Source organism: Miniopterus natalensis, chromosome 3 (assembly GCF_054644295.1).
Source record: "Miniopterus natalensis isolate mMinNat1 chromosome 3, mMinNat1.hap1, whole genome shotgun sequence".
Taxonomy (NCBI): Eukaryota; Metazoa; Chordata; class Mammalia; order Chiroptera; family Miniopteridae; genus Miniopterus; species Miniopterus natalensis.
The window spans coordinates 51,989,085-52,061,173 of NC_142083.1; the positions used below are offsets into that span (position 1 = coordinate 51,989,085).

The window sequence follows — 72,089 nt, forward strand, 5'->3', positions numbered from 1 at the left end:
ACTTAAATTTTATTTTTGCTTATTGTTCCACTATAGGTATTTTAAAATGTGAGGGTTACATCTCATCTGACAAGGCAAACTAATTTCTAATTGATAGCTATTCACAAGCATCTTTTAAAAATAATTGTGATTAAACCCTGAATAATTTTAAATTTGACTACTTTGTACTGTGACCCACAGGAAACATTAAGCTATTACGGAAAAGAACTGTTTGCCTTCTAAGTCCTCAAACAGTAGCAAGTTTTTATGAAGGAAGCACCCAAAAGTGGACTGAGTCAATTGAGTAAGGCTGAGTAGGATGAAGTCATGTGTTTCATTCCCAATCGCTTTTAACACTCTGAATATTATTACAAAATAATCATTCTGTGGTTCTACTAAGCTGTCAATATTATTTTGTTGTTAAAATGTTTTAAAGTAGACAGAATATTAAAAAAAAATACATAAATTTAAATTCAAAGCTATGTACTTTCAATATTAGTTTAATTTTCAAGGAAATTAAATTTAACATTTTTTTACATTTATATTAAGGTGAACTTATTAATGATAGGTCTGCAAATACCAGTAAAATTAATTTTTCAAAGGTGGAAGGGAATCTGTTGTTTTATCAATCTTGGAAAAGAATGTGCTGATGTTGTCTCTGCTAGATCATCATCTCAGATGCCAGTAATTTAAGGACATCCTGTCTGGTAACTGTGTGGCGATATTGCCATCTAGTGGTCCTTTTCTGCCATAGGTGATGTTCCTTTTGTCTCCTGGACAATGCAGAAGGGACTTGAGTATAATCAGGTACATATACTTAAGCACCCACCTTCACATCTCACTGGATTATAAAGTCTTTGGGGGAGGAACCCTATCTTATGTATTTTCTTTCTTGCCTACACTTAATAAGTATCTGTTAATGTTGAAGTGAAACATGTTTTGGATTCACCCAGCTAAGAATATTGAGTTTTTCACCCCTCCTCCCTTTACCGCCCCCATACCCATAACTTGTCTACTTCTACTCAGGCCTGCATAAAAACTGGCTGCTGTAAAAACTGTGGTGGGACTATTTCAAGTTTCTGTTCCCATGACCACATTACCAATTTAAATAGTAGAAAATAAAATTATGCATTATTGGCTTAACCTTAATGCTATAGAATAAAAAAAAGATGGCAGTGAATTCATTCACTGGTTAAATAAAATGTAACCAAGTTGTTAGGCAGAATTTCAGAAAGATAAACATCATTAAAGTTATCACTCTAATACCTACATTTTACTGAAAGCATATAAAGTGCTTTCTGTGCACTGCTTCATCTGGTCCTCAAAACAAACCTACAAAGTAGTTACAAATCCAATTTTGATAGTTAAAAAACCAATATGGTGAAGGAAAGAGGGAGAGAAATATGACTTGCCTAAGGCTGTTTCCACTAGTAAGTGGAAAAGCTGGGATTTGAAAGCAAGGAATCTACCTATTTTTGGTAGAGAACAAAAAACAAAAACAATATTTTTATTTTTAAAAAGACCAAATATTCCTAATTATTATGAAAAATAAATTTTAGCAAATGTACCAGTCATCAAAATTATTTGGAAAATTGGATTGCTTTAGTAGAATTACCATAATCATTCTTTAGAAAACGTGTATTGAATGAGTCAAATTTATACACCAAAGAGTTTATTTATTTCTCTGCCTTGGTCCAAAAAAGACTAAAGCTGGCTTAAAAAGGGATCACAAAATCGTTCTGAAAAATATTCAAGATCTTAAGTATATTACTCTCCCCAAAAGCTAGCTGCTTCCAAGCTTGACTTAATATTTTGCATGTTTTCTCTCCGTTGCTTGGTAAATATATTTGCTTCTCCTTTCTGCAATCGACGTCTGACAGCTGATTTTTGCTGCTTTGTCAACTGACGTTTCACCTTCTGTTTCACCAATTCCTGGAAAGATTTTGGTAATCAGTATCACCGATGATTGACCATACTGATAAGTAAACATTCAATAAAACAAAGTGACATTGCTAATATTTTTAAATTTTCTGTTAGCATGTATTCGTAAAATTCCAAATACTAACGATACTATACAAATCAGCAATATAACACTAAATTGTTATAAAATAAATCACATTCATAACAGAAAGATTATAACAAAGAATATAGTCACGATTCTTTGAATAACAAATCACCATAGTGCCACCTAGTGTACATCAGAAAAACTTAAAGAAAAAAAAAACCCTTAAAACTGAAACAAACAAGATAAAAACTGCTTGTTCCTCTGCTTTCTAGGTAAAAATAGGCATGTCTTTGTAGTACAAAATTATGTTTGAAAGCATGCACTACTGTTAAAAATATATCCAAAATAGATCCTTCGTAACTTCAGGTGTAGAAATGACCTGATGGCACCATTACCCATGGAAAAGTCTTCATACAGTTTTTAGAATATGCTGAATGCTTTCTCATAGTGAATGATTGTAAATTCAAATGACTTCTATTACTTGAGGACACAGGCTTCCAGTGACTGCCAAAATGAATAAAATTTTTGAATATTCCATTCACAATAACCTTTTTTTCCCCTGAAGCACTACAGCCTGTTATTTAATTGTATATAACCTCGCATCATCCAAGTTGCCTCCGAAAAAAAGAAGACAAAAACTTTAAGGGGTGAAGCATGGGTCTCTTCTTAATATGCCCCACCCTATGCGAGGCACAAAGATGTACTTAAGGCTGTCCCCCAAAACTAGGAAGGTGGGCAACTTAGTAGGACCTACTATCCCAGAAGTTTAAGAACTGAAAGTTTAAAATTGTAGTGACTGGCCTCCAGGACCCTTCCCTACCCCAGGAGGCCAGGCAACTATCAGTCTCCCCACCCTAGCAGGAGAGCAGAATACTGGAGACACCATCTTCTTAATCACAGCAAAGACAATAATACCTTTGGAATTCTAAAGAAAATTTATTGCCAAACTACAACTCTAATACTTAAACTCCCAATCAAGTGTGAAAACAAAATAAAAAGACATTTTTAGTAATAAAAAGTCTCCTCAAAATTCACTCTAATAACTACTGGAATCTAGAATGCCAATAAAGAAGTGAAGTAGGTAAGAAAAAGAGAGGGAACTAGGAAAGAAGGCACCCAACAGATTGGAGATGAAAAATCCCAGGAAAACAACAGACCATACACCACATTTAAAAGAGAAATTCAAAGAGGCCTCCCGAATATTTCCAAGAAAAAATAAATCAATTTCTTTTCCAAATATTCTGCTTGAATTTCCCCTTGGTTCTTCATTTCAATGAGACCTTAAGATAATCATATCAAGCAGCTGAAGCAAATTTCTGTAAAAATGTAGTTAAAATGATTGATTTGTTTCAAAGATTAGAGAGAAACCAAGCTAGACTAAAGAGACCTTTTTTCTCCTTAGAAGGCAAACTTAATATTTTATAATATAGCTTGACCCCATTTTAAACTTTAAGTTCCTGCTGTTAGTGGTAAGGGAAATGGGATACAGTCAAGACCTAAAGACAATGTCAGTGCCATCATCTTTATATACAAAAGAGAGCATAAATTAGAATCTAAGAAAGTAGCATGAATTAGCAATATAACTTTTCTTTATATAAAATTGCCAATTTTACACAATTGTAATTAGATATAATTATGTTTTGAATCTGAGAAATCAAAGAAAGAAGGGTAAATCTCAGTAAGTATAGAAAATATCAAAGCCAAGAATGGACAGGAGGCCATAAAGTGTGATTCTTAAAAAAGACAGGTGAAATCAATAGATGTTTCAATGATTATACAGCTTTACATTTTATGTCCAGAAAACCAGGTAAATTATGAAGCCATCAGAAAAGACTACATAAAAACCAATACATTTCTAGAATTTCACTCTTTTATTTTGGTCTGACAAGCTCTAAAGGTTTCTATTATCAAGCAAAGGTCCCTGAACTACTAAAAGTGTGCTATGTTATAAAATATAGCACTGTTATTTTTAGCTTGTTTTTGATAATTCAAATTTAATTTTGTAAATATCTCATATTACCCACCACAGGACAGACATTTTAACTTACTGACAATATAGCTGGACTTGGATATGGGAAGTTCAGGAAAAACTTTTCTTTTGAATTCATTTTTCACATAATAATTTTATTTCCTTCTTTCTAACTTCTAAACTGATGTTCTCCTTTTTGCTCATTTGAACTCATGACTAAAAACTGGTTTCAATGGTATTCAGCATAATCCAGTGGTGCTTCGGTTTTCGAACGTCTTTGTTGACAAACATTTCAGGTTACTAACGCCGTAAAACCAGGAGTAAATGCTTCGGTTTACAAATGCACCTCAGAAGTGGAACATGCCACAGGGCTTCTGCTGAGGGCAAGATCCTGAGGCCCAGCTGTCGGCTGTGGATCCTTTGATTTTTGAACATTTCAGAACTTGAACGGTCTTCCGGAATGGATTACATTCGAAAACCCAGGTACTACTGTACCTTTAAGCAGAAGGAAAAAAATCTAACCCACCAATTATGTACTTTTCTCTCTCTCCTTAAAACCTAAAAAGGGAATGGAGTCTTCCTGCTGGAATACCCCAGAGAGAAGGCAGGCAGGCAGAGAAGAGCCTCAGTAGGAGCAGGACTATCTGTGCTCATTATCCTGTCCAGAAAATGTCCCTTACAAAATTCTTTTGGACATTGCTGCTAAATGTCCAACAAATACTTGAGATACCAAAAATTAAAAAAATATCTATTTTTCTCTTTTTAAATTTAAGAACAAACTAGTAAAGTTGGTGCATCTTTACACTTCAGCCACAGTACTGTTACTAGCTGGGTAACACTCAGCAAAGTCATGTAACCTACCTGGGCCTCAATTTCCTCACTGCTAAAATGTAGGGACTAGACCACATGAGAATCTACAAAGACCTACTTGGATTTAAATTTCTGTGATCTTCTCCTTCAAATTCAAGCTTACATGCTGCCCTTTCCCTGAAAGCTTTGATCATCCCAGCTAAAAGTGATCCTCTCTCTCTCCTATATTACTAAATTTGTACTTGTTATAACTTTAAACTATTACCATGCGAGGTCCAAATGGATCAGACTGTCCTATACATCATGTAATCAATCCTCACAAGCATTCCGTCTGCAGTAGGGACCTAATAAACCCTTGTAAACATTGAATAAATGGTTACCGGAGGAATTGTTGAACAGCTTAAAACACTGCCTGCAGAAGTAACACTCAGAGTTCTTGTTCTATATCGAGTAATATCTTCCATATTTTCTTCATCTCTAAAATTAAAACAACACAATTTATCTAGTTAATTTTTATAATTATGCTTAATTAATTTACATTATTGCTTACATAATAAAGACACAAAATACATCAGAAATATTATATTTAAAATTTGTGAAGGTAAAACTAACCACAATTCAGCCAAATATATTAACAATTTTCATTTTTCAGCACTCTTATAAGTCACTATCAAAATTTCAAAATGGTAAATACTTTTGCCATCAAACTCTGTTATTACTTAGTCACAATTCATGTCTTATTCCTTCTTCTTTCCCTTAACTACACACAAATCTCACTCTTACAATCTAAATCCTTGGGACAGTTTCTTGTCATCTTTCCAAAAAAAAGCAGATGTGTGAGAGAGTATTCTACATCATCTGCTCTGCTAAGGTAGCAAAACTCCAATGATAGAAACCGTCTTATTTTACAAAGTTTTAAAGTATAAGAAACTCAGATGATATTAATTCTTAACAGTCAATATTTTTCAGAAACATCAATTATATTTCTACTTTGAGTAATAATTTTGCCCAAAATGTGTTTAGAGAGTAAAAACAAATTATTCTGTGTTTAGACTATTTACCCTACATAGATTTTCTTCCATTACTTAAAATCCTGAGCCAGTGCCACTCTTAATATTAATTTTACTTTTTTATTATTAAAGGATAGTAAGCCCGAGTCTTCAGATACATTTATATGAAAAAGGAACAAAACTCTTGTGCTTTGCTTCAAAATGAAACTAATGATAAAGGATGTAAGTCTTAAAATGTACTGAGAAATGCCTAATAAATGTACTGATTTAATTTTAATTGTCATATTACTATTTTGAAATAAATAATACTATATTTCATTAAGCTATAGTTGTTTGATTCTGGATAAACTATCCCAAATCTAAATTTTAGGTCATCTGCTAATCTAAGCTGAGACTGATTAATATTTGTAAGAAAAAAATTCTTGAAAGAAAAATAACATTACATTACATGAACAAATAAGAACAGAAGGTTCAAAGTAGCAGAGAAAATTCACTGTATTTCATGAAAAGAGCAAACATGAGATGTATAATTATGAAAATACACAATCATCCACCTAAAATATGACCAACTGAATAAGAGATCTGTATTAATTCTCTGAAAGTAATCAGTTTGTACTTTAAGGCAGATTGCTTAAAACTGAATCAATGTTATCTAGGATCAGGTTGACTGTAGAGGGTAACTGGAATTTTAACAGAAGAGTTATTTGCTTTCATTTTACACATAACGGCCAGCACAGGATACAACTCCATCACATCATCTGAAAAAATACTCATTTACCAGAATGGAAGAAAGTATAGGCCTTCAGATTAAAGTAAAAAAAAAAAAATCAAAAAAATCAATCAACAGAAATCTATACCTGAAAGGCCTGCATTCTCTGTTTAATGAGGACAAGGCAATTAGATGAGGGCATTCATCTTCATACTCTTCAGAGCCCATGGGGATTCCTCCTTGACCTGTCTTACCATCTTGCCTGGTGTCATTTTCAGTGTTGTTTTTCTCCCCAGAAAACTCAGTTACAGAATTGTTTTCAACAACTTGCCCTTTTATTTCTTCTAAAGCTTGACTGAACTCAGTGATGTCAAAGTTGTCTGCATCAGCACTTTCCTCTGACAAATCATCTTCCTTTATTTGTTCAAGGTCTCCAGATGATCCGTAACAGCAGTCAACTGATTCGTCTACAGAGTTTCGTTCATTTTGATTTTCTGACCTACAAACCTTTGGTTTTTCTGATACCTCTTCATCAGAAAATGAGAATTCAGATCCTTCCTCTGTTTCAATGTCATCTGGACCCACTGGATGAAGCAGTTCATCATCTGCCTGCATTTCCTTTGTGTAGCCGCTGGCAGAAACCTCTACATCAAGAGTGTCCTCCCTCCTAGGAAAAGAAATGTCAAGCATTCAGAGAGGTGAAAATCCACCTGACATGGATAAATATTTATAACTCTGAAAAATTATAATTCTTAGGTGAGTTTAATAGTTTATATATTTTAAAGATTTTTCTTTGCTTGAAATGTAATACTTAAATTACTTAAGTATACAAATGTAAAAGATATATGCTGGTTGTTATTCACAAATAAAATGATTGTGCAAAACAACAGATATTGAAAGGTTACAGATAGTTCAGTTGGTATTTATTGACTTAATAATCTAATTTTCAATAGGGACTAAAGATTACTTCTTTTAATTTATGTCAATCATCCCATGCCAAAAAACAATATTTTAAGTAAGTGCATAAAATAAATGAGAAAATTTGGCCTTGAGAATGTACATATAATTAGATTCCATGAATCAATTAAAGATAGCCCAGTTCTGAATAAAGGAAAAACACAAATTCTGGCTTAATTCCTTACAAATGGATTATTCACAGAGCATCCCTACAATGAATAAACGTTCTTGAATTTATAAACAACTAGGTGTGTTCCTTCCCCAAATTTAGTTACATTCTCTAATGGATCAAAACCAGGTATTTTCTAGATTTTAAGTTTCATTTATATACCACACAACTATGATACTCAACAATGATTAATTACAATGTGTCAAAGGTCAGTCGCTTTCTGAAAATTTTTTAGATGAAAATGTTAACTTTTAGAACTAAGTAAATCAGGTATTTAAAAGAGTTCTAGTTTTAAGCAATGCAGAGTACAAACCTGATATCACTAAAGGTTGGATAAAGCTCACTTTCATAGCTGAAACGTTTCATGAAGAAATCTCTAATGCATTTAACATCTCTGTCAAAATACCTGCAAAAGAATCATTTTTGATAGTCTTTGTTGTTCATTTTTTTCTGAGTCAATGACAACATCCTTAGTATTTGTTGTTATGATACTTCTTACATGAAAGAGAAAAGGATGTTACTCTAAAGAAAACACAAAAAAGAAAAAAACCTTTTGACAGTGTGTTTGAAGTACTAAAAGTAAAAGCAGAGGAACATGAAATATAAGCTGTTAAAGGCATATAGCGCCTATGGTTAGAAAACTCAAAGTTTTCCCGTAATGCAATAAGATGAATATGAATCTCAGAAAAGAAGACTATGGGCCTATAATTGCGGGGCAGCAGGTTTCCACCTTCCCTCATAGTCTCCAGTCCGTCTGGTTATATTTCTCATCAGCTACACCCAGTTGAACCCCTTGTCAACTGGGAAAGCTGAAGATAAAAACAGATTAGTAAGTCATAAAAAGAAGTTTGAGAACTACTGAATTATGTTCACATACCTTTAATATCTATTAGCTGACTTATAGTAACTTCCAAAGAGGTAAATAATGCTGTGGCTTATAAATAATAATCCAAAGACATGTATGTTAACAATCTGGACTGACAGTAAAAGGATCTCTGAATATCTGGTTGCTTTTTAGGACACCATAAAAGCAGCACGAGCAGATTAAATTCTCTAGGTTTCCAAATGAGGGAGAATTTTAACTACATTATTATTTTAGAGAAAGATGAAGTTTAGAAACAGGAAGACAATGTCACTATTCTTTGCTTTTAGGGCACTCTAAGGAAAAAAAACCTCAATAAATTATTTTAAAATCATATTTTTTATGTATGCTTATGTCTTACCTACTAGACAATGACTTCTTCAAAAGTAGAGACAGGTCTTATTTACATCTAAATCTTTAGTGGCTTAACAGAATTCCTTCACCCAATTACTTGCCCATAAAAGTTCAAGTTAAATCACAAAGTCTTCAACGATAATGCAGCCTTAACTTGGAATGTCATATCTATTATATTTCTGTCTCTAATTCTCCTGGTTCCCAGATGTTCCTGTATTGTGTTACTATGTTGCACCACTTTAATAAAAATGGTACTTAGTCATCATCCAAAGATATATTAACCACCCAAGTACGAGGCATTAATCTATCAGTATTATTTTGTTAAAAATACTCAAGTTTATTTTAAAATGACATTTCGTTCTCTAGAAAAAACAGATATTTTCTAATAAAAATCAGGAAGAAGAGCTTCACTGAACACAAACTGGTTCGAGCTCAAACTTTGCTCATATTATGTAAGTGTTAACAGTTATCTTTGGGAAAAAGGAGAAGCTTCTCATATTATAACTTATAACGGAGAAAAAATACTCACCCTTAATTTGATTTTGATTATGGTCAATTGTATCGGAGAATACAAATAAAGAAGAATAATCTGTTATATTTCACAATTTGGCTGGTTTAAGTGGTTAAGTAATGTGAGGAATAAGATTATATCATGGTATACAAAGCATTTCCCCCCTGTGTCAGGGATAAGGTTTTACTGGAATTCTTTTCTAATAATAAAATAAAAGCTAAAAATGACATGAGAGATATTAATGGTAAAGCAATTGAGTACAGTCCAAATCCGTAACTTTTACTACGGCCACCAAGATTACTGAATTATGCTTGGTGAGGCCCTCTTGGAGGCAACCATGGAGCAGAAGAGAGGAAAGGCAGAGAGAATGGGGTTCCTTCCATGTCTCTACTTCTGAGCAAGCTTTTGTTTTAAAAATTGGGCTTCCACCTAAATATTTGCTTAAATAAAGGGTTCCATGGCTAAAAATATTTGACTTTTAAAAGCCTGTCAGCCCGGCTGGGCATGGCTCAGCGGTTGAGCATTGACCTAGGATCCAGGAGATCGCGCTTCGATTCCCGGTCAGGGCACATGCTGGGTTGTAAGCTCCATCCCCAGTCAGGGGCGTGCAGGAGGCAGCCGATCAATGACGACTCTCTCATCATTGATGTTTCTCTCTTTCTCCCTTTCCCTTTCCTTTCTCTGAAATCAATAAAAATATATTAAAAAAAAAAAGCCTGTCAGGTTATACGAATAATTCAACCTGTTTTGACGGTTTATAAACGCAGCAGTTTCTTCGGATTTCCGATACACAGGATAAGCTTAAAGAACAGGTTTTAAAGACTAGATAAAAACACACTCCCCCTTTATAAACCATCTGTGGAATAAGAAAGATTCTTTAAAGGGGAAATACTTAGTAGTTTGATATCACTTAATTTAAAAAAATATCCAAAATTTTAGACCACTGACATCAGCCACTTCCAAATAGTTACTGACCCAAATTACAGTATTACAAAGTAGAAAATTATGAATAAAAATGATTGCATCACACATAAGCACACTCACATTCACAACCAATTTTAGCTCATACCATTCAGCATTGGGATGAGAAGTTGAAACCATTTGTGGAAAATCAATCATGGTGATGTGGTCATCTTTATCCAAAATCAGATTGAATTCATTGAAATCTCCATGAATCAGCCCATGATTTGCAAGTTTGACAATTAGTTCCATGGCTTCATCATATACTGATGCAGGATCTTCAACATGGTGTATCTGACATCTGCAAGTATTTTAAGTATGAAAATAAGTTATTTGTACTCATTTACGATTTTAATGGAAGTGCGTATATATATTATTTCCATTTTTTGTCTCCTGAGCAGTTTTCCCTCCATTCCCATCAGCATTCAGACATAACAGCATCCATATATTATTAAAAAAAATAAGCCACACCTTGCCTCAATTCTGTATCTTCTTTCCACTGTCACATCCTTTCTTTGATCTTTATAGCCAAACTCCTCTACATGTGCTTTCTCCAAATCTTTCCCTCCCACTCTAAGAAACCATTTTGGACAGGTTTTCTTCATCCACCTTTTCCCAATAAAATAGCCCTGTCAAGACTCCCAATGACTTCCACGTTCCTAAACCCAATGGTCAATTCCCGGTCTTCACCATACTTGGTTGGGCAGGTAACTTACGCTTTCTTCACTCGACTCCTGGTATTCCAACTCTTTAGTTTGTCCTCTTTCTACACTCATCATTCCTTCCTAGTCTTTTCTGCTAATTTTTTATTTTCCCCCTGACCTTTAAATGTTGGAGTTCCTCAAAGGTTAATCCTAGAGCATCTTAGCTTATTTAAAATCATTCCTGGTGATCTAATTCAAGCTCACAGCTCTAAACACCATATATAGGGTGTCCCAAAAAAGTATATATGAAGGTAGTGTTTCTTAAAATTCATTTCATTTTCAACATTGAGCTACCAGCTGTTAAAATGTGTATACATTTTTTGGGGACACCCTGTATGTACTGACTTCAGTCTAGACTCCTCTGAACTCTTATGTATCTCAAATTTACCATGTCCCAAACTGTAACTCTGACTCTGTCCCACCCTCTAACTTCACACTGTTCTTCAGTTTTCCCAGCTCACCTATAAATGTCAGCTTTATCCCCCCGATTAACTCTTCAGGTCCAAAACCTGTTGTTACCTTTGACTCGAACCTTCCTTCACATCAATATCCAATCCCAAACAAATCATGTTGGCTCTTCCAGAAAAACATTTCCAGAATCTGACCACTTTTCGTCACCTTGACATCTACCACTTTGATCTAAACTACCAAGTCTCTTGACTGGATCATTACAATAATCTCCTAAACTGTCTTCCTAATTCTCTCCTTAACTCCTTTCAGGCTATTCTCAACATAGCTGTCAGTGATCCTATCAAAACATTAGTCAGGTCATGTCTCTTCTCAGTTCAAAACCCTCCAATGGCTTCTTATCTCAATAAAAATTAAAAAGTCCTTGTGCAAATATCACTATAAAGGCAATCACATTACAATATACAAAAGTATCAAATCAACATATTGTATACCTTAATTTGCATAATGTGTATTAAATATATTTAAAAAAATTTTAAAGGCACTACAATGACTTACAAACCCTAAGTCATCTGGTCCCCTGCTGCCTCTCCGATCTCATCATTTATAATTTCTCCCTTACTCATTCAGCACAGCCATGATGACATCCTCGCTGTTCCCTGAACATCTGGCATACGTCCATCCACAGCTGGAATCTTCCTAGATATCTTTATGGTTTCCCTTCATTTCTTCCAGGATTCTTATCAGTGAGACTTCCCCTGACCCCTCCATGTAAAACAGCAGCCTCCTATACCCACCACAGTCCTTCTTGTCTCCCTTATCCTGCTTTGTTTTTATCCACGGTATTTACTACCATCTGATATATATAGGGTGAGGCAAAAGTAGGCTTACAGTTGTGAGTACCTGAAACAGAATTTATTCTTGTATTAATTATTTTCCACACGAACTGTAGACCTACTTTTGCCCCACCCTATGTTTCCTTATTTAGCTATTTACTGCGTGTGTCCTTCCATCAAAATGTAAGCTCTGTGAGGGCAGAGATCTGGTTTACTGCTGAGCCTGGAACAGTACTTGGCATATAGTAGATTGTTAACAAATATTTGTTGAATGAATCATAGAGATTACAAAATATACACTGTTAGAATGAAACTGCATTTTCAATTTACCTCAGTCTATTGCTGTATTTCTAACCTCACAGAAACAATATTCTACTTAATTAAATTTTTTTTCTTTCTTTAAAAAACTGAACTTTACATTTATTATGACCCATGGTTTCAATAATAAAAAATACTTACAGAGGATAGCCATTTATGAGTTCCATGACCACTGCATGGCGATTATAATCAATTGGCTTTGGAACTGGAAATTTCCTCTCATACAATGCCTAAAACATAGCAAACAGGTATAAACTAATGAAGAGATCATTAGTTTTTAAGGAACAATACAAGTAAATATATCTGCCCACAACCAGAAGAAAAACACACAAGCCTTTACAAAGTTACAGTTAACACATGATTATTTATATATAGCTATTCACAGCATAGAATGAGCTGTACATTTAAAAAAATTAAACCAATTTATTTAATTCATTTTACAAAACACTCATTTATTGAACATTTATTAAATATTATACACTGTGCAAGGGTTACAAAAGTGAGTGTGAAAAAGTCTCTGCCTTTAGGATATATCCTCTACACTTTTGTAAGTTTCTGCCATTGGAGTGTGCCTAAAAAAATGAAATAAAAAATGACTTAGGAAGTGCTCTGTGTTCTGACATATTAGGATATTAAACATTCCAATAGATTAGGCATTTTAGTCTACAGAGCACTGCCCTTTTCTTCAGACCAAATATACGATATAAATCTATTACTTGGCAAATATACACACTGTAGTAGTCTGAGTCAAATGTTACTTCATATTATCCATAGATCCATCTTTTCCCCTATGCTTAACTTTTTCTATGCTTTGCTTACAAAGTCCTGTTATTACTTCTTTCAGAATGTTAGCTTTATGACCCCTGCCATTTGAAATGCTACCATTTCTAAGCAGGCCTTTGTCATTTATACCCAAGCACTCCAATAGTGGTTCTAGCTCTTGCCACCATACCTAACCTTTAAGTTGTGTACCAACAGCAAACTAAGATGCTTATGCCAATGCTCAATTTAAAAATTTACAATGGCTACTTGACTTGGGGTGGTCAACACGCGATACAGTGTACAGATAATGTATTGTGGAATTGTACATCTAAAATCTGTACGATTTTGTTGACAATGTCACCCCAATAAATTAAAAAAACACACCTGCAATGGCTATAAATACTGACTTTAGTCTGAACAAGTTTTTCTAGTTTTCAAAACTCTCTTTAATCCACTTAACCAGTCCTACTTTTCCCAAAACTCTCTCCAATGAGCATTTTGCAGTGAAGTCAGGATAGTCACCTCAGTGGCTATTACCTCAACACCCATAGTCATGTCTTTGCCCAAAGTTGTTTCTCTGCAAAGTGCACCATTTTACTGCCTACTCTTTATAGCCAAATCATATGCATGCTTCACAACTTTACCCAAATCCCACTCACTTTATGAAACCTCCTTCATCAACTATTCTACTCTACAGAAGTTTCTCTAAACACATATAACTTGGTTTTTAAATTTTTCTTTGCTTTATGTGTGCTCATGTTATTTTCCCAACTTTAAGACACAGACCGCATTGGTTATTCTTTTGGCATCTACCCCTACACCCCACCCTACCCCTCAGACTTAATACAGTGGTAGACACATAGTTGATACTCAACAGGGTTGATTTTAAAAGACTGTCTGCTCTCTACTTCCTATCTTCTTTGGACAGCAAATGACGAATTCCACTCCCCGAAAACTCCCCAAGCAAGTGTTTACTTGGCTTAAAAAATTTTTTTTCAATCCAAGTGATTTTGCACATGCCCTGGCAGCTCAACAGCACATACTAACTCAGTGGTCCAGCCCGTGTACCAAAGCTTAACCCTTAAGCTGTAGCTCACTTTCACCTTATTCTCTGCTAGGAAAATATGAATGTATTTTAAAAAGCCTGTTAAGCACAAATGAGTTCTACTGCTATACCTTCATATAAACACCTTGAGAATATAATTAATATAGATTTGGGAAAATGTGTAATGATTTCTACCAAACTGTCTACTGATTATTGTAGGATACAAATCATTAGTATAAGACAAGAAATACATAACATGTATGGTATCAGTACCATTTATACTATGTTGAGAATTTTCCCCCATGGCCACTAAAAATTTAAGCACATGAATTAAAATAACATACTTAAAGAACACCAAAATGAAACTTCCAAGAAACACTGGTCATACACTGTATGACTTTTTATAATTTAATTTTTTTTAACTGAAGATAAGTTATAATAAATCCTACTGAAGAATAAAAATGTAATGTTACTTTCTGCTTAATTTATTATTATTTTTTAAAATATATCTTTATTGATCTCAGAGAGAGGAAAGGAGAGGGAGAGAGAGAAACATCAATGATGAGAGAGTCATTGATTGAGCCCGCAACCCGGACATGTGCCCTGACAGGGAATCGAACCCTGATCGCCTGGATCCTAGGTTGATGCTCAACCGCTGAGCCACGCCCGGCCGGGCACTTTCTGCTTAATTTAATGTTATTGAAGACATGTTATCAATTAGAGATAGACATATGTAGTTTAAATATACACTCACACATATACATTTGTGAGGCAATCACATCATTAGTGTACTTTAAGCTTTTCTATCTTAATATTGTAGATTATATGTTGCCTTTATACATTTATAAAAATTAAAAATTCCTTTACATAGAAGGAAATCATCAGGAAAACAAGAGAAGCAAATCAATAATGAGTTAAAAGTGATTGTAAGGACTGGGACTGGAAGTAGGAAGACAGATATGGGGGCAACAAACTGATGCTTGTCACTACAGCCTTTCAGCTGTAAGTATTATTTGGTTAAAAAATGAAAAATTATTTTTAAAATACCTTCATATAGGCAAATTCTTTCATGGCAGAGAGACGAGATAAATAAAGCCAAGACACATTATGCCTGTGTTTATGGTAATCACGCTTGTTTTTCAGATTTCGAAAGGAGGTTCTTCCCAGTCTGTGAAGCTTTAATGCAAATTGCTGACCTTCTCCATTTGCAACAATATAAATATCTAGAGCCAAGATTTTAAAAATATCATTATTACATTTTATGCTAATAAGCTGAAACAATTCTAATCTTTTAACACTGATTTTATTTGTATCAAATTTTATCTTTCCTAGACACCAGAAATACGTATCAGTAAGAAAATTATTTAATTACAATCCAAAATAAGATGACACGTATTAATATCTAATACAAAATAAAAAAGGGAAGCATTGTGTCAAAGGTTATTGCTTCCAAAGGTGCTCAATGCTCAATTCAATTTAGTGGGAAAACATCTAATTGTTCCTTAGTGTCCTATAGGTACAAGAAGCGATTTAATAATATCTTTCTTTTCAAAAACGAGTTCATTTCTGCAATTGCTTCAATGAATAATACTTAGTTGTCAGAATATAATTCTATAATCAGAATGGAGCAGATCTTTCCTTGAGTATTCCAACCATCAAAACAAGTTGTTTATAATACTAACATATTGAACATGTCTTAATTATCATGGGAAAGTTTATTACTTTAATTATCAAGAAACAGCCTCTTTCTTACATTGGTGGGATCATAAATTGGTGCAAACATTTTGGAGGGAAATGTGGTAATACCAAACTTTTACCAGCACATTATTTTTAAGAATGTATTTATAAACTTATTTGCACAAAGACATGTATAAGAGTGTTCACCACATTATTTACAAAAAAAGATTGAAGTAACTTGAATGTCCATAACAACTGGGACTGGTAAAGTCAATTATGGAGCATCCATAAAATGTAACACCCAGTAACTATGAGAAAGACAAACCTGTTAATGTGAAATATCAGAAAAAAGATCAAGGTGCAGAATAATAAGTACTGTTTGCTCTTACCTGAGATTAAAAAGATATGTGACTGTATACATATGTATCCTTAGTACATTATGTATTTCTATTTACACAGAATATTTCTAGAAGGATATGTAGGCTATCAATAAACTTTGGGAAATAATAACAGGAGATTGAGGTGAGAGGTGAGATTTCCTTTTCATTGTACTCTCTTTTGTACTATTTATCATTTTGTATGCAATGAAGTTCTTTAAAAAAAAAAAAAGCCATTACTGAAAAACACCAGACATAAATTAAGAGAGTATAGCTCAAAAGGTGTTTCATTTTCTCATTTTATATATTTTGCGGACACACACACACAAACACAGTGCAGTATTTAGCGCTCTGATATTACTTATTAAATATACCCTATAAACTGCATATTAATACAGAAGACATACAAACTATCTGAAGTATATAGCAACCTCTTTTGGGGTAGGCTTCCTAATAATTCCTTTTCTCCCAACTTTAATTCTCCTTCCTCAGTTTAGATAAACAATGCAACTATACAAGATAAACTACACTGGAAAGAAAAGCAGTGTATAAGAGGGCAGGGTATGAAGAAAATCATTCCCTGTTCTTCATTTCTACTCGTCTTCCACATAAAAATACATAAGCATTGGTTCAACGCTATTTAGAATGCTTTTCTGTGTTCTATACATGCCTAACTTTGCCTTGTTATCAGATTGTTATGAAGAAAAGATGTGTTTGTGGTTTTTAGATATTCACTGTCTCCTAGTACTTCCTTGTATTACATATTTTAGCTATTACAAATATCCAATTTATCAGATGTAAGAGCAAATGAAATATTTGCTAAAGATTTCAGTTATTAGAGGAAAACTAATTCTTGGTATACTCAATTTTCAGTGATAGACTTATGACAAAATAATAATCTGCTATGCTAAAGGTAATTTCATAATCTGTATTATTTCTAAACACCTTTTCCATTTACTGTTTAGTTGGAAAAAATAAACTAAAAGACGAATGCTTTCTCAAAGCGAATATAAACTAAAGCAAAGAAAATCATTCAATAGTACTGTTAGCACTTACCAGATTCTTTGCCAACACCCATCTGGTTTCCAACAGACTCAACTACTTGTCTAGAAGAAAGTGTTTTCAAAGCTAGGTAGTCATAGCCTGCATTTGTCAACCGATAACCCTGGACAGCTAGACAAAAGCAAATGAGAAAGACTGTATTTTAGTTACATTGTACCACCAAGTCACATCAGTTCAAGTCATGAGAATTTAGACACGGGAAGTCTTAGCTGGAAAAAGATTAGCCACCTAGTTTTACTAGTTTAGCATTTCTTCCTATAATTTGTGTTTCTTCTCTAGAGCAGTGTTACTTAAAGTGTGACCCACAGACTGACACCAGTCTATGTTGCTAGTCTGTAACAAGATACAGAAACTGAAATGAATGGTTAAGTTAAAAAATTTTTGTATCAATTTCACCAAGTTATTTTATGTCTTCAACTCTAATAAGGAATTTATGCCTTCATTTTTCAGTTTACTTCATTTTTCTAGTAATGACTTTTTGTTATTTTATAAAAGTATGGATCCATGATAGGCTGAAAAAAAGAAACTCAATTCTCACCACAAATAGTCTGAGAAGTAATGTTCTAAAGACTTGTGGCAGGCTGTATTTCCAAAGATGGCAGCATCAATATTTGTATACTACTTGCTCTTACGTAATTGAGATCTGCTAATACCTCTATCAGGAGGTGCAGGCTATTTTTCCGCCCTCTTTGATATGGGTGAGCCCTGTAACTGCTCTAGCCAGTAGAACACCGCAGAAGTATGCAGTGTCAGTTCTGGGGCTAGTGCTTTCCTGGTCTGGAAACTTCCACTTCCTGCCCTTTGGAAAGTTTGGTCTGGGGGAAGCCAGTTACAATGAAAAATCACAAATGGTACCTCAAATACTCACTTTTGGTACGTTCCCAAGCTATGAGTTTATGTTTCACTAATTCTCTTAAAACTTTATTACAGCCACCATGTTTAAGGCTGGCTATAGAAGCAACCAAACTGCAGGGAACGATTTCATGGTTCTTCATGCCCATTTCAACCTGAAATTAAAGGAATCATTATGTAATCATAAATAACACATAGCTACTATCAAACTTTGCTAAGAAATTAAATTCTCCTTCAAACTTCTCTGACCATGCAGCTCCCCAACCAATTCTGAGACATTATTACTACCTTCTCTGGACATATTTTTAACCACAATTTGATATATAATCACTGATATTCATATTCTATCTCTCTACTAAATGATATGCACTTCAAGGGTAAAGAATGTGAGTGTTTAACATAGTAATTGACATGTGGTAAATACTAAATTGACATCCAAATATTTGTCTTTAAAAATTAGATGTCCTAGGTATTTATTAAGAAAATATTAACGAGAAAGTATCATATGTAGGTATTGTAAAGGATAAAACAATATGTACAAATACTCTCCACCCCTGGAGAATATATTATCTACATATGGAAATAAGAATGTATACATCTAATTCTATTAGAAGGTAAGAAATGATAAGGGATCAGTTTCAAGGAAGTAGCAGCACTTGAGACTAACTTTGGGATACAGAAAAAGCAGACAAGGGAATAGCAGGGAAAGACAAGAAAAAAAGATTTGGATATGGCACATAGGCAAGAAAGTACAGAGCACAGGAACCGCTATTACAGTGGTAGCTCAGAGGGGATGGGGTGCAGAGTTCATGAAAAGAAGGCTGGAAAACGCCTTTGAGTAAGATATGGAAGGCCTTGAATACACACAAAGGAGTTTTAGATTTTATACAGAGGAAAGTAGGAAACCCTTGAGGATGTTAGGCAAGGAGATGTACGAACCATTGTTTTAATTTAAGAACATTAATCTAGCAGAAAACATGCAAAAATTGGAGGTGGTATATTGGAGAATTAAGATGACAGTCTAAGCCAGAGGAAACAGAAGCTGCAACAGGGAAGAGGTAGTGGTGATAGGCGGAAAGAACTCAAGAAGTGGGAAGGTAAAGGAAACGAATCAAAGCTGAAGTGAAGAGGAAGAGCAGGTTTTAAAATGATAATTATGATTATTTTCATGGAGACTGGGAAAGGAGGGGGTAGACTTAAAGCCAGCACTCAGGCTCCGTGCCCCACGCGTGGCTTCCATCCTGTTACCCTTTCCATCCCCACAGCCCTTACTGTCTGACGTTACCCTTGTTGTTTATTTACACGCTTAACTGACGAGCTGTCTCCCTTGTCTTGTCTGCACCCCGTTGAATTCTCTAAAATTGTGACTAACAACCCGACAAACGTGCTGACTGACTGAGTCGTAAGGATGCTCTGTGACCGAGTCTGTGGGGAACTCAACGCTATGAACTCTCAGGAGCCTTAAACTTAAACCCTCCCCGGCTGTCCGGAAGCCCTGGGGGAGAATAACTTCCGGGGCCACCGAGATGCGCGTGGCTCTGCAGCAGGAGAAGGGGAGCAGAAAGGATGGAAATAGTTAGAAGAGGGGCCTTTGCTGTCTGTATTTGGGATCCGCCTCTCTGGTCCTCTTTTCCCCATTCCCAACCTGGGCCGCTTCCAGGGCCCTCTGCTCCCAGCAAACTTCCAGGAACAGGGCGCACGGTGGGAAAGGGCGGGGGACAGGGGCAAAAGGCGAGCTCCTTACCGCGGTCAGGACCCTGAAGTCATCCCGGCTCAAGTACCGCAACTTGGCCACATTCACCTTCCCCATGGCGACCCCACACCGAGCCCGGAAGCCTCTTCCGGGACAACCACCGGAGGACGTGAGGCACGTCGGCCCTGCGGCGTCCCACGTGCGCACAGAAGGGGAGGGCGGCTCGCGCATGCGCCGCTCATTACTTCAGGTCCTTGTTAATGAATACAGGTACGATTCTTACTGACACGGGAAAGTAAAACGTCGTCGGGCGTTCTGAGGCACGTAGTATGAAAAAACGGAGAACTTTGCAAAGTGTTGTTTTTTCATGTATGTGAGTTGGCGGACTGCACGCGTTCGACGTTTTATTTTTCATATCTGCCAGGACCAACTGCTTAAAGGACTGCTGAGAGTAGAGGGTTAACGTTTATGAAGTTTTATCCCCCAAAACCAACTCTTTGTAGGCGGAGCGAGTTCCAACAGAGGACGAACAAGAACCTGAGCGGGACTGCGGACGATCAAGGGCTTTAAAGATAAACGGGTAGCAATGACACCGGCAGCCCCTCTCCTGGCTGGGCCCGCCCGGCACCGGGGGCTGGTGGAGAAGTCTCCGGAGCCGGCTCAGGGCAGTAAACCCTCCATTTTCCCGACTTTGGATTTAAGGGACAAAATTTTCGGACTATAGGTCATATGTGAAAATTAACACCCTGTTAATTTTAAAATGCTTTAAACCAAGATTTGCATATAATTAAATTAACAGGTTATTTTTTTGTTATTAATTCACTGTTATTTTTAACAAATGTTAGTGAATAGACCGTATGTTGGAACAAACACTGTCATTTTCACTGACATAAATATTACATATCTACAACTATAGTCTATGTATTTAAATCTAAGAGTCGCCTCTCCTAAACAGTGCTCTGGAATGATCAGCGCGTGATCACCCTGCGTGGCCTTGGTGTGTGAGTCTGTTGTCAGGGAGCATGTGGCTAGACTTTCTGCACAAGTGCTAACACCTGGGGCCAGTGTTCAGCATGTGCCACGCCCCAGCCGTGTGCATTTGCTTACTTCAGGTGACTGGGGAGTGTGTGCATTTACCAGGCCTATTCAGTATAAATTCAAAATTACACTAATACATATAAAACTTTTTTGTGAAAATAAACTTTTCATACATAAGTAAAAACAAGTAACTAATTTGTCAAAATTTTTAACAGGCATTCAGAAAACCTACTTTATTATAAAATGGACTTTTGGCTTTGATGGACACCCCCTCGCTGGAATTAGTTTATAATATCGAGGTTTTACTGTACTGGTTTTAAGTTGGTTCTCCAGACTCCGGAGCGCACCTGCACATGGTGGGGGTGAGCTTAGTGTGAGGTGTGGAGGGCGGAGATGTCTTTGCTTCTCCTGCACATTTCCAGAATTTTCTACTGCATTTTGATGGTTGCCAGCGGACCTAGGTGGTTTGGATATTCAGTGCATTTTAAGGGGTTTAGGAAAGAGCAACCCACACTGGCCCTGGTCCTCCTGTGGACCTCTACAGAAATGGTCACCCGAGCAGCCCTGAACAATTTGTACCAGGACAAAAAGGAAAGAAGATATGTAATCTACTTATACTGTCCCCGCAATAGCAATGAGGATCACAGAATTTATATAATAGTATTTGTGTTTATATCCTGTTTCATGAGTTATATTTTACAGCTTTAAAAGGCAATTATTTTGATACCCCTCATGTTAGGTGTAGGCGCTACATATGGTCACAAGGATTGTGCGGTCATCTTCAGCCTTGATCTCATTTCAGCCACTGGTGTTTAGCCTCTCTCAGCGTCCAGTCTCAAAACTTTCAGTGTAAATGTTGGAATTCGGTATTTAGAGTTGCTTTTTTTTTTTTTTTTTTTCTCATGTGGGGTTCTACTAACCGATGTGCTAGGTTTCCTTCTCTCCAAGGTCCTACTGAGCATTTCATAAAACATGTACTGGAGTTACAAGTCAGGCAGTTGAATCTGCTCAGCCTTTCCAGTGAGAATAGTAGTACTCTGAAATCATTGAATGCAGGAAGCAGAACAACCCCGTAACCCCATTATACTACAACCTTGGTTTCTTTTTTACCTAAATGCAGTAAATCTTAGCTATGCTCAACTAAGTGGAAACCTCCACTGGAATGGAGGGTTGTGTTATTTTTTTCCTATACTTCATATAAGAGGACATGAAAATGAAAAGTTTTAAAGAAACCACATTACTGACTTCTGGAGCAATGGAGAGTGAGAAACACAAATCATTTGAACATTTATTCCCAATGCAACATTGCTAATCTATTAGGGCGCAAACCTTTCTTTGCTTCTCAGCTCTGCTCCAGACAACCTCCACTAAATTGATTGGATTTGGCTAGAGCTGCTGTCCTGGTACTGGAGTAGTTTCTGGAGTTAATCACAGAGAGCCCAAATCTCTTATATTTTCAGCATTAATATTTTAAAAATAAAAAATCAGCTTAATCAGACAGTTACTGATCTCAAGAGGTTCATCTCTTTGGGTGTTCTAGTCAGGAAGGAGGTGTGGTTGTTGTTAGTTTCATTTACTTACACCAAGGAGCCAGGGAGAGAGTCACATTCCAAGCTCTGTTTCTGGGAAGGGAGACTTAGCCATTGCGTACATACTCCATTTGGTTAATTATATGTTGATTTCTTCTTTGCAATGAGCTTCTGGAGTTGGGGTTCCTGTAAAGCTCATCCTCTTTACACCCGCCTCTGCAAAATACTGTGCTACACTTTAATATTTAACAAGAATAGCATTTGGTAAGAACTGCCCAGACCTTGAGACCCTTACCCTGTCTAACAAGACCTCTGAAGAGTGAAAGTGACTCAAGCACTTTTCAGTATTCTGTTTGACTCTGTCATAGCACGCTTGGCAAGGACTAGAACAAACAATGCACAGTACTCTCATCGTCTCACGTATGATTTATCAGACAAATGTGCCGGGAGTTTTGCTCAGTCCTGGGGAACCTCATTTCCAACCTGTAAGCCTTGTGGTGGAAGGGATGAATAAAAGTTAAAGAACAGTACAACATAAGTAGGCGAAGGGTTTGCCACATTATTTCCTCCTCCCAGGCCCCCATTCCCATCACTTACACACACACACACTCCTTATCCTCACAAACCCAGAGGATCTTGACTATACATTAAAATTTCTTAGATTGAACTTCAAACTTCTTAGGTTAGCATTCAAGATCTTTAACAATCTGCATCATTACTTATTTTCAAGCAGCAGATGCACCTGCATAATTGAACGACTTAGTTTTTTGCTTGTACAGCGTCCTTGATTTCCTGTCTCAGGGCCTTTTTTCATCTGCTCACCTTCCCGCCTCCTTTCCTTCTTCCTTCTTTCCAATAACCATGTATGTAAATCCTACCTCTGCTCTTCAAATGCTATGTACCCCATAAAGCTTGCCTTTATTAACCCTGTATTAGTTTCCTAGGGATGCTGTAACAAATAATTACAAACTTGGTGGCTTTAAACAATAGAAATGTATTCTTTTACAGTTCTCAATCATGCTTTCTCTGGAGGCTCTAAGGGAGAACCTGTTTCTTGCTCCTGCCAGCATGTAGGGGCTGCTGCCATTTGTTGACTCGTAGTTGCACCAGTTCCATCTCTGCCCTCATAGTTACATTGCCTCCTCCATTTATCTGTTTCTCCATCTGTCTCAGTCTTATAAAAATACATGTAATTGCATTTAGGGCCCATCCAGATCCTTAATCACATCTAGAAAAAATGTTTTCCATAGAGAGAAAATTCATAGATTTTAGGGATCAGAACTTATCTCTATCTTTTGGTGGATGGGGAACATTATCCAACCTATCATAATCTCAAAAAGGAAGTAAGCTCTCTCTCTAGGTTTCTGTTGCCCTTTATCTTTAATGATTCTGACCACTTTTAAAAATCACCTACTGGCTCATCAATTATGGAAAACTGTGAACAAGGAGATTGAATAAAAACATTTAGAGTCAAGAAAAATAAAAATGATATATTCATGTTTAAGATATTATACTAGTTAAAACTCAGAAAAATTGTGATAGTTTTTACTGCACATGGCCTATTGTGCCATTTGGGTACTGGAGGTATCATTGGTGCAAAAATACACAGTATGGAATTTATAGATGTGTGGAATTTATGGCAAGTTCCAATTAGAGTCAAAATCCAGATTTGAAGAGTTCTGGAACATGGCAGACTACGCAGCAGAGAATTATATACCTTTTATTTTTTATTTATTTAATTAATTAATTATTTTTAAATTTTATTTTTGTTTAAAATATTACAGATGTCCCTTTTTTCCCCCAATGACCCGTTCCACCCTGTCCCACTCCCATCCCCAGTCCCTCTCCCCACCATTGTCCGTGTCCTTGGGTTGTGCATATATGCATATAAATTCTTTGGTTACTCTCTCCCCCTCCACCCACCTGCCCTCCTCCATCCCTCTGACATTGGTCAGTCTCATCTATGCTTCCATGTCATTGAATCTATTCTGTTCATCAGTTTATTAAGTTCTTTAGATTCCATCTATAAGCGAGATCATGTGATGTTTGTCTTTCTCTGCCTAGTTTATTTCATTTAGCATAATTTTCTCCAGGTCCATCCATACTGTCCCAAAGGGTACGAGATTCTTCTTCTTTACAGCTGCATAGTATTGCATGGTGTAAATGTCCCACAGCTTTTTTATCCACTCATCTACTGATGGGCACTTGGGCTGTTTCCAGATCTTAGCTATTGCAAACTGTGCTGCTATGAACATCGGGGTACATATATTCTTTCCGATTAATGTTTCAGGATTCTTAGGATACATTCCTAGGAGTAGAATCACTGGGTCAAAAGGCAGCTCCATTTCTAATTTTTTGAGGAACCTCCATACTGTTTTCCATAGTGGTTGCACCAGTCTGCATTCCCACCAGCAGTGTACTAGGGTTCCCCTTTCTCCACACCCTCGCCAGCACTTGTCGTTTGTTGATTTGTTGATGGAGCCATTCTGACAGGTGTGAAGTGATACCTCATTGTGATTTTAATTTGCATATCTCTGATGATCAGTGACGTTGAGTATTTTCTCATGTGTCTCTTGGCCATCCCTATGTCCTCTTTGGAGAAGCGTCTATTCAAGTCCTTTGCCCATTTCTTAATTGGGTTGTTTGTCTTCCTCTTGCTGAGTACTATGAGTTCTTTGTACACTTTGGAAATTAGCCCCTTATCAGATACATCCTTGGAAAATATGTTTTCCCAGACTGTGAGGTTCCTTTGTATTTTGAGGCTGTTTTCTTTTGCTGTGCAGAAGCCTTTTAGTTTGATGTAGTCCTGTATGCTTATTTTTTCTTTTGTTTCTCTTGCCCTAGGAGATGTATCAGTGAAAAGTCCACTACGTGGGATGTCTGTGGCCTTACTGCCTATGTTTTCTTCCAGGGTTTTTATGGTTTCGTGGCTTACATTTAAGTCTTTTATCCATTTTGAGTTTATTTTTGTGTATGGTGAAAGTTGGTGGTTTAGTTTCATTTATTCGCATGTATCTGTCCAATTTTCCCAGCACCACTTATTGAAGAGACTGTCTTTACTCCATTGGATATTCTTGCCTCCTTTGTCAAATATTAACTGACCATAATGGTGTGGGTCTATTTCTGGGGTCTCTGTTCTGTTCCATTGATCTATATGCCTGTTGTTGTACCAATACCAGGCCGTTTTGATTACAGTGGCTTTGTAATACAGTTTGAAGTCCAGTAATGTGATCCCTCCCACTCTGTTCTTTTTTCTCAAGATGGCTGCAGCTATTCAGGGTCATTTTTGGTTCCATATAAATTTTTGAAGTGTTTGTTCTAGGTCTGTGAAATATGCTGTTGTTATTTTAATAGGAATTGCATTGAATTTATAAATTGCTTTGGGTGGTATGGACATTTTAATGGTATGAATTCTTCCAATCCATGAGCATGGTATATTCTTGCACTTGTTTAAATCTTCCTCTATTTCTTTTTTCTGTGTCCAGTAGTTTTCCGAGTACAGGTCTTTTACATCCTTGGTTAAGTTTATTCCTAGGTATCTTATTTTTTTAGTTGCAATGGTAAATGGTATTGCTTTTTTAGTTTCTCTCTCTGAAAGTTCATTGTTGGTGTATAAGAATGCCATTGATTTCCAGATGTTAATTTTGTATCTAGCTACCTTGCCAAATTTGTTTATCAAATCTAGTAGTACTTTGATGGAGTCTTTAGGGTTTTCTATGTACAATATCATGTCATATGCAAATAATGACAGTTTTACTTCCTCCTTTCCAATTTGGATGCCTTTTATGTTTTCTTCCTGTCTGATGGCTATGGCGACGACTTCCAGTACTATGTTGAATAAGAGTGGTGAAAGTGGACATCCCTGTCTTGTTTCAGTTTTTAATGGAAATGGTTTTAGTTTTTGCCCATTGAGTATGATGTTGGCTGTAGGTCTGTCATATATGGCCTTTATTATGTTGAGGTATGATCCCTCTATTCACACTTTGCTGAGAGTTTTTATCAGAAATGGGTGCTGGATTTTGTCGAATTCTTTTTCTGCATCTATTGATATGATCATATGATTTTTGTCCTTCATTTTGTTTACGTGATGTATCACATTTATTGATTTGCGGATGTTGTACCAGCCTTGCATCTCTGGAATAAATCCCACTTGGTCATGATGTATGATCTTTTTAATGTATTGCTGGGTCTGGTTTGCTAGTATTTTAGTGAGGATTTTGGCATCTATGTTCATCAGGGATATTGGCCTGTAATTTTCTTTCTTTGTAGTATCTTTATCTGGTTTTGGGATTAGGATGATGCTGGCCTCATAAAAAGAGTGTAGGAGTTTTCCCTGCTCTTGAATTTTCTGGAATAGTTTGAATAGAAAAGGTGTTAATTCTTCTTTGAATGTTTGGTAAAACTCGCCTGTAAATCCATCTGGTCCAGGACTTTTGTTTGCTGGGAGTTTTTTTTATTACTGTTTCAATTTCATTAGCTGTTATCGGCCTATTCAGGTTTTCTGCCTCTTCTTGATTCAGCTTTGGAAGGTTGCATGCTTCTAGGAATTTATCAATTTCCTCCGTGTTGTCCAATTTGTTGGCATATAGTTGCTCATAATATTTGCTTACAATCCTTTGTATTTCTGTTGGGTCAGTTGTTATATCGCCTCTTTCATTTCTGATTTTATTTATTTGGGTCCTCTCTCTTTGTTTCTTAGTGAATCTGGCTAAAGGTGCATCAATCTTATTTATGTTTTCAAAGAACCAGCTCTTGGTTTCATTGATTTTTTGTATTGTATTTTTAGTCTCTATGTCATTAATTTCTGCTCTGATTTTTATTATTTCCTTTCTTCTACTTCCTCAGGGCTTTTCTTGCTGTTCTCGTTCTAGTTCTTTCAGTTGTTGTGTTAGATGGTTCATTAGATCTTTTTCTTGTTTCTTGAGATAGACCTGTAATGCTATGAATTTTCCTCTCAGGACTGCTTTCACCGTGTCCCATAGGTTTTGGGTTATTGTCCATTCATTTCTGTTACTTTCCATGAAGTGTTTGATTTCTTCCTTGATCTTATTGGTAACCCACTCATTGTTTAATAACATGCTATTTAGCCTCCATGTGTTCAAATATTTTTGAGTTTTTTTATAGTGGTTGATTTCTAGTTTCATGGCATTGTGATCTGAGAAGATGCTTGATATGACTTCAATCTTCTTATATTTGTAGAGATTTGCCTTGTGCTCTAACATGTGGTCTATTTTTGCGAATGTTCCATGTGCACTTGAGAAGAATGTGTATTCTGCTGCTTTGGGATGAAATGTTCTGTAAATGTCAATTAAATCCATTAGGTCTAGTGAGTCATTTAACGTCTGAGTTTCCCTGTTGGTTTTTTGTCTTGATGATTGGTCCATTGCTGAGAGTGGGGTGTTAAAGTCCCCCACTATGATTGTGTTGCTGTCCATCTCCCCTTTAAAGTCCCCCAAGAAATGTTTTATATATTTAGGTGCTCCTATATTGGGTGCATAAATGTTTATAAGGGTTATTTCTTCCTGTTGGATTGATCCCTATAGTAATATGTAGTGGCCATCTTTGTCTCTTGTTATGGACTTTATTTTGAAGTCTGTTTTGTCAGAAATAAGAATTGCTACTCCAGCTTTCTTTTCCTTTCCATTTGCATGGAATATTTTACTCCATCCCTTCACTTTTAGCCTGTGTGAGTCTTTTGCTCTCAGGTGGGTCTCTTGTAGACAGCATATATTTGGATCCTGTTTTCTTATCCATTCAGCTACCTATGTCTTTTGATTGGACCATTTTTTCCATTTACATTTAAGTTTACTATTGATATCAACTTATTTAATGCCATTTCCCCTCTTTATGCTGATGTACCTTTCTTTCACTATTCCTTCTTTTTCTTAAAGCAGTCCTTTTAGCATTTCTTGCACTGCTGGTTTGGTGGTACTGAACTCCTTTAGCCCTTTTTTTTTTTTTTTTTGTATGGGAAGCTCTTTATTTCACCTTCAATTTTAAATGATAGCCTTGCTGGATAAAGCAATCTTGGTTGCATGTTCTTGCTTTTCATTACTTGGAGAACTTCATGCCACTCCCTTCTGGCCTGAAGAGTCTCTGTTGAGAAATCAGCTGTCAGCCTTATGGGGGTTCCCTTATAGGTCACTGCTTGTCTATCTCTTGCAGCCCTTAATATTTTCTCTTTGTCCTTGACATTTGCCATTTTAATTATGATGTGTCTTGGGTCTCTTTGGGTCCCTCTTGTTTAGAACCCTCTGTGCTTCCTGAACTTGTGTGGCTTTCTCCTTCGCCAGCCTAGGGAAGTTTTCTATCATTATTTCCTCCACCAAGTTCTCTATCCCTTGCTCTCTTTCCTCCCCCTTTGGCACTCCTATAATGTGAACGTTGTTTTGCTTCATGTTGTCCCAAAACTCCCTTAGACTGTCCTCATGCTTTTTAATTGTTTTTTCTTTTTGCTGCTCTGATTGTGTGATTTTTTTCTACCTTGTCTTCTAAGTCACTTATTCTATCCTCTGCTTCATTGAGCCTGCTTTTAATTTCTTCCAGTGCATTCTTGATCTCAGATACAGCATTCTTTATCTCTGAGTTCTGTTTATGGTATGTATCTTTTTTTTCATGTTTTCACTAAGGTCCTCAATCTTATCATCTAGTGTCTCCTTAAGTTCCTTGAACATCTTCATCATCCACACTCTGAACTCCGTTTCTGATAACTTGCTTAACTCCATCTCATCAAAGTTTTTTTCTGGCGAGTTTTCCTTTTCTTTAATTTGGGGGTTGTTTCTTTGTCTCCCCATTTTGGTAGGTCTTAGTGTTTGTATCTATATATTAGGTATATTTGCTGTCTCCCAGTCTTGTGGGATGGGATTTTGTCTTTTGGGTCCAATGGAGCCCAGAGGTGTGTTTTCCTTATACTTCTGAGCTCTTTGCTCTAGGTGTGTCCCTCTTGTTGGTGTCCTTTTGTGGTTTCTTTATGTTCTCCTGTTGTGGTTGGGTCTAGATTGTCATTGATCAGTCCTTGGGAGGACCCTCTTCTCAGGTTGGCTAACTGTGTCTCAGCCACAACCTCATCATGTAAGCTGTTGTATAGGTGCTGGCAAGGCAGGACAATACATAACTAAACTTCCAGGAAACAAGAGGTATCTTACAAAATATCTTGACAGTCACAGTGAAAACAACTCACGTGAAAATAGAACTGGGAGAGTGAAGGGAGAACACACACCCACACAAAAAATGCTTAAAAAAAGAAAGAAAAGAAACGCTTAGAGAGAGAGATGTATATTGTTAATACTGGTGAAAATTTAGAAACTAATAATAAACTAAAATGTAAAAAATAGAGAAGCTACTGGGAGATAACAGAAGCAGAGAAAAGATTCTGAAAGAAGGGCCAGTAAAAAATTAAGGGAGAGAATAGGAATAGGATAATAGTTGAAAATGAGAAAACAAAAATACAATAAAGAGATTAAGAGAAACTAATAATCGAACAAAAAGATGGGAAGACAGAAGGGAGGATAACGAAAGAATGAAAGAAAAGTAGAAAAAGGAAAAAGAAAAAGAAAAAAAGTTATGCCAGTGGATCGAGAGGGGGAGAGAGAGATATAGCCCAGGCAGAGAGGGAGTCTGGTAAGAGATTTGGTGGAAACTATAGAGGAAAGCTGTAAACTTGGTTATAATGATAAAGTCCCAGTCGTTAAGCAGGGATATCAATAAAGTCTTGATAGTTGAAGCAAGGATAAAACAAAACAAAGCAAATAACCAAAACAAAACTAAAAACAAGCTAAGCAAGACAAAATTCTTTTATAACAAAGAGAAAAAAAATTTAGTTAAAAAATGTTAAAAAAAATTAAAAAAAAATTTTTAAATAAAATTTAAAAAAGAAGAAAAAACAAAATTTCTCCCCTTTCTCTTCTTCCTAAGGAAAAAAGAGAAAAAATAAACAAACCCACAAACAAAAAACAAACAAAAAAAAACCCAAATCCAAACAAAACAAAAAAACAGAAGAAAAAAGGGTAGTCAATCAGGTGAGTTTCTTTTGGGCAACTTATGTTGTCTGAGGGTCACTGTTTTGTGTGCTGGTTTTAGTTCTCCTGGGAGGTGCTTGTGTATCAGCCAATGTGAGGAGCCGTCTAGGTTTGGCTCTGGTGTCCTTAGGTAGATGGTTGACCTGAGGCTCTCCGTGGACCACCTCCTCTTGTCAACTATTTTGCAAACTTGTAGTTGCCTGGTCTTACTCCAGAGTCTTCTGTAGAGTCTTTAGGGTGCAGAATGGCTAGTGTAGCTCAGGGTATCACCCCCATTAGAGGTGTCGCTGTCAGGCACTCACTGTGCGGGAGTTGGTCTCTGCTCCACCGCCAGGTCCTCAGTCCCTACCCTGTCCTCTGATTCTAGTTCCCAAGGCTCTGTTCTGCTGCAGCTTCAGATTGATTTTAGCCTGTTGCCTTTTCTGTTTGGGCCGTTTCAGCAGCCTGGGCTCAGTGGGTTCGTTTAAAAACACATTCTGGTGAGCCCTTTGCCTGCCCAGCCCCCAGCAGGGGTTTTCAGCGTTTCCTCCAGTTCCCAAACAACAGTCTCTGAGAGTCTTATTCTTGTAATGTCTTCCTGTGACCTGCTTGCAGGACTGTGCCCTATGGGGTGTCTGGGGCTTCAGGGAGCTGGACCCTCCCCTTTCCTGTTGGGGGCGGTGCTCCCGGCTGCAGGAGAGGCCTGCGGGCTCCGCCCCTCCCTGCTCAGCTCTGGTTGACTGGTTGCACCAGGCCCGCCCCTCAGACCGTCTATTGTGCAGACCCCAATCCCAGCCTCCGCTGGTCTGTCCTCGAAGTGCATGCCGGGAAGGTGGGAGTCAGTTCCGTGATCAGACTCACAAAAGCACAAAGCAACACATAGGCAGAGAGTCCGCCCTGCAAGGTCCCACTGCCCATGCACCAAAGCCCCCTGCGGGAGGGGACCTAAAGTCAGCTCCCCGCACCGCTGGTCTCAGCAAATCTGGGGCGGCTCCATGCGCCACCACAGCACACCTTAGGGCTGGTCACAGATCCCACCCTCTCGGCACCAGGAGCTCAGGGTGGGAGGGCTCCTCCCCTCCCCCGCACCACGCAGACTCAGCGCTTTCTAGGGCTCAGCACAATGCCCCACAGGGAGGCAGGGGGTCCCCGTGTGCAGCTGCTCAGTGCAGTCCTCTGGTCCCTCACCACTTGGGTGCCACAGGCCTTGGGACAGCCTTCCCTATGTTTGGCACCCTGAGCCCTAGACGCTGGTCGCAGCCGCCACTAGAAGCTTTGTTTTGCTAGGAAGGCGCCATCCGCCATTAGAGGCTTTGTTTCCTAGGAAGGCGCCATCCGCCATTAGAGGCTTTGTTTCCTAGGAAGGCGCCATCCGCCATTAGAGGCTTTGTTTCCTAGGAAGGCGCCATCCGCCATTAGAGGCTTTGTTTCCTAGGAAGGCGCCATCCGCCATTAGAGGCTTTGTTTCCTAGGAAGGCGCCATCCGCCATTAGAGGCTTTGTTTCCTAGGAAGGCGCCATCCGCCATTAGAGGCTTTGTTTCCTAGGAAGGCGCCGTCCGCCATTAGAGGCTTTGTTTCCTAGGAAGGCGCCGTCCGCCATTAGAGGCTTTGTTTCCTAGGAAGGCGCCGACCCCCTCCACGACTCACCGCTCCCCTGGGCCCCTCTGCCCTGTGTGCGGGGCGCTCCTTCCCCTCTCGTCGCTCCGGGTGTGGGGTCCCCGCTTTTGGAGGCCACCGGCACTCCCGAGGGGAGGGAGCTTTGCAGCCTCCAGGCCTCAGGCTCGGAGCCCAGCACAGGCTTCAGGGGACTCCCCTTTCCTACGCCCCCCTCTTACCGGACTCCGTGATGTGTCTTCAGTGCTTCCCACTTGCACTCCGTCCACTCAGGTATGTTTCTCTGGTTTTTCCAAGCTGGTTCTGTAGGATTTTAGGAGTAAATTGAGTCCGTGGCTGGGAGCGGGGGTGCTTTGCTTCTTCTCACAGCACTGCCATCTTCCCTCCTCTCCTATATACCTTTTAAAAAAACAGCTTCTGGCGTGCTGAAGAGCCCTGAGAGAGAGGGAGTGCCTGACATTGAGGTACCGAGTGACATTGTAGCCACAACTGTCCTTCATGAACTTTCTTTTGTTGGATCAGTCATGTTATGAAGTTGGGTAAGCACAGGAACAACCCCTTAAGGTGAAAGTGATACCCCTCCCTCAGCTGATACCTCTATGGTTGATCTCTTGTGATCAGCTAGTGAAGGAAAAACCCCACATTTGGTTCAGTGATGAGTCATTTTGATATTTTGGTTGATCTATTGCCCCAGGTGGGTAGAAGAAAGAAGTGATCAGAGGATATCCTCCCAAACGCAGAGCCTTAGGAAGCACACCTGATCCCCCACTTTGTGTAGCAAGAGAAACACCCAAAGTTCGAATATACATGGATTCACAGGCAGGGGTGAATAGCTTGGCTGGTTGGTCAAGGGCCTGGAAGGAAAAAATTTGTTACATGGGGACAAGGAATTCTGAGAAAGAGGCATGAGAATAGGTATAAGAGAGTGGACAAGAAGTGTGAGGACCTTTGGACTGCATACTTATATCTAACACAGAAAAGGCACTTTAACCAGGCAGACGAAAACTTTGTCTGGTTGACAACAGCAAACCTCTGTCATTGCAACCTGCCACCCCAATGAAGGCACAGTTGGTATGCAAATGAATTAGAGACGGAAGCAGGGATGGAGGAGGCTATGCATGGGCCTGACAACATGGAGGCTCCAAATTACTGAGGCTAAAACAGCTACTTCTGCTCCTGAACACTCAATGTGCCTCCAGTAGACACCAATGCTGAGTTCTCATCCTTTAAAGAGACTAATAAGTCAATTGGTGTCAAATTGACTACAATGAGCCCTTTCTACCATAGAAGGGCCAGAGCCAGATTGACAGTAATAAACATATGTTATAGGGTTTGCTTTTCCTGTCTGCAAAGCCTCAACTGGCACCGGTATTGTAAGGCTTACAGCATATTTGCTCTAAATTTATGGGACTGCACTTTACTTCAAAGGACATAGAGCAATATGCATATGACCCTGGAATCCCTACTCATATCACATACCATGCCAATCAGAAACCGTTGGTATGATAGAATGATGGGAATGTTTATTGAAGGAAAGGCTATTGGAGGCAAGGCTGAAGTGTCAGCTCAGAAGTAATACCCTGAGTTTGGGTTGCCATCTTCTAAGAGATCAATAACTTTTATGTGATCCCCAATAGGAAGAATACATGGTTCCAAAAATCAGGGGATGGAAATAGTATTGGCTTTGCCTGTTGTCATTCTCAATAAACCACTTACAGAATTTACATCTCAGCAACTCGTGGCTCTGAGGGTTTAGAAGTTTTGCTTTTCAAAGGGGAATATTTTCACCCAGGGACATGGTCAGAGTCCACTTGAACAATAAGCTGTGGCTGCTAACTGTTCTTAGATTACTCATTTCAAGGAGACATGGCATGAAAGGGCATAGAGACTTTGGAATGAGAATCTGGATTATGCCAGACAAGTAATGGAGATTAGCAGGCATGCCAGCTGAGGGTAAGAGATATCTAGAATGGATAGTAAATTCAGGTAATAGTGAGTATTATTTATAGACCAAGATTAGCTGCAGTGCTGGGGGCTATAGTTTTTTCCACTTACCTTCCTCCTCTAAGATTTCCTAAAGGTGCTGCTTCCAGAACTTGAAGAAGTAGATCCAAGCAGCACAAGGGTTGGACTGTGGTGGACACTGTGTTTTCCACCCAGCTATTTCCCTTCAGGAATGAAGGACTTCCCCTAGCTACTGGGAGTGCTGCCAGCAGAAAGTGCTCAGCTGTTAGCCTCCACTTGATTGCATAGGCTGAATGGAGACACCTCACCCAAGGTCCACTTCCTTTCTGGGTTTTCCCAAGTCCAATGTCTGATTGACATGGAGGGCTAATGGCTCAACCTTTTTGCCCCAACTCAGCATAATGCTGAAGGATCATCCTATCTTCAGAACTTTCTATAGAGTCAACTGAGGCTTCTTTGGTGCTGCATCACAGTTCAACCCCTTTGCTTAATCCTGCTTATTTTCCTACTCTCCTCCAGGGGTTGACCAAAAGAGGACTCCCTATTAATATGTCCTCATAATACAAGATCTGCTTCATGGGAAGTTCAACCTTCATCAGTGTTTTTATGGGCTCTCAGTTTAGTGTTAATGGGATCCTGCCATACAAATTGGATAGGCAGGATAAAACCTCCAAGTGAGAAGGGGGTCAGAAGCTTAATTTTGCCACCTGTTTTTTTACCTTGGGCAGCATCTTAACTTCTTTCATTCATATAAGTTTTTATTTGGAATGTTTACAACACATTTTGGTAGACAAAACTCAGTTCCTTTTCTCAAGGAGCTTATAGGTCCAATAGATCAGATCTTGGGTTCATCATTTATGTCATGAAAGGTTGGACTTCAATTGGTGTTTCTAAACCTTTTAATGTAAGCCCCCACCTCAGGTCCTATAATCACCATTCCACTCTGGTTGAGAATCCCTCTCTTCTGTGTATTCCTAGGAACCAAGAATATTTGGTTAAGATTTGTTTTATGAAACTGAAAAGGGGAAAGGAGAATGCTAAGACACCGCAACTACCACTAGTGAGAGAGGAGTAACAAAAATAAGAGATCGAAATGACTAAAACTTAGAAGCTTAGAAAAAAGGCCTCCACAGGCCTGAGGCCCAGACCTCTGAGGAAGAGGCACTGACATGTTGGTGCTGATAGTTCTGGGGTAGAAGGACATGATAAGACTGTTTTGGCAAATGTTGGAAAAACTGCAAATTAGATTCAACTTTTGTTATAGAAGGACAATACTGTTGCTAAGCTGAAAAAGTATTGGGACAATGCTAAGAAAAATGACACACTCAGGAAGCCTTGAGGGAACAAATGGGAAGCAGATAGAAGGAAGAGGTTGATTATCCCTCCTCCTAGAATTCTTTTTAGGAAGGGTCCGACAAGGAGGCAGCTGGCAAAGTAGAAATGTGATTTACAAGGTCTCAGCCCTAGCATTGGAAAGTAGATGGAGTGTGAAAGTCTGGGTTTAGAGCTAGGAGACAAAAGCTGAATGGCTGGCACAATCTCTAATTAGTTTTGAGCTTTAAGATGCAGATTGGTGCAGACACTATGGAAAACAGTATGGAGGTTCCTAAAAAATTTAAAATGGAACTGCCTTTTGAGGCAGCAATTTCACTTAGGGGTATATATCCGAAGAAACCCAAAAACTAATTTGAAGGAATATAAGCACCCCTATGTACATAGCAGCATTATTTACAATAGCCAAGCTATGGAGACAACCCAAGTGCCCATCAATAGATGAATGGATATATAATGGAATATTACTCGGCTATAAAAAAGAACAAAATTTTACCATTTGCAGCAGCATGGATGAACCTGGAGGATACTATGATAAGTGAAATAAGTCAGTCAAACAAAGACAAAAACCATAAGATTTCACTTATATGTGGACTCCAAAGACCAATATAAATGAACAGAACAAAACAAAATAGAAATAGGCTCATAGATACAGAGAGCAGACTGATGGTTGCTAGAGGGGAGAGAGAGTGGGGGACAGGGTGAAAATGTGAAAGGATAGAGAAGTACAGATTGGTAGTTACAAAGTAGTTTGGGGGTGTAAAGTACAGCATAAGAAATGTTGTCAATAATATTATAATAATGATGTATGATGCCATGTGAGTAGTTGAAGTATTGGGGGGAGACACTTTGTAAAGTATATGATTGTCTAACTAATGTGCTGTACAGCTGAAACTAATACAAAATAATATTGAATGTAAACTGTAGTTGAAAATAATTTTTAAAAATTTTAAAAAAGATTCTATTTGTCTGCCTGTTAGACCTAAACAGGGAAATAAGTAAGAATCTTTATGGTTTGCCTATTTTGAATTTTTTCTTTTTATGTACCTTAATTCAGAGAATAAATAACTTGTTTGAGATTTTTGTCTTCTACTTCATTGTCTTACTTCAGTTAATTAATATATTTATTTTCCTCCTGTGCTTGATTTTTTATTGATATATTTGTTGTTGACAAGACAAAAATAACTATTATTCTGGTACTGATTTTTATTGAGTAAAGGCTTTTGAGTTACCTAAAATAATATGTGTAACTGTCTTGGTTGCAAATGAGAACATTTGATAAATTATTTCAAGTTACTCTTTCAAATGCTGGAATTTTAAATGTTTCCACACATTAAATTTTACAAACTTTTATTATTTTTTTCTTTGAATAATAAATCTGGGCCTTAAAAATATTATCCAGACTATGTAGTATTTAACTGGACATCTATTAGAATTGCTTTTTTTAGTCTAAGCTACTGCCTGACTTCCAAACTTGGTTAAACATTTTTATTATGCCCTTTTTAACATGGCTTAATATGCTACTCTTTAACATGAAAATATTATTTGCTCATAAGGAGTAGCCATGAAAGTAGACATTATATAAAATATGGTATTAAACTTTCAGTAGGAAATGGTCAAATAGAGAATATTAAAAATGAGGTATTCAAAAGTGGAATGGTGGTTTACTTAACTGAAGAGTACCTTAAAATGTCTGTTGACATAAATTAACAACCATGGACACATGTAGTTACTTAGTCACTTATGTGTATCAGTTGAAACATTATTATAAAGAATAATCTATAAAAAACCTTTTATTTTCTATATAAAAATGTATGTGATGGTCCAAAAATATAAATTCTCTAAGATTCAAATTGTGAAAGTACATTCTAATTAAGCTTAAATGGCAGTAATTGTGCCAGAACCCCAAATCCAGTGAATTCTTTTCCATAGGTAAGTTTATAAATACCTCAACATACTTGCTGAAAGTCCAACCTGAAGAGCAGTTTATATTCTGGGTTCTTTCATCTTACTTTGGGGAAACCACTATTCTTGAGACATGGTCAAATGCTTTTGCTTTTATTACTGCAGGTGCTCCTTTCCAAACAGATCTCCCAAGAATATGATTGTTCAGTTCTCTTAGAATTCTCAGCTTTGTTAAGCTGCCATCTATAGTCAGAGGACATCTGGAAGTGTTGGAATTAGCTTTTTAAAAAGTGCTGGGTTTTACACTATTCACTAATACCGTGAAACTCCAAATTCATTTATTAATCTCCTGGGGAGTTTGTGTCAAGGAAGAGCTTTTGGGTTGCTAAACACATTGTCATTCTGGGAGGGTGGCACGTCTGGAGGGGGCATGGAAGCTCTGCACCAGCACTCTTTCCTCATGCCTTACATGATGTATCTCTTCCATTTGATTGTTCTGAATTGTATCCTTATTATAAACCAGAAAATGTAAGTAAAGGGGTTTCCTGAGTCCTGTGGGCCATTCTAGTGAATTATTGAACTTGATGGGGGTTGTGGGATTCCCTGAATTTGTAGTTGACTAGGCAGAAGTGTGGATATCCTGTGCACCCCATTTGCAGCTGGCATCTGAAGTAGAGGCAGTCTTGTGGGATTAAGCTCTTATTTTGTGGAGTCTGTACTAACTCTGGGAGTTAGTGTCAGAGTTATTTTGAATTGTTGGACACCCAATGGTGTTGGAGAATTGGTTGTTGGTTGTTGGTGTGGAAAAAACTCCACATAGTTGGTGTCAGAAGAACAAAACCATACAGTTTCTTTTTGCAATGATGAAAATATTCTGGAATTAGATAGCAATGATGGTTATACAACTATGAGAATACATATACTAAGAGACACTGAATTGTATACTTGAAAAAGTTATTTTATTTTGAGGATGCCAGAGCCAACTTGAAAGAACCAATAGCCAAAGCTGGAATAATTCGAACAACTAAGTAAAAAGTGGTAGCATTGGATCATAATCCAAAGAATAAAATTAATACGATCACTAGTCCATACTCACCTAAATAAATAACTGAATAAATAAATAAATGAGGCAAGGAGGGACAAATGTTCTTTACAAAAGAATTCCAAATAATAAATGTAAAAGGAATAAGGGAAATAGAAAATCACAATTAGCACACCACAGTAATAATTGCTGTGGGCAAATCTGATGAATGCTAAAATTAGTGGGCAACTTTAAGGAGAAACAGGAGATATTTGCATAGCGTGAAAGTATCTCTCCCAAGATATTTATTAATTACTGTGATGATTTGACATGTGTTCACAAATGTTTTGATACTCTTCCTATAACAGAGTGAAATGCTTGGGCTCTCTGACTCTCTCTTGTCCAAGCCTGCTCTGCTCTCATGGCCTTCACGCTAGTAGCTTCTGCTTAGTCTTGTATACAGATATGCTAATCACTAGAGGAATTCTTCTTGCAGCTTGAGGAGACAAGGGAAGTACGTATTGTTTATCAAAGAGTTGCAGCAGCCTTGTGACCAGGCTCACATCAACTAGCAAAGTCTTCCTTCAAACCATGCTGGAGCACAAATGTCTGTGATGGTCAGTCAGCCTCTTCTTGCTCCTTCCATTTTCCCCTTCCCTGGACATAAAAGAAACCTGAACACTATACTTTCTTAGGATAGATTTGAGGATTAGGTCTCCCATCTTCTTGTTTTGTGCCTTCTTGATCAATAAATCTTTCCTTACTCCAAACTCTGATGTTTTGAGTTTTGGCCTTTTGAAGCATTGCGCATAGGGGTTTTGGACCAGTAACACTCCCTCTAGGACAGGGGTGGGAACTTTTTTTCTGCCAAGGGCCATTTGGATAGTTATAACATCATTTGAAGGTCATACAAAATTGTCAACTTAAAAATTAGCTATGAAAAGAGGTACTAGAATTATTGAATTTCAAGTCCTGCCTGCAGCTGCCTTTGCAGGGCCAGACCAAAGGATTTTGCAGGCTATGTACAGCCTCTTAGCTGCCAGACAGTCCTCACCCCTGCTCTAGAAGTTAGAACTTAATTCTCGCCTGTTGAGGTGGTCTGGACTTTAGTGACTCACTACTAATGAACAGAGTATGGAAAGGGAAAATAGTAATTTCATAGTAAGAAACCCGGCTGACTTTACCTTAACCAAGTGGTTAAGGTTATGATCACTAGATAAGTCCTGTTGATACCATGTACCTGGTGATATGATGCAATGATAAGGGTACTTCACCTCTATAGTTTCCCTCTCAAAATTTTCTAACCCTGCTTAATCATAAAAAACCCTCAAGCAAGCCCAAATTGAGGAACATTTTACAAAATACCATACTAGTACTCTTCAAAAGTGTCAAGGTCATGAAAAACAAGGAAAGACTGAGGAGCTTAGAGAATTGGAGGAGACTAAGTAGACATCAAGACTGTGTCACAGTATCCTGGTTTGGATACTAGAACAGAAAAGGGCATTTCTGAAAAAACTGATGAAATCTGAAATTATTTAATAATGTTGCACCAGTTTTAGTTTCTTAGTTTTGATGAATGTATCATGTTTATGTAAGGTGCTAAGATGCTAAGATAGGGAGATTAAAGGAGGCTTTACCATTTTTATAATACTTCTGTAAATCTAAAATTATTTCAAAATAAAAAGTTTTAAATATAACTTACTATAACTTGCATTCTCTGTTATTTCTTCTTTTGGGTAAAATATGATCTTCCTCCCTCAAAAATAATTTACTTAAAAATAATACATCATTGGCCCTGAATTCTGTGGGCTATTTATTATTCTTATTTAAAAGAAAGAGCCTTTGCAGTCCCCATCAATATGTCATTATATTTTAAAACCTGTAACAATATACTTTCCCCCCCCCATAATTTCAGAATATCATATTGTTTGGATGAAAAATCTGAAAGTTATAGAGTTCCTAATCCATTTAATAATTTGAATGTATAGTAATTAAATTCAAGTGTCATATTTCAATTTGTTTTAATTTACAATATAATGTATATTATTTTGTCTTTCAATAATGATAAAACTCAAACTAACGTTATGCTATGAGGATTAATATTTACTTATATTTTATATTCTAACAATTTTTAAAAAGTTCTTGAGTTAGGTTACAGTAAAGTGCAGCATAGTTATTTAAAGCTGTGTTGTAGAAAAATATTTAAAAGCACAGAAAGGTAATTTTTACAGTAAAAACAGTTAGACAAAGTTTCTACAATATTTTCAGTTTTTTAAAAGAGAAAAAAATATGTAGCCTGGAAGAACATATACCAGAATATTAACAGGAGTAATCATCTTTATGTTGTGGTATCTAAATTTTTTTTCTTTTCTGCATTTTCAAAAGTATGTACAAAAAATGTTATTACTTTCACAGTGAGAAAAACTTAATAAATATTAAAATATTCATCTATACATATAATAAGACAGTTAAAGAGAAATTGGAAATAGTACAGAGAAAAGAAAGTCAGTATATTTTTTTTCTCCTGAATCAATAAATCTAAAATTTAAATGATTTGTCCTGAGGCTTGTAAAAGAGCTACGACTTGTTCATGCTTACTGTTTTAATTTCTACATGGACATTCAAACACAGATGCAAATTTTATATGCACCTCCATTAGCACAATGAATTTATGCCCTATATTTAGGGCAGTGAATTTTCAATTCTCAAGTTATACTTTGAATATTTAATATATGGCTGGCCATTATATTGTACAATAACACTTCATTTAGCCAATATTAGGAGTACGATAATTTTTAAAATAACTGAAACTTCAATCTGTAAGTATCAAAGCTTTTGTTTGATTTGGAATGAAAATATTTGTGCAACACTTGACTTCTTTGGCTTAAATCCTATTTGAATCTCAAATTTGAACTACACTCTAATGCACTGACCCATTGTTGAGTATGTTGTATTATTATTCATTAAAACTGAATGCCTTCAGATTCTATAGAAATACTAGCTCTTACTTCTCACTGACTATTATATTCACATATTTACCATAATATGCTTTACTTAATTGTTGGGGTCTACATGTAACTTTCCTTGTCCTGTCATGTAAAGTTCTTGGATTTTTGACAGGCTTTTAAGACTCTTTTTTCTAAAACCAACTTCTAGTACAAGATCAGAGATGGCAGAGGTCTGACCCGAGTTAAGTGTGGACATTATTATTGTATTTTTATAGCTAACTTAATTTTTTTAAGTTTATTTCTAGGTATCTTATTTTTTTAGTTGCAATGGTAAATGGGATTTTTTTTTAGTTTCTCTTTCTGAGAGTTCATTATTGGTATATAAAAATGCCATCGATTTCTGGGTGTTAATTTGGTATCCTGCTACCTTGCTGAATTCATTTATTAAATCTAGCAGTTTTTTGGTGGAGTCTTTAGGATTTTCTATGTACAAAATCATGTCATCTGCAAATAATGACAGTTTTGTTTCCTCCTTTCCAATTTGGATGCCTTTTATGTTTTCTTCTTGTCTGATAGTGGTGGCTAGGACTTCCAGTACTATGTTGAATAGGAGTGGTGAAAGTGGACAGCCCTATCTTGTCCCTGTTCTTAGGGGAAATGGTTTTAGTTTTTGCCCATTGAGCATGATGTTGGCTGTAGGTTTGTCATATATGGCCTTTATTATGTTGATGGACGATCCCTCTATTCCCACTTTGCTGAGGGTTTTTATCAAAAATTGTGTTGGATTTTATCGAATGCTTTTTCTGCATCTATTGATATGATCATGTAATTTTTGTCTTTCAATTTGTTTATGTGATGTATCACATTTATTGATTTGTGAATATTGTACCAGCCTTGCATCCCTGGAATGAATCCCACTTGGTCATGGTGTATGATCTTTTTAATGTACTGCTGGATCCGATTCGCTAATATTTTGTTGAGGATTTTAGCATCTATGTTCATCAGGAATATTGGCCTGTAATTCTCTTTCTTTGTAGTGTCTTTATCTGGTTTTGGAATTAGGCTAATGCTGGCCTCGTAAAGAGTTTGTAAGTGCTCCTTTCTCTTGAATTTTTTGAAATAGTTTGAGGAGGATAGGTATTAATTCTTCTTTGAATATTTGGTAAAACTCTCCTGTGAAACCATCCAGGGCAGGGCTTTTGTGTGCTGGGAGCCCTTTGATTACTGCTTCAACTTCATCAGAAGTTATCAGCCTATTTAGACTTTCTGACTCTTCCTGATTGAGTTTTGAAAGGTTGTATTTTTCTAGGAATTCATCCATTTTATCCAGGTTGTCCAGCTTGGTGGCATATAGTAGTTCATAGTATTTTCTTACAATCCTTTGTATTTCTGTTGGGTCAATTGTTATTTCACCTCTTTTGTTTCTGATTCTGTTTATTTGGGTCCTCTCTCTTTGTTTCTTGATGAGTCTGGCTAAAGGTTCATCGATCTTGTTTATCTTTTCAAAGAACCAGCTCTTGGTTTCATTGATCTTTTGTATTTCTTTTTAGTCTCTATGTCACTTATTTCTGCTCTGATATTTATTATTTCTTTCCTTCTACTTACTCTGGGCTTTTCTTGTTGTTCTCTTTCTAAGTTTTTAAGTTGTAGGGTTAGAGAGTCTATTAGAAGTTTTTCTTGTTTTTTGAGATAGGCTTGTAGTGCTATGAACTTCCCTCTCAGGACTGCTTTCATCATGTCCCATAGATTTGGAGTTGTTGTGTGTTCATCTTCATTTGTTTTCAGGAAGTTTTTTATTTCTTTCTTAATCTCTTTGGTAACTCATTCATTGTTTAAAAACATGCTTTTCAGCCTCCATGTGTTTAAATGTCTTTTAGTGTTTTTATTGTAGTTGATTTCTAATTTCATGCCACAGTGATCCGAGAAGATGCTTGATATGATTTCAGTCTTCTTGAACTTGTAGAGACTTGTTTTGTGTCCTAACATGTGGTCTATCTTTGAGAGTGTCCCGTGTGCACTTGAGAAGAATGTATATTCTGCAGCTTTGGGGTAGAATGTTCTGTAAATGTCAATTAAATCCATCTAATCTAGTGTGTCATTTAGGGTCACTGTTTCCTTGTTGATTTTTTGTCTGGAAGACCTATCCAGTGAAGTCAGTGGGGTGTTAATTTCCCCTAGTATGACTATATTGCTGTCGATCTCTCCCTTAAAGTGCTCTAGAAGTTTTTTTTATAAATTTAGGTGCTCCTATGTTGGGTGCATATATGTTTATCAGGGTTATATCCTCTTGCTGGATTGATCCCTTTAGTATTATGTAATGACCTTTCTTGTCTCTCGTTATGGTCTTCGTTTTGAAGTCTGTTTTGTCTGATATGAATATTGCTACCTCAGCTTTTTTTTCATTTCCATTTGCATGGAAAATTTTTTTCCATCCCTTCACTCTCATCCTGTGTGAGTCTTTTGTTCTGAGGTGGACCTCTTGTAGACAGCATATATTTGGGTCATGTTTTCTTATCCATTTAGCCACCCTAAATCTTTTTATTGGGGCATTTAATCCATTTACATTTAAGGTTATTTTTGAAAGATACTTATCTCCTGCCATTTTGTTTCTTTATACCTATTTTCTCATTCTTTTTATTTCTACTTCTAATTGTAGCAGTCCCTTTAACATTTCCTGTAATGCTGGTTTTGTAGTGATAAAGTCTTTCAACTTTTTTTTTGTCTGGGAAGCTATTTATTTCACCATCTATTTTGAATGATAGCCTTGCTGGGTAGAGTAGTCTTGGTTTCAGATTCTTGTTTTGCATTACCTTGAATACTTCATGCCATTCCCTTCTGGCCTAGAGAGTTTTTGATGAGAAGTCAGATGACAGCCTTATGGGGACTCCTTTGTAGGTAACAGATTGCTTTTCTCTAGCTTCCTTTAAGATTCTCTTTGTCTTGGATTCTTGGCATTTTAATTATGATGTGTTTGTGTGTGGGCCTCTTTAGATTCTTCTTGCTTGGGACTCTCAGTGCCTTCAGAACTTGTGTGCCTTTTTCCTTGACTAGGTTAGGGAAGTTTTCTGCCATTATTTCATCAAACAGGTTCTCTAAACCCTGCTTACTTTCGGCCTTCTCTGGTACTACTATAATACGAATATTGAATCATTTTATGCTGTCCCACAGCTCCCTTAGACTGTCATTTTTTTAATTGTTTTTTGTTTTGGGGTCTCTGATTGTATGATTTTTTTCTACCCTGACTTTTAATTCACTGATCTGATCTTCAGCTTCCTCTAATCTGCTGTTTATTCCTTCCAATGTGTTCTTTATTTCTGCTGTGTCATTCTTCATTTCTGACTGGTCATTTTTCATAGTTTCCGTATCTTTTTTCATGCTGTCGAGCATTCTTACAATCAGTATTCTGAACTCTATATCTGAGAGATTGCTTATCTCCATTTCATTTGACTCTTTTTCTGGAGACTTCTCTTGTTCTTCCATTTGGGGCTTGTTTTTTGGTCTCCCCATTTTGGCTACTTTTTTGGGTTTATTTTTAATTGTTAGGTAGATCTGCTAGGACTCTCAGTCTTTTTGGAGGGTCTCTGGTACAGGCCAATTTCAGATGCAGTTTGTGACTGGCCCTGAGTATCCTGTTTGGGATATCAACAACCCCAGGCTTGAGGTCTCCACTGCTGGAGGTGGGTGCTTTTGGACAGGACCAAGATGCACACCAAAGTCTGCTTTTCTAAGGCCCGGGTCCCTAAGTAGATCAGGCAAAGACTCAAAACACCCTGAGGTCTGCCTCTGCCTACAGGCTGATTAATCTGATTCTCTTAATGAGCCTCAGGCTGTAGAAGCTCCACAGGGTGAGGTGGCTGGTTGTTACCTCTTAACAAGCCTCAGGCTGTAGAAACTCTTCTGGGCTGGGTGAGAGGCTCTCCAGCAGGGTAGGGCAATAGCTTCCCCCCTCAGGCAAAAGCAGAAAATTTGCCTCCTGAGAAACATGTCCCCCACAGTCTGGGGGAATGACTCAGCACAGGAATCCAGATGGACTTCCCCTGATGTCTCTCCAGAGCCCACAACCCCAGACTCTCCTCACACAGCTCCAGTCCACTCCAGTCTCCCTCCACCGGAGCCCAAGGTGAGTGGCTGCACACGAAACATGTGTTGGCTCCTTAAGAAGGTGCCTGGAGTAAGTTGGGGATCACTGAAGGGTTTGAAGCAAGATGTAATGTGATCTGATTTGCATTTGCAAAAGAGCATAGGGGCTGCTGTTTGGAGACTGGACACAAGAGAAGCCAGAGCACATATTCTTTTCTTTGGACTCTATGAGTTGAGCATCTTTGATTTAAACCAGTAGTTTTACATTCTTTCCATGAGTACACAGTTGGAATTTTAGCTTCTTTTATTTTGACAGAATTGTAGCATAGTTGAAAGTCACACAGTTTTTGTGTTGTTGGTATTTTTGAACAAACTTATCTGTGATGTGCCACTCACATTTGGTAGAGAATAGGCAGAATGCCAAGGAGCAGGCCACTCTTTCAGGTGGCTCTGCAGCATGATGCAACCTGCTTCTGGCCTCCTGTAATAACAGGTAATGCCTGTCTTTTCAATAGAAGCTTTGCTTCCTCTACAGGTTTTATTACTTTAGCTCCCAGAGAAGAAATGACAACTCCGTGGCATAGGTGCTACCATTTCCCTATTCCCCACACATTTTGGATTGTTTTCCCTCTCCGTGGAGGGCTAGAATCCTCATAAGGACACTCCAGGTAGCTATCAAATTATCAGAGTTGGCAAGAGCATTGGGACTTATTAACATCCCTGATAAAGACACTTGGTTTATCACTGGCATCTATGTGATACCGTCTCACTGCTGCTTTACTCTACATACAGGACCTAACTATTGGATCTGTATTGACTGTAGCTAGCATAAACGCTTTTGCTTTTATCATTTTTTAGTGTGCAGCCCTTGGCTCACTTCTTATAGCTACAAAGGGCTTGCCCTCTTTCTTGTCTAGATGTGGGATAGCTGCTCTGGTCTCTCCCATTCTCTCCTCACTTTACCTAATTAATCTCATACTATTGTTGCCCACTTTCCCAGTTGATGAAATCCAGTTTATCCTGAATATCTTTCTTCAGGAGTAAATATATAGGTAAAAAATGAAATATTAATTGGTAAAATAATATGAGATTTACTTTTAAATACCCCAGCAAAACCATTAAACAAAAAGGTGGTAGAACCAAAGATGAAAATGACAAGATTAAAAGTGGCAAAATGTTGATACTTGTGAAGAAAGCTGGGTGATGGCTACATTATGCTATTCTATTTCTGTGTATGTATAGATTTTCCATAATAAAAAGTGAAAAGAAAGTTATATGGAGGATTCAAAGATATGAACTTTCATATAGTAGAAGTTCTGGAGAGGTGGGGCAGAGATGTGCAAAGCAACTGGGTAATGGCCAAAAAGAAGGTACCCTGTGTTTTCTCAAGATATTATGTCAATCATGTTGTCTTCTAATATAGCTCCCTTTCCTGAGGGATTTTTTATGGAGATCACTATCCTTCCTTCTACTTGACCAGCTATCCTGGTTGTAGCTGATTGACTTAGGGAGGGTGTCTTAGACAAAGGCATCTATCTGTATAGCAGGGTGTCTCAACTTGGGTGCTATTGACATTTTGGGTTGGATAATTCTTTTATGTGGTTGCTGTCCTATACATGGAGGATGTTTAGCAGCATTCATGACCTCTAGATGCCAGTAGCACTGCCTCCCCTCCTCTTCAGTTGTTATGAGCAAAAATGTCTCCAGACATTGCCAGATGTCCCTGGGGCACAATCACCCTTAGTTGTGAAACACTGAAATACAGGGATGTGAATTTTTAGCTTGAATCCATTTTTGTTGATGCTGGCTGACTTGATTTGGGTATTTAGATGCTGTAATTTTTTCATGGTAAATTAAAAGGCTGATTGTATTATAAGTATATAATTTAAAAGTAAAAAATTTCAGGTCTCCTTATATGTTTGTTATAATAATACAGATTTGTTTTAAGGTAAAAACCAGGCCCCCTGTTTTTTCATCTTTATCATATGCAATCTTGATTTTTTTCTTTTTTTGCATAAAATGTTCTTAGGATTATTATTTCCCCAAGTCCTGCATAAGATATTTTATTTTACAAAATCTTCATACATTATTCTTTTCATCATTCCCATCATTCTTTTCCCAAATTTGTTTTTTAGATACAATTATGTAGTGCTAATTTTTATTTTTTTAATTAATAAGAATTTTACAGTGTCTTTGGAAATGTAGCCTTTACTTGGATAAGAGAGCCTGAAAATTTATTTGATAAATTTTGTGGTTCTGGGCACAGTGTAAATGAAACATTTTCAGGTGCTACAGTATATAAATAAATGAATATTTTCCCTGGCTCAGTTTTGTACCATAACTAGCCAACAACTCTTGTATTAACTTCTTCAACTGAATGGAAGCACACTAGTACATACTTCTGATTTAATAAAATCCTCAAAATAGGTTTTTGTGCTAATATATTTATAACATGCAGGTGTTTGACACAGAAACATAAATTACATGTACATAAAATTGGTTCAGGGAAATACTGAAATGGGGAGGATATTAAAATATATATTTGAACATTTATTTTATAATTCAGCTTGAACATTTTTTAGAACTGTTAGAGAGTTTATAGCTCTATTATATGATTCATTTTTCTGTTAAATGTTTCTAATCTTATATGTTTTTTATCATTTCTCTATACTTCTAGAAGTGATTTTATTTAGTCTGATTGTGTAATTTCTTCTTTTTGGAGAATACACCGTGATCTGACTACTGAAAAATCCATGTAATTATTCCCAAGAACCTTATTTATCAGCTCTTTTTATCATGTTTTCCTATAGAAATGTGTATAGTTCATGGTGATCTTGCTTCACATGAAACACAAGTCTGCTGGTGTACTTAGAATGACAGTCATATTTGTATGTTATGCTAAAAAAATTGGTCACATTTTTAAGTGATTTTGGAAGGGCAATACTGTTAAATGCATTATTTTAAAAAATATATTTATTTGGGTGAAGGGAAATCTCTTAAATTAAAAATTTAATTTATTTGCCTCTTAAAAAATGTTTTTTCAAAATATGTTTATTGAGTGCACACTAAATGATAATATTCTTTTTGATCTTTTTTTTTTCATTATTTCTTACTAATTACCTGAAAGGGATTTGTCAAATAAGAAAGAGTTATATCTGTTTCTAAAAATATCTTGAAATCTGAAACGTCAGATTGAACCAAGAATAGACATGCCCCTCATTTTTAGGTTATTTGCACATTGGTCTGTTCAAGCTACTTGTAATAAATTAATTTATTAATAATTTGATTTTGAATATGCTTAGTTTTTATCTATTATTTAGTTTATCTTCATTAAAACTTTTTAAGGTCAATATTTCCATTCTTACTAGATTGTGAACTAAGTACTATATGTAGATGAATTCTGAGTAATAGGGAAACTTAAATACTCAGAAACCTAAGCATATATGTTCTTTTTTACAGGCAAAAGGAAAGAAACCATTATTTGTACAGTTGATCCTGGAAAATATATGGAGTTTGTATGATGCTGTCTTTTATTTATTTATTTATTTATTTATTTATTTATTTATTTATTTATTTATTTATTTATTTATTTATTTATTTATATATCTTTATTGATTTCAGAGAGAGGAAAGGAGGGGGAGAGAGAGAGATAGAAACATCAATGATGAGAGAGTCATTGATTGGCTGCAGCCCACAACCCGGGCATGTGCCCTGACCGGGAATCGAACCCCGATCTCCTGGATCCTAGGTCGATGCTCAACCACTGAGCCACACCTGGCCGGGCAGATGCTGTCTTTTAAATGCCATCTTGTAAAGGTTAATCATGAAATTGCAGCACTTAATAATAATTGGAATTTTTCATTTCAATGTAGTATCCCAAGTTGCAATACACTAAGTGATATCCTTAGTTTTAGAATAACTTGATGGTTTTTATTTTATTTTATAAATATCCCATTTATTTTTCTGAAAGATAAGTAGCAGGAAGAAAAACTAAGACATTTATTATCAGTTCTTGAGTAGCTTAGATCTTTGATCACTTCTCTCTCTTTCCTTACGTTTATATAATCATGATCCTTTCAAAGTTTCATTTGATTTAGAGAATATTGTTTTTAAAAAGACTTTTACATCTCTTAATAATAGAATATAGATCTCAAAGCTGGACTATTTTGAGCCAGTTTTGGATTTGGCCTTTGACATCATTCAAGTATACACAATTCTAATTGGATGTTCTAATAGAATATTTATATCTTTGCCCTTTTAGTATAGTTTAAGATAGGAAGCCCTTCTAGTTTCATGTTTCTTAAGAACCACATGAAATAATAAGGAAAACCCATAGAAGGGGGCATGAAGGTTTCTTTGCATGTGCACCAAGGTTGATCAGTCTGGAAAAGTTAAGGGTTAAGAAAAAATATAATTAAATATCTCAGTGGTTTTGAGAAGTTGTATTAATGTGAATGGTTGCATCCTGAATTCCTAAATATTAGTGCAGGAGGTATAAAGAACTATAGGGTGGAGACTTTAAATAGCCAGTTTGTGTGCTGAATCTGGCCTACCGATGTATTTTGTTTGGCTTGCATGGCTGTTTTTAAAAGTTGAATTAATGGCAAGTATTAACAGTTGAGAATATTCACCCCCAAATTCAGATTTCTAACTTCTGGAAAATTGGAATATCTGACCATAGTTAACCTGCTTCCCATATAGCAACATTTAGCTGAGTTGGGTGGTGGCTCCTTTTTGGGCCATACTCCAGTTTGCCATGCTTCCCACCACTCCCTCTTCTCCTTGCACACTGACATGTAGTGTCAATTACTACTTATAATTGTACATGCAGTGTTGCTTTTTATTATATTTGGTCTGTAGTCATGAGTTTGTACCCCTTACCATACAGGGAACATTCTCCATGGAAAGCCCTTCAATAACCCTCTGCCCAATATTCAGTGTTAGGCCCTCTCTTTCCAGTGCTTCTATAGTACCTAGTTCATCCCTCCCTTTAATACTTACCATTTCTTTGATGGTAAGTGTTAATTTGATAACTTGCCAGATATGAACTTTTAAAAAATTTAAATTAAATTAAGTTTTAATTTATTTTTATTGTTGAAAGTATTACAGATTTCCTCCTTTTCCCCCCTTTGAACCCTCCCACCCTGCAAACCTCCCCACCCCCTGGCCTTGACTACACTATTGTCAATGTTCATGGGTTATGTGTGTATGCATATACATTCTTCATTTTAATGTAAGAATCTTGTATTATGTTGTATCCTCAAGGAATTCAATAGTGCTTGACACCTAAAAAGTAATGAATTTAGGCTTGTTTATTGATAAATGAGGTGAACTTTATTATTTTCTAAAAAACATAGATTCTAGGATACAAGCAAATTTACAGGAGTAGTCAGTTCCTTATGAGGCCCTAATATTTGTCATTAAAACTCATTAAGATGGGTCCTCCGATGATTGCTGCAGAACAAGGTCCGAGCTAGGGAGAGAGGCAAGATAGTCTTCTTGGGTGAGAGTTTAAGGAGGCACTTTTTCTCAGGGTCTGGCAACTGCTTCCTTAAATTTTATGCCATAGGAGTTTCTCTTGCCTCACCATACTCCCAGTCTGGCTTCCAAATGATAATATGTAAATGAACTTTTAGCTTAAAAATAAAATATTGATCCTAATTGGAGGCACTATAGAAAGAGGGCTCTAGATTGTTTTCAAAGGAAACATTACCAGAGGAAAGGTATTTTATTATTATTATTTCTGAATTTATACTTTTGACTTCTGTAAAGATTTTTCTTTTCATTGTTGGTTTTAAGCAAATTGATTATTATGTACTTGGGTTTAGTTTCTTCATGTTTTTCTGCCTGAGATTTGTTGAGCTTCTTGGATCTGTGAGTGTACAGTTTTCATCAAATTTGGAAAAAGCTCTGCCTTTATTTCTTCAAGATTTTTGTTTGTCCTCTCCTTTTTCTCTTTTTCTTTAAAGGCTCTAATTACACATATATTAAATTACTTGAAGTTGCCTCTCAGAGCACTGATATCTATTAATTTTTTTTCCAGTCTTTTGTTCTCTTTGTAAAGTTTCATTTTGTATAAATTCTATTGCTGTGTCTTCAGGTTCACTAACCTTTTCTTCTGCAGTATCTAATGTGCTATATTAGTTCTACCCAGTGTATTTTTCATTAGATATTTGTAGTTTTTGCATCTAGAAGTTTGATTTGGGTATCAAAAAATGTCCTTTATATCTAAACATAACATGCTCAATTTTTCCTGTAGTTTTTTTTTTTTAATTTTATTCTTTGATTATTGTTTACATTCAATGTTATTTTGTATTAGTTTCAGGTATACAGCATAGTGGTTCCTGTTTTTTGTTTTTTTTTTACTATATGGAATATAGTAATGTTAATCCTTTTAATGTTCTTGTCTATTAAATCTATCATCTATGTTCTTTCTGGGTTGGTTCTGAAATCGATTTTTCTCCCTTTTCTGGCTTGTACTTTTCTGCTTCTTTGCCTGACTAGTAATATATATATATATATTTAAATATTTTTTATTGATTTCAGAGAGAGAGGAAGGGAGAGGGAGAGATAGAAACATCAATGATGAGAGAGCCATTGATTGGCTGCCTCCTGCATTCCCCCCACTGGGGATGGAGCCTGCAACCCGGGCATGTGTCCTGACCGGGAATCGAACCAGGAATCGAACTGGGATCAACCACTCAGCCACACCCAGCCAGGCCTGACTAATAATATTTGATTAGATGACAAACATTGTGATTTTAGTTTGTTGAGTGTTATATTTTTCTGTATTTGTAAAAATACTCTTTAGCTTTGTTCTGGGACTCAATTAAGTTTCCTATAAGTAGCTGCATCTTTTCTTGGTGACGTGAACATTTAAGGTGGTGATTAGAAAGAAAGGAGACATGAGGGAATAAAGCCATGGAGCAAGAATTGTCTTGGAAGTCAAGAGATAGTTTTAAGAAGTAAAGAAATGCTGCTCATTGTTTAAGTGGGATAAAGACCGAGAACAAGCTACTGAATGAATAAGGTTGTTTGCTTGATACAGAGAATATTCTATATGCTTGTGAGCAGAATCAGTATAAAGAGTTGAGGAATGAGTGAGCAGATGGAGTGGGGCAGAGAGATTAGTCTTCTCCTTCTCTTGGATTTTTTTTTCTTATCCCCCCCGCCTTAACAAATAGATTAACAGCCTTATGATGGAATGTACTCTATTTTAAAAAGCATATGTATATTTCTATTCATTATTCAGAGGATAAAATACTTTCACTTTAGAAGGTTGACTGGTACCTATCAACCTTTATTTAATTGGGTATATTTTTAGAGGTTGGAAGAAAAGATGTCTTTACCTTTAGCTTTCAAACTATAGAGGAAAATTCTAAATAAATTTTTCATTGTTACTGATTTGGTGTTATTGTGAGCAGTTTCCTAGTTCAGGTTCAAAATAATAACCTCAGTTCCTTTCTATGTAACACACTGTTACAACTAAATATATAGCATCAGCCTTCACTGTTAGCAGTAAATAGGGATTGGTGACAGCCAAAGAAGATTGAAACATTCCTTTATAGCTTTCCTCAATGCACAGTAAAACAAAATCTATCTGTAAACAGAAAACAAGAAAACAAAAACACATCTTGTTTTCTGTTTACAGATAGATAAAAGTAATACGAATGAAATTAAAAACATTTTAGAGGAATTTATTAGGTGGGGCTTTCTTTTGGTAAGGAAACAGTACAGAAGAATTGAGTATTGTGTAACCACGTAATAGGTGTTTTATTGAGAACTTGTTAGTAATAAATAAGTTGTGGAATTAAATCTTAGATGGATTCACCAGTGGTAGAAATAGTCCTGAAAACATCATTAACAGGTTTGGCTTCTATCTTTCTTCTAATACTAGCTATGTGACCTTAAACAAGTTGTTTAAATTCTCTTATCTTTAGTTTCTTTATTGTAAACTATGGTAAACTTTGACCTCCCAGTCTCATAGGCGGTACATGCAGAGCAAATTATAAGTGTGAAATATCATTAAGTACTAGATGTAGTTACATATTTAAAGCATTAAATATTACCAGTTATCACTGAAACTCACTGAGTTCTTATTGTTTTATTAACTTATTTTATCCTGAATAACATTCTGTTACCGATTTTTCTCCCTTAAAAGTGTAGGACAGAGTAATTTTAAGAAAACAGTTCTACTTGAGGGAACTATGGGCAATGCAGAGCTGTTCTTTCATTTAATATTATTGATGAACCTATAGGGACTAATTTGAGGATTTGGCTACATTCTCTAGATCCTTGTGATCAGCCACTTACAAAATAGAATAATAGTCTCTATACTGCACACACTTGTTGACTATAAGTGGAATAGAAATGTTGATTGTCTTTGCTTTGTTGCTGTGTACTTTCTGTGAAGAAGGGATAAGTAAGTGGTGAAATTAGAGTCCTTTCTTGGCAAATACTTTGTTCTTGTGCTACATTTTGTAACAGAGGATATTCACTTTATACTATTTATTTTATGATGTGTACTTTCTAAAGTCCATTCTTTCCTAGTACTTTGTAGTATTGCAAAGAATATTTACTAGCAACGCCAATGATAAATTTACATATTATATTAAATTGAGAATTTAGTGTTACAGAAGAACTAGGTTCACAGAATTTTTTTATAAGGATATGTTTAGACTAGAGAACAACATTGGTATAACATTTATAGAGCAGCTCTTGTATATGCTGATTTATAATAAATAAAAAAGGTAGATACTGTTATGGATAATATGAATGGTCTATTTTGTATTTAGAACATTCCTGGGAAAAAGATCCATAATCTTTACCAAGAAAACGAAGTTATTCTATTGCTCTGGCAGCAAAGTGTGTGTGACTCTCATTTTATTTTTAATTTTTAATTTTTTTTTTTACTTGATAAGGGCAGAAGTGTCAGGAAAGCTTTTACAAGCCTATCTTGGAAGTCAGGAATAGCAGAATTTCACAAGTCAAATCAGATAGACACCATAATGTCAATATTGGTGTACTGATAAATGTGAGTTGTGAAACTTGGCTTCAGTAGCCAGATGCTGTAGAACCTTGCAATTCAAAATTAAGTTAGTAATGAAAACTAAATGAACAAAAAATTTCCACTTTAAAAAACCAGTCCTGCCCAACTTGCATAGTTTTTGAGAAAAATAACTTTGGGTAGTTTTGGCAACTGCTGATTAAATATTTGAATCTGGTTTTGTGCGCATAGAGCATATTTTATTCATTGCATTAACCACACGGTAAATAAATGAATACCACAGTCATTTACTTTGCTTAGAATAACTAAAAGGTTCAGAATTAAGTGTGCAGAAATACCATAAGTATGTAGAAATGGGAAAGCAGTGAGGAATACTGTGCACAAAACACAGCATTCTTGTATCTGACCGTTACATTTTTTTTTTGAAATTTAACAGAATAATACTAATTTATTTCTTTCATAATTATATACAATGTTTTGGTTTCAAATATAATTTTGACTCATTCTTTCATTTCCTTGAGCTATTTGTTCATGCAGTTCTTTAATTCCTCAGTCAAAACTTGTGCTTAATTGTCCTTGTTGAAAAGAACATTTAAAAATAATATTGAGATATACTTTAATTGGCCGCCAGTGACTTCAGATCTTTTCTTCTGACATAAGCTAGTATAGCTATTATTACAAGTTTGGAGGTAAATAGGCAAATTGCAATTTTAACTTATATAAATATAATATAGAGCTTGAGCTTTAATCAAATGACACCTATCTCAGGGTTGTTTTTCCTTTTTTGAATGTTTTTTACATTTTTTGAATGGGAACAGATTGAAGGAAATAAGTGTGCATTTGATAGACATCTAGGCATAGATAGCTTCTTTTAGTCTTCCACTAACTTTTTGGAGGCATTTCAGGGTAGTTGGGGCCTACAAACAGACTGCCTGGTTTAAATCTCAGCTCTGCCACTCATTAGCTGGTGAATTTTAGGCAGATCTGTGCCTCTTTTCTGCGTCTATACAATGACAATAATGATCATGCTCTTAAGATTGGTTAATTTAGAAAAAAGTGCTTTTATAGTGTGTGACAGTAAATACACAGTATATGTTTTTATTATCATAATGGTACAAGAATAATATTTAATTTGGGGATCTTTGATCAACAAGAGATAGTACCAGGCTTCATTTCTCTCCAGAAAGCTTTGAGTATTTTTGGAACTTCAGTATCTGTTCTGTACATGGTTTCACCTGTCATGCAATCAGAAACACATAAACTATTTGATCATACTTAGGGGAACTTTTAAAAAAGCATGATCACATTATGAATATGACTTATTAACCACATTTATAATATTATTATATCTTCTAAGCTTGCATGAAATAAAATCATGGATAGGATTTGGATTGAGAGCTGGGTTGTGACACTAATTATCAAGTAATTTTAAACATCTCTGCTTAGAAGTTTTTTTGTGTGTTTTTGTTTTTTTTGTAGAAGTTTCTGGGATAAAATTTTGTTCTTTCCTAATTCTATGTCTATGCTAAATGTATTTCTGCTTAGTTATATCACATTTTCTTAAGTGAGAGAGTTGTTAAATTCTGTTATATGAAGACAAATTATTTGGCAGTGGACAAAGATGAGGTGACCGGGTGGGGGGGAAGAAAGGATTTAAGGCCTACCCAGTGGGTTTAGAGGAGAGAGAAGGAGAGGCTGGAGGTAGAGCAGGGATGGAATTTGGCTCAACTGGATGGGCAAGGGAGTTAGAAGGGCTTCTGAAATGCCTGCTGATCACAAGTTCATGGTAGTAAGCAACCTCTGCGAGTGTCAGAAAAAAATGGAAGAGATGTTCTGAACTTGTTCAAGAGTTTCATCTCTTCTGTGGTGGTACTGGCACATGAGGCAACTGCCTTGTGGAGAGGGGATGAAAACAAACCAGGACTGTGGGAAGCCTGGCCAATTTGGATTCCACAATTAAATGAATACACGTAGTTTGTGTCCTAAAATTCCTCATGCCCTGGTCAGAGAACCTTTGCATTTAAAACAAGTGGCTGAGAATTTTACAATATGGTTGAATCTCAAGATGCAAAAACAACTGTGGCTTCCACATCTATTCTAAATAGTAGTTTAATCCTTTGCTTGTGGGAAAACAACAGAGGAAAACCAGAAAATTTTTTGGCAATTTCCATTAATAATTCATTGAAACCTCTCATCCTGCTATTTTGTGACATATTTATAGTTCTGTAAATATACCATGGCACTATGGAGTGAGACTGGAAGGAAAAGGGACATGTCTAATTATGAAAGTCAGTGTGAGATGGCTGGCAGGTATACGTCAAGGAAGAAAAATGCCGTATCATGCGAAGTAATGTTCAGCATCATATTATGTCCTTAGACCCACATGGTAAAATGCTCTTCTATTCTGTATTTTTTGCAAGAGTATTCTACAGTGTAGAATCTGTGCTAAGAACGTGTAATGCCCTACCCTGTTTTTGCTTCAGGATTGTGTTTGTACTTGATATGATCTCTCATTTTAGGATCTAGCTTGGGTCAACCTGACCCTTGCTGCTGCCACTCCCAGAAAGAGAAAATTGAAGGAAATGGGTTTATACAATCCAAGAAGAGAATTTAGAGACCACCTACTCCAGCAGTTCTCAAGCTGCGTTTTATTCTCTACTTCCCTTTTCTCTTTTCTTCCTACCTCCTTTGCTCCTTCTTAAAGCCTGGAACCATTGAAGTTTATATGGGATCCTAGCAGAAAGACAAGAGAAAGGTTGCTCTGGTGAAAGCATGATTGAGGCAGTGCCCATAACTCTTCCTGGTTGTGGTTCTGGGAACAGAGACCCAGATGTTTAAATGACTTGCTTTGGTTTCTGGTTTTGGTTCCCGGGACAATGTGAGCATGCTGAAACCTCTTCTGGAAATGGGAAATTTTGACACAAATTGCCACAACTAGCCGTTGACATTTTAAATTCTCCTTTATTTATTTATTTTTTTACTTGCTTTTAAACCTTCTAAATGTTAAGTTGGAATATGGTAGCAAAATTATATGGGCCAATTTTGTACCCACTTTCCTTTTTAATTTAATGTAAGATCATATGTATTGTACACATGGTTCTAGTGCTGTGTAGTACTCAGGAAAAAGTCTTTTAGATTTCAATCTACATATTTTAAGAAAAACTAAAAGCTTTACATTTTCTGAGACAAATCTTTATTGCACAAGTGCAGTGCAAATGTAGGCTTGTAAATTAATACACCAAACTCTTGAAAAATCCTAAATTAATTTTAAAAATTTTAGTATTTTCTATACTGACGCTATTTTCTATTTATTCTATGCCCTACAGAACATAAACCTAAGGTTAGTAGGACAGTATCTGTACAGCAACATTACATAATCGTGAAATAGCTGCCTGTCCTAAAAAGCCCTTGTTCCTCTAGAGGGCAGTGCTTCCCTTTTACATCACAAATCCAGAGAGATTTAACAGCTTTTCTTAGGAGACTAGAAATGGTTCATTCTGCTCCTTCTTTCTCTCTCTTTTTAAAAATATATTGCATAGCTAAGACATTTATCAAGACATGCTTTTAAGCAGAAAATATCCAAGATAATTAGAACTTCCATAAACTAATATTTGATTTGGATTTTAAGGGAAGATTTCTTTGGCTTTCCTTCTTTATTTTCTAAGAAAGCATGAAAGAGCTTGACCTATGTTCTAAATTTAGTTATAATTGAGTCCTCTGTTTTTGAAAGATAAACTTCATTTTCCTCTTAAAAACATTTTAATTTAAGGTTCCAGATCTGTCACTTAACTTGCTAAAAAAAATAAAATAAAAAAAAAACAAAAGCAAAGATTCAGATTTTTTTCAGTTGCAAGAAGCAAGATACTTCTTTTCATCTTTCCATAGAATAAGTTCTAGACTAGTAAACTTTTATCTGGACGTATTTTCTTTTGTCTTTGTCTAGTCTTTTTGGTCTAGAGATGGAAATTGGTGGAAAATATATAATAAAATGCTTTAAATTTATTGTTTTTAAATTATGATCTGATCAAACAATTCAGGGAAATAGATACTGTCTGTGCCTTCCATAATATTCCTATCATGAGATATATTTTAAGAGTATCAACTTATTATTGGCTTTGCTTAAAATTTTTTCCTTTTAGAAATTATGTTAATAAAGTAGAACTCACCCTGGCCGGTTTGGCTCAGTGGTTGGAGCATTGGCCCGTGGACTGAAGGGTCCTGGGTTCAATTCCGGCCTAGGGCACGGCACATGCCTTGATTGCGGGCTCGGTCCTGATCAGTTGGACCTGTGCCAGAGGCAGCCAATCGATGTCTCTCTCTCTCTTCCACTCTGTCTGAAAAGCAATGGAAAAAATATCCTCAGGTGAGGATAAAAAAAAAGAAAAAAGGTAGAACTCATTTTGTTTAAAGGTTTTGTTTCTGACTAGTGAGAATGTAAACCATACCTTTCTCAATTGCCATTATAATCCTTTTGACAGAAACATATTGGAGATTGTTGCACATGAAAAAAGTAATATTTGTCCTGTGTAAAGATGATCACAATTGGTTTGTATTGCTAAAATTGGTGTTCAGTGCCTCTCATAATAGCAGTCGTACTAGCAGAAGTGAATAGACTCTCATAGAAAATGTGATATTGCAAGCATAATAGTCCCTCTTTAATAATTTAAAGTACCTTTGAAATGTGTGTATTTTAAATGTGTGTGTGTATTGAAAGCTCTGTGGATTTTTATCTATTTGTTTACTTTCTTTTTATGTTTCAAGGTTTTTTCTTTTACCTGTGGACATTTATTTTTGCAGAATATAGTTGTGATAATAGACCTCACTGATCTTAAGCTTTTCCTAGCTGAGCTAATCTTCCCTTGAGGGTTTCTTACAAATTAGTATCTTAGTAGGTTAGAGTTCACTCAAATGCAGAATAGCAAAAAGCATTTCCATTTCTATAAACATTTAAAAGTAATTTTGGGAATTCTACCAAACATTCAAAGAAGATTTAATACCTATCCTTCTCAAATTCTTCTAAAAAATTGAAGAAGAGGCAATACTTCCTAACACATTTTATGAGGCCAGCATTACCCTGATACCAAAACCTGGCAAGGATAACATAAAAAAAGGAAACTATAGACCAATATCTCTGATGAATATAGATGCAAAAATCCTAAACAAAATACTAGCAAATAGAATACAACAATCCTTTCAAAAGATGATACATCACGATCAAGTGGGGCTCATTCCAGGGTCCCAAGGATGGTTCAACATATATAAATTGATCAGTGTGATACACCACATTAACAAAATAAAGGATAAAAATCGTGTGATCACATCAATAGATGCAGAAAAAGCATTTGACAAGATACAACATCCGTTTATGATGAAGAGACTCAATAAAATGTGTATTGAAGGAAAGTACCTCAACATAATAAAGGCCATATGTGATAAACCCTCGGCTAATATCACACTCAATAGTGAAAAACTGAAAACTTTTCCTCTAAGATCAGGAATAAGGAACAATTATTGATGTAGGAACTAGAAAGAGCCAATAGTTTTCTTTTTTATTTTTTTATTGCAAGGAGGGATATATATATAGGAAGATTTAATTTAAAGGAGGAGTCTAGGGTGAATTGATTTGAAGTGGCACGACTGAGGGGGGAGCACCTGCAGCAAAGATCCCTGAGGTAATAGCTGTGACTGAAGACATGGAAAGGAAGGGCAGAGGAGCAGAAGGAAGGACATCTAACGTGTGTCTTTCAGATCTGGGAAATTGCACAAAGAGATAAAAGCTCAAAACCAAGAGAAAAACATGTTAAATATTTATTCAGGGAACAAGGGGTCATTGGCCAAGTAAAGGGATTAAATAATGAGATGGACATTGGATTAGTTTGCTAGAGCTGCCATAGTGTAGTACTGCGGACTGAGTGTCTTAAACAACCAAAATTTATTTCCTCACAGTTCTGGAGGCTAGAAGTATGAGATGAAGGTGTTGGCAAAGTTGGTTACTTCTGAGGGCCTCTCTCTTTGGCCATCTTCTTCCATTGTCTTCCTTCTGTGTGTGTCATTGTCCTAATCTCTTCTTCATATAAGGTCACCAGCCATAATGGACTAGGACCCATCCATATGACTTCATTTTACCTTGATCATCTCTTTAAAGGCAGTGCTCCTAATGCAGTTAAATTCTGAGGTTCTAGGGGTGAGGATTTAGCATATGAATTTTCAGGGTGAAGGAATACAATTCAGCCCAGAATAGATATGTTTACTTCAAGTGGGTTATGAACTTATCCTAATGTGGTAGCTATGTGAACACAAGGAAACAGTCTAGCCAATAAAAAGAAGAATTATTATGACAGGCCATTTAGAATGCAGGATAGAGGCATTAAAAAAACAAAACACTTTTGTTTTTATTTAAACCCTTGAAAAAAAGGAAAACCCCTGTTTTGACTAGAAAGATGTATTTGAACCTGTTACTTTTGAGGGAATGGAAGGACTGGAAGATGTCCTATGGGTAAATGGTATTGGAGGCTTGTGGAAATGGATCTAGGACAGGACTACACTCAGAGCCTCATGAGGAATGCTATACCTTTGTTTTTTCTAGTTTCACAGTGAATATTCAGGAATGTGCTAGGTTTGTTTAACACCAGCCACTAGCCTGAGTGAGCAAGTAAGCATGGAGAGCAGTCAGGTGAGGCAATGAGTGATGAGGCTGGCAAGGCTGAACCGTTCACCTTTGTAAAATCTTTCCTTGTACTATTTATTTTTATGGGGACTTGGGAGAATGGGAAACCTATTCCTATGTCTCAATATATGTTGTGTTGTTTCTTGCTTTGTGTAACTACCTCTGTAAGTTTCCTTGCTCTTTGCTAGTTAAAATATTTTAACTTTGTCTATTGGTATATTTTTAATCAACATCTTATAACCCCATGGGTCACTCATGATAGGCTTGATGATAGGCCAGAATAGGAATCATTCATCCAACGGGCACTCAATGAGTGTCAAAATGGTATACCTGTTCCAAGAAAACACACACTCTAATAGGTAAAATGATAAGAACATACGTGTTGTCATTGCAAACAAAAGAACAATAGAGAAAACTTAGCTCCATGGGATGACTTCAGTAAGGAGGAGTGGTGTGAAATATTTCAGATCAGTTTGCAAAAGTAGGAGAGTGTCTAGGATTGTGGAGTGTCACCTAAACTAAGTAGAAATCACTGTCCTATGTGCTCAGTGAACAACTATGAAAACCTCTACCAGAGTGGAGCTTATGTTCTACTAGGGGAGACAAATAATCAAAAATATAATAATATTAGATTAATGTAATGTGATTGTATTAATTAATATATAATTTATTTTAATTTTTTCTTTTAAATATATCTTTATTGATTTCAGAGAGAGGAAAGGAGAGAGAGATAGAAACATCAATGATAAGAGAGTCATTGATTGGCTGCCTAGCCCACAACCCGGGCATGTGCCCTGACCGGGAATCGAACCCCGATCGCCTGGATCCTAGGTCGATGCTCAACCACAGAGCCATGCCTGGCCGGGCTTATTTTAATTTTTTATATAGAGATAATAAATAAGAAAACAATGTAGTCTGCCAGAAGGTGATAAATGCTATCAACTTCTTTGGTCATAAATAAGTGCTTTATATTTTCCAGATATAACTGAGATTTAGAAGACTATGTTGGCAAACAAAATATGGTATAAAGTTTTAACAGCCAAGTTTATAACCATGAGCAATAAAAACCTTGTGATGCTTTTCAGTGTTTATATTTACTCCCTATAAGCAATTGGTTTTCCAATTCAGTAACTTTCTTCCACATAAAGTAGCTTGCATCTCTTAGGCTGTATTTTTAAATCACCAAGTCATTTGCCCAACTTTCTACTTAATTTGCCCAACTTGTGTTCCATAAGGTCTTTGAATATTGAGGCCTACTGGAAGACTCAGGGTGCTTTTGCATATTCACCAAGGTATAATTCTCTCTTTACCTGATAAGAGATGAGGCAGATAAAGTGCCTTTGTTTTTCCTGGGGTCATAGTACAACAGAGCCTTACTATTCTTTCCCAAGAGAAAATGATTACCCATGGCAAAAAGGGAATGAAAAGGAAATGAGGATAGTTCTATGCAAGTCATATTTTCTCCTCTCTTCCTGGAGCCTATATAGTCATGCTATTTCAAAATATTTCTATTAGAGAAAACAATCTGATTCTCAGTATCCTGATTGGAAAAACAAATGCACCATTTGCAATGCCTCAATTCCATAAAGTTGAAATTCTTGGGGACAGATGTATTTCAGGATTCAGAATTTTTTCCCTTTTACAAGGTAACACAGTACCTATACTAGATGTTTTGCAATTTTCTTCACTTAAAATTTTTAATCCCAGCCCTGGTTGGTTGACATTCAGTTGGTTGAGCGTATTCCCATGCACTGAGAGGTCACTGGTTCCATTCCGATCAGGGCATATGCCCAGGTTTTGGGCTCGATCCCCAGCAGGAGGCTGTCAATAGATATTTCTCTTTCCCTCTACCTTCCTCTCTCTCTAAAAGTCAATAAAAACTTTTTTTTCCTAATCCCAGTTCTTGGATTTCAAGATGACTTTTGGTGATTTACTAACTTTACTTACTTGAGGTTTATAATTCTTAAGATGAATCTTTTAGAAACACAATTAACATTTTAATACTAAGCCAAGAGTTTTTAAACCTTCTAAACAAATACTGTAAGACAAATCAGCATTACTAGAATGTATAAAGCATTAGTATTGTCATATACAGTATATTTATTTTAGTTTATCCTAGAAGGCTTAGCTATTTTAGATATAACAAGTTGAGTGGATGAAGTAGGAAAACACATGATTAATTTAATGGTTATCTTCTTAGTTTATTAAAGAATGCATGCACATTGTTTTGATGAACAATTAAAAATGAATATTATTCCCCAAGTTCAGTTACATGAAATAAAAATCAAAGTACTCTTACTCTTTAGAGTTTGTGTAGTTAAAAGTAAAAAATGTATGTAAGCAACTTTTGGGAGCAGTAATACCTTTTTAGATTAGAAGACCAGAGGATATATTCTAATTTATTGAGTGTTCAGGCACTTGGTGTGGATGTCATATTTGATAATTCTAACCATTGAATGTTACTGTTTGCTAATGAACTTTCAGCCTTTAAACTGAGATTTGTCTCCGATCTTCAAAGAAGTTCCCAGATGTTGATTTATGTAGAAGTAGGTATCTAGGCAAAAGTTTTCAGAAAATAGATTTCATCCACTAAGTCTTCTATTTTCTTTAAAGTAACTCAGTCACATTATGTGGCCTATCAAATTGTTTCATCGTAATTCAGGGACAAAGAGGAATGCTGCTCTGGAGGATGCTGGCATATACCAAGGATTCTCTCATTCTCCTCCAAGTGTACAGGTCATTGTTTGGTCACCTGTGTCTGTCAATTTAACACGTTTAAGGCAGTTCTCAGCACCCCCATTCTTCTCTAAAACTTACATGGAAGCTTCAAACATTGTCTAGCTCATTATTTCCCAAAGGAGGTTAAGCCCTTGACTGTGAGACGGGAGTCCTTCGCTACTTAGAGCCCTTGCTGTGGGCTTCCCGCTGTGACCCAGGGCTCACTGCTCTCCAGAGCCTGCAGCTCTCTGGAGGGCTGCCCACTCTTTCCTACATGACAGTGTTTAGCTTCCTAAAACTCTGACTCTTCTCTAACAGGCCCTAAGAAGGATTGGATGAGACAGTTACCAGTTCACCAGGATTTTGCTTCATACTACTGCTTGTCCTCTTCAACTTTAGTGAAGTTGAGTCTACACCAGAATAATGAAAGCAGTGCTTACGAATGTGGGAAAAAGTAAAATCCCCCACTCTTTAAAAAATGAATGTGTCAGTATGTTTGTTAATAGTATTTAACTTCATGTTAGGCTAAAAAAATCTTGTTTTTTAAAACTTAATTAATAAGGATAACTCAAGATTGGTTTAAACTATTAAAATGATATTATATAACTACAATACTTCCCTTGATTTTATCTTTGCTTCAGGAAATACGTAATTTCTGGTTCCTTTTCCAGTTGATAGGGTTTTACCAGTTGCTCTATAGACTGAATCATGGATACAAAGATTGAATGGCCTGGTAAGATTCATGCCTTTGAGTTGCCAAAGAATAGGGAGTGAGGCTTTCAGAGTCATATTTATAGGAGTGCTCCCTTGTCTTCTGTTTCATCATTGCTTCCCTCCTCCCCCCCACCCCCATTTTCAGCTTTCGTTGGTATTTGCTTTCATTATGGGTTAGCTTTTTGAAGAAAATCTCTACGCTGGATATAGACCTTAATCTTGTGTTTGACTAGTTCATTCACAGGTTAATTTTAAATATATCTTTATTGATTTCAGAGAGAGGAAAGGAGAGGGAGAGAGAGATAGAAACATCAGTGATGAGAGAGTCATTGATCGAGCCCGCAACCCGGGCATGTGCCCTGACCGCAAATCGAACCCCAATCGCCTGGATCCTAGGTCAGCGCTCAATCCCTGAGCCATGCCCGGCTGGAACAGGTTAATTTTAGACACAAGACTAGCTCTACAAGCTTAGTGCATTTTTCTTTTGAAAGAAAGTACATTATAAAAGTTTTTAAAAGATTACATTTCACTTATTCTTGGGAAGTTTGCTATGTAAGGTTATTTCATAATTTAATGAATGTATTGAGATTTTATTACACTTATTCTATAAATACATTGACATATTAATTTTGGAATTTATGATATCTTTGGTTTTAGTATCCCATCCACTCAAATAAAAATTAAGTGAAGGAAGAAAGGAGGTAAAGTTTCAAAGTAAAAAAAGAGTTAAGTGTCAGAATTATTGAAGGCCAGAGGAAAGATATTTTCTTTCTACAAAAAGAGAATTTTTAGAATGATAACTTCTGAAAAGAAAAGAGAAGAAAAGCAAAAAGCCAAGAAACTATAGAAAATAGTTCATAAAAAATTCTAAAATTATGAAAAAAAAAAGTAGCATGCTTTAAGGTTAGATCAAGAATTTTTAAATTTCTTTGTAATGTTGATACTTCTTGAAAGACGGCTGTATTAAAGATTCAGTGACCTTTCAAAGTATAAAATTAACTCTAAACTATCAGATGGATTAAAACTATTATTAAATATTTGTCTCTTTGGAAAAAGGAAAAATCATTAGGTTTCCTTACTGGGTGGGCTCTAAGTGTCTACATTTCTCTCTCTGTAGTATGAGATTCTAAGTTTTGCCAAAAATATACATTTGGTATATATACACCTTTATACTTGGGGAGGTGGTAGGGGTGAGAGGGGCTTCTTTTTAATTATTTTTTATTTTATTTTAAACAAATAGATGTTCATTCTAGAAATTTTATAAGAAAAGAAAAGGAAAAAACTTCACCAATAATACCTCGAGGCAACCAATAAATATTGATTAATTTTCAAGCTTAGACAGTTGCTTTTGTTCTTTTAATAGTTAATTCATACTTCTAGCTCATTTAACCATTAGGGTTTTGATATTTTAAAAATTCTATTTGTATGAGATATGCATATATATATATATTAATTTACTTATATGGGCAAATCTATTAATATTTTAATTTCTTCATTGATTTTATGGTGACAAAGCCCATGCTGTGATTTATATTTAGTATGTTCTTTTTGAATGTTAGTAATTAGTTTTTAAATTTTTTATTGCTTTTGATTTATTTTAAATTATATAAGTAATGCATGAATATAGTCTTGGAAAAGATTCAGACAATACTTGTGTAAGTTTCCTTTTTTCCAGTTTCCTATGCCAGTTTCCTATTGAATTTTAACCATGGTCACCAGTTTTGTGTGTATCTTTCCTGACATTTTCTCTCTCTTTTTTTTTGTTAATCCTCACTGGGGGATATTTTATTTATTTACTTAGAGAGAGTGGAAGGGAGGAAGGAAGGGGGAGAGAGAAAAAGAGAGAGATCAATGTGAGAGAGACACTTCAATTGGTCAACTCCCACACCCATCCTGACTGGGGCTGAGGACTGAACCTGCATCTCAGGTACATGGCCTCACCTGGGAATTGAACCAGCAGCCCTTCAGTGTACAGGCCGATGCTCTAACCACTTCACCACACTGGTCATGACATTTTTCTGACATTTTCTTTGCATTAACATATGTATTAGGCTTTCGAGTGGGACTTCCCTTGTTACTCGGGACTAGGGAACAAAACTAAAGACAGCCAGAATTTCATATTCTATAAGGAGCTGGAATGTGCCAATCCCTAGGGCTCAAACCAGATCCAAAATTCCCAACCACATACAGCCTCTCCTTCTACTATAGGCCCCCTGCAGTGTGTATAAGGGAATTCTAGGGAGGGGCAGAGGGATGGAGGGAGAGAGGGAGTGGCGGAGAGAGAGAGAAAAAGAGAGAGAGAGAAAGGGAATATTTGGCTTCCAAGTGAATTGTTTGTAGAGAATGAACATTCCTGTAAGAACAGTTGGCTTGCAGCTGACTGGCTGTTGTACCCCTGTGCCCATTTGAGCAGGAGAGCGGGGAGAGACAGGAAGCTGCAAGACTTCGTGTGTTTTATTTGGATTGGCATGGCAGCGATGTGTAAATGTCCTGTGGGGCAACTGGACTCCATGGCAGGTAGGGCTTAAGCTATCCTGCCAGTGTATCATCAGAGGGCCGTCTTCTGGGTGAGGAGAGCTCTGCAACAAGAGGTGGTGAGGTACCCACTTGACATACCTACCCTGTACCCCAGGGACAGGGAGCGATCAGAGAGGAAGGGGAACTGGTAGAAGGTGGAGCCACCTTAGGTCTCCCAAGGTCAGGGTCTGCCACTTTCAGTGAAGTATCCTCTTTCCCCACTGATATTTTTGAAGCTTTATATCAGAATTTTAAGTATATTAAGATTAAAATACCACATAATATTTAAATTTTTGTGCTATATTTAGTATATGTAAAATATACTAATATTTTAAGTAATAATCAGTTCTTATTATTTTTAAAATTTCTAACAATTTAAAACTACACTTGCCAATTTGTTTTCTTAGATGAATTTAGATTTCAAAACACAAGTTCTCAGGGTTTTGGCCCCTTCCATATTTGTTGCTCTCCTCTGAGAATAAGAAACTTGGCTCCCATTATCATTACTAGGCCTTTGTTCAGATTACTTGTTAGCTCATCCCTCTGGATTTAAGCAATGTCACTGCTCCTTGTGTGGATGCCTTGCTCACCACACCCATGTTCCAACACCGCAGGCCAGGTCACAGCATCCAGCACTGAGGTATCAGTGCTTAGGCGGCACCTCACATCAGGCCACCTCTTTGTGCTGTTCAGGTTCAGACACCTCCCCCCTACAGCCCCACCCCATGCCTGACTGCCATCCCCTTGCCCTCCTCACGGGCTTAGGCTCAGATACTCACACATGCCCAGAATGGAGATGCCCTCATCACTCCACTTGGGCTCAGGCCCTGTGCCGGAGTACCCTCCTCACTGTGCCTGGCCTCTGACACCTCATGCCAGGGTGCCTCTCCCTGTGGACACCCTTCTCCCCCAGCTAGGGCTCCATCACGCTGAGCTTGATCCACTCCATGTGTGGATGCTCTCTCCACTCTCTGGGCTGAGACTCTCCACACTGGGCTCCCACAGTCCATGGATTTCTTCTTCACCCCGCCCTGGCTGATACCCTGTTCTCGGTTGTTCCTCCTGTGGGATCCCTGTGTCACCCTACTTGGCTTCTCACTTCCTGCTCCAGGCTGCCCCTCACATGAATGCTCTTCTCACCTCACTCATGTACTGACTCATGCTGGGCAGCCCTCCTGCCCGGACAGCTTTCCCGTCCTCCTATGGTTTTGCACTTACATGTCTGCTTTATTTGGCCTGCTTTCCAGGGTTTGCATTCTGCAAGTGGGGACAGACATGTAAAGATATGACAGCACTGTGTGCTAATGCAGAACTTTTCCCCGGGGTGCTGTGGTGGCAGGTTGGAAGGACACCAGTCTCAGCATAGAGAAATTAGCCAGAGTAGCACCCATACTAACATTTACATCAGAGTTTTTAGCAATTTAAGTAAGCATCATATTAAAAGTGTTAGGATTACTAGGAAAACACAAGTAGATTTAATTTATTTAAAAAGGCTTTATTAATGAGAAAAATCTCATTACACAAGCAGTTTGGACCTTCTCTGCCTCTCTGCAAAACAAGGAAGTTGGTTTAAAAATAGAATCATGCTGCTTTGAGGGCCTGGAAAGTGCCTGAATATGAATTACTACAACCACAAAAAAGAATTTAATATGAAGCCCTAAATATTTTATAATGGGAATGCTTAATTTATGCTTGGAGTAAGCATGGCAAACCTCTGAATAAAAAGGAAATGGAAATGATTCTTATATATGGAATTCCTTGCTGTTTCTTTTTAATTTTAAAAAAATCAGTGAAGAATATTATTAAAGGGGCTTGCTTCCTTGACCCTTGCAGTACAGCTAAGAGGTCTAAGGGAAGCCATCACTCAATGGGCATGAGAATCAGGACTGGGTCTTAGCCTTGGGCCTGATGGGAGGCTTAAACATGGGACTGCAGATTCCATCCCTGGGGAATTTTTGGGATTCATGGTAAGCTCACTTAACTTGTCTTTTCCATGTATAAGAATTAGGATGTGTATTTTTTTCTGAAAGAAAACATGCATAAAGTAGTTCATAAAAATAGAAATTAAATGAATTATAGATCATTTTTCTGGCCTGAGGAAACAAAGGTATTTCTGATAATGATTTGCAGGGCTGAACATAGTTGGATTACAGAATGCATTCTGTGTTTTTATTTATTTTCAGAGTACATTGAAATTGGGAGTTCAGTGTGGGGTGAAACAGGCAAGTTGGGTGGCCCCAATCTGTTGGAAAGGCCAGGTGGTGATCTTAGCTATTGATGGTGGTTAGGGCCTAGTTATGTTGTTCATAAACTAGTTAACATCTCTCAACCCCAATTTCCTCATGAGTATGATATGAATAATAATGTTGAGAAAAGTTATGTACTTTCCCCATAGCATGTTATGTTGTTTGCAGATTATTAGGTTGATGGGCTATAGAGATAATATAATTTCTCCACACAAATTTCATATCCAAATGACTTTATTTTTAAGGAAATTATTCAGTGTACCCAGTTCTTTGCAATGAGTGATTTTGGAATTAAGATAATTTTATTTAGGCAAAACTCAAAAAATAAAACTTCCTTCACACTGGTATGTTTAAAAACAGAAAATAACCTGCTAGCTTTACCTCCTTGGTACTTAGGCATCACAGAAGAAGGGATAATATTTTCATCTCCAGTGCAGTGTCAGTTACTTAGTGAGAAATAGCTGTGCTGGTTGTTAATAGATTTGCCTGAAAATGATGCTTAAATTATCTTTTAATTGCTCTTACAAACAGTGGCAATGCTCCCTCCTTGTGTGCTCACTCAGATTACTTATGTTAAGTTACTAATGTAAGGTAAGACATTGCATTGAAGAGATAACTGGTTGTGAGAAACATGATTCTATTATATCAAGTTACAATATTTTCAAAGAAATATTGAGTCTAATTATCATATTAGGGTCAAGACCACAACACTTTTGGAAAAATTATTTGTAATATATTAGGGTTCATTCCTATAGCTGCTGCCTAGCTACTGAAAAATCTTTTGTTTAGGCCATTTTAAGATATTCTAGATTGCAAGTGTATCGTTTCAGTTTTCATGGCTGCTTTTATGATGTGTTTTTGCTAAAATATCAATTGGAAATGCTACCAAACTTTAACAGTAAGTGAAAATAAGCATACTATTTTATTTTTTTCTACCACCACTTCCCCTCTATGCCCTCTTCTACCTCCACCCCACTGCCATCACCACACGGTTGTCCATGTCCATGAGTTCTCGCTCTCTTTTTTTCTTTTTTGCTCAATCCTCCCACCCCCCCACCAGAACTGTCTGCCTGCTCTCCATCTATGAGTCTGTCTCTATTTTGAAAATAAACATACTTTTAAATAAAATAAAACCTCTGCAGATTTAGTTTGATTTTTTAAGCAAATGCCTAACTTTTAAAAATAGAGTGTTTTACTATGAAAGCATGCATTAAATGCTTTTTCCCTTTGAAATTACTTATTTTCTTTAGTTACAAAACACCTGACTAAATTATGTACTATCTATAAACCTGAGGAAAAAGTAAAACTAATACAATATTTTTAAGAAAGGATGCCATCCAATACTGTATAAAAGTGCAGTAAACCTCCTAGAATGCACAATTTAAAAGGATCATTTCACTTTGGGATTTAGAAAAGTTATATTTCCTTTATGGATCTCAATAAATAACTAAAGATACATAAATATAAAATATTATTTTTTTGGTCACAAGTAATTATATATTTTTGGGGAGAGGAATTAAATGAATGTAATTATGTGATAGACACACAGATACATTGGTACTCACCATTGTTAGCTCAGTGTTTAGAGAAAGCATTCAATAAATATCTGTTGAATGAATGAGTTTTAATGATAAAGTGTTGATTATTGTGATCATATTTCAAGTTTGTTTTGTGAAAATATAAGTAATATAAACTGGATATACCTCTTTTATTTTAAAAATTAATCATATAATCTTGGTTAACAAAAGACAAACTCACCTAAGACAATAAATTCATAGTAGCTGCCATGAGCTATGAAGTTTCTTTTTCCAAAGGACTCTATACTGTGTTATGCTAATTTGTTTTGTGTGTTAGTGTGTGTAGTTGTGGATGTTTATAAGGGCTTTTCCAGGTTAAAAAAATGACTGTGTTTATAATTATGTTTTTCTTCCTGGAATATAAGAATTTGGTGAATAAAATTTCTTTTAAAATATTTTGGAATAGGGAAGTTTGGTTGATAGCTAGCTTTCTATGGAAAAATGTTAATGGCTGATTTTCATGCTTTTTTTTTTTTTTTTGAAAGTTCTCAAAAGTTGCATTTCTTTTTTCAGTTCTTAAGGATAAACAAGAGGATTATAACCAAGGAAATTATTCTGGGCCTAAGGCCCATTGAATTCCCAGATAATGAGTGATTGTTCACCTCTCAGTTATATGTGGCTATTTTCTATGATTTTTAAAAATAATGAATAATTTCTCAGGACACCATTTATTTTCCTTGAAATATTTCTCAGGACACCATTTATTTTCCTTGAAATATTTCCCCCTTAATTTTAACTTTTAGTACTTGGGTTGATGTTGAGGTACTAATTTTGAATCGTGTTATTTTAGCTTCTGTGCTTTGTGTTTGAGTTGGTAGGTAGAGGTGACTTTGGGTGACCTGGCTTTCTATTAACCATGTTGATTTCATGCCAGATGTTGACCTCCTGGATTCTTATACTATCTTGGCCTCAAGACCTCAATTTCTGATTTAATCACATGTCTGACACTTGGGCATTCTTCATCTATCTTAATTTCAATTAACCTGGTTACAGCTGTTTGGCAGTAAGGGCCCAAACCTCCTCCCTAATATCTAGAAAAAAAGCTTCTTTAATCTACCTTGTTATTTGGCCACAATCAGTTCTCAAACTGTCCTTGTAGAATTTTTTTTATATTGGCTTTTTTCCCCTTCTTTTCACAAGATAGTCTTCCAAAATGTTGACTGATTTGTAGAAATTTTATATAT

At 36.5% G+C, this 72,089-nt stretch overlaps 1 protein-coding gene across 1 annotated transcript; it reads right to left on the reverse strand.

Moving 5' to 3' along the window:
- Window positions 1-463: 463 nt before the first annotated feature.
- Window positions 464-20,186, reverse strand: RIOK2 (RIO kinase 2). The gene is made up of 10 exons (XM_016216180.2): window positions 20,081-20,186; window positions 18,353-18,491; window positions 17,479-17,595; window positions 15,416-15,591; window positions 12,703-12,791; window positions 10,405-10,596; window positions 7,922-8,014; window positions 6,631-7,149; window positions 5,144-5,240; window positions 464-1,911 (listed from the first exon to the last, which is right to left on the reverse strand). The coding sequence occupies exons 1-10, from the start codon at window positions 20,144-20,146 to the stop codon at window positions 1,747-1,749; spliced, it is 1,653 nt and encodes a 550-aa protein (XP_016071666.1). The 5' UTR covers window positions 20,147-20,186; the 3' UTR covers window positions 464-1,746.
- Window positions 20,187-72,089: the final 51,903 nt, after the last annotated feature.

Bases quoted from the DNA above. Each gene is read 5' to 3' on its own strand.
- RIOK2 (XM_016216180.2), bottom strand. From the start codon at position 20,146: ATGGGGAAGGTGAATGTGGCCAAGTTGCGGTACTTGAGCCGGGATGAC. The intron at 17,596-18,352 runs GTGAGTATTTGA...GCTTTTGTCTAG, and splicing joins AGCTTGGGAACGTACCAAAA to CTGTCCAGGGTTATCGGTTG. The intron at 7,150-7,921 runs GTTTGTACTCTG...TTCTTTTCCTAG, and splicing joins CCAACCTTTAGTGATATCAG to GAGGGAGGACACTCTTGATG.